The 70,767-nt window shown below is 45.5% G+C and overlaps 2 protein-coding genes across 10 annotated transcripts; one reads left to right on the plus strand and one right to left on the minus strand.

Annotated features, from left to right (window-relative positions):
* Nucleotides 1-24,940: 24,940 nt before the first annotated feature.
* DHX8 (DEAH-box helicase 8) lies at nt 24,941-51,042 on the plus strand. Its single transcript, XM_081029277.1, has 23 exons — nt 24,941-25,238; nt 26,929-27,014; nt 27,317-27,386; nt 27,795-27,880; nt 28,796-28,905; nt 29,299-29,682; nt 30,090-30,234; nt 30,326-30,529; nt 31,220-31,307; nt 32,759-32,856; nt 33,844-33,991; nt 35,029-35,210; nt 36,515-36,709; nt 37,020-37,205; nt 37,328-37,538; nt 37,873-38,054; nt 40,156-40,296; nt 43,778-43,933; nt 46,220-46,357; nt 46,817-46,945; nt 47,123-47,319; nt 47,775-47,954; nt 48,671-51,042. Exons 1-23 carry the CDS (start codon nt 25,091-25,093, stop codon nt 48,888-48,890), a joined length of 3,684 nt encoding a protein of 1,227 aa, XP_080885403.1. The 5' UTR covers nt 24,941-25,090; the 3' UTR covers nt 48,891-51,042.
* A 1,664-nt stretch (nt 51,043-52,706) lies between these two features.
* Nucleotides 52,707-67,091, minus strand: ETV4 (ETS variant transcription factor 4). Of its 9 annotated transcripts, XM_081029285.1 has the most exons (14): nt 66,924-67,057; nt 66,313-66,454; nt 66,031-66,124; nt 65,731-65,778; nt 63,748-63,918; nt 59,177-59,230; nt 57,839-57,965; nt 57,213-57,374; nt 56,725-56,984; nt 54,873-54,947; nt 54,651-54,719; nt 54,301-54,473; nt 53,928-54,029; nt 52,711-53,594 (listed from the first exon to the last, which is right to left on the minus strand). In XM_081029285.1, the coding sequence occupies exons 5-14, from the start codon at nt 63,821-63,823 to the stop codon at nt 53,370-53,372; spliced, it is 1,323 nt and encodes a 440-aa protein (XP_080885411.1). In that variant the 5' UTR covers nt 63,824-63,918; nt 65,731-65,778; nt 66,031-66,124; nt 66,313-66,454; nt 66,924-67,057; the 3' UTR covers nt 52,711-53,369. The 9 variants fall into 9 exon arrangements, with proteins under 9 accessions (XP_080885406.1, XP_080885411.1, XP_080885408.1 ...); XM_081029280.1 differs by lacking the exon at nt 63,748-63,918 and having other exon boundaries at nt 52,707-53,594; nt 57,213-57,356; nt 66,924-67,091; XM_081029282.1 differs by lacking the exon at nt 63,748-63,918 and having other exon boundaries at nt 57,213-57,356; nt 66,313-66,423; nt 66,924-67,043.
* Nucleotides 67,092-70,767: the final 3,676 nt, after the last annotated feature.

Genomic DNA, 70,767 nt, shown 5'->3' on the forward strand with positions numbered 1-70,767 from the left:
ACCTGGAGGGGGTTAAAAACTATAAATCCTCAGGCCCCAGTGCCTGGAGATTCTGATTCTGTAGGCTGGGAATCCTTGAGTGGAAGTGGGAAGTGTTCTCCCAAAAGATTTTTGAAACAGCCAGGTCTGGAAATCACTACCCTCAGGAATTGATCAGAGGTAAAACACTAGGAATCCCCCTATTCGTTCTACAGGACCTGGAGCAGAAGAGGCAGGGAAGGAAGCTGAAGGCTGGTTCTGGGCCCATTACTTGTGCCAGATGGGCGTTAACTACTGAGCTCAGAGGCCCTTTGAACCAGCCCTTCATCTGCTCCTGGGAGGGAACTGCATTCTGCAAGCTGATTTCAGCCCTGAGCCTACCTGAGCCAGGGGAAGCTATGGGTGGGGTGGGAAGAGCCCGGGGCTAAACAAGTTAAAAATTTTCCTTCCAAGTTTGACCCACTCTGTGAACTTGGGCAACTTTCCCTAACCTCTCTGAGTGGGGTTTTGATGTGTAAAATGAAGATAATAATGACCACTTTAGACACTATGTACAATTTATTAATGTAAGGAGAAATACAAATAAGAAACAGCACCAGGAAAATGCATAAAATCACAGAAATGTAAATTTAAAACAACCTGAAGTACCACCATTTCACATAGTGGATGGATTATTTTAAAAAATGAGAGTGCTTAATGCTGATGAAGTTGCCATGAAATTGGTGCACTCATAGATTGTCAGGAAACGTTGCAAATTGGTACATATCTCTAAGAAAGTGATATGAAACTTTGTGCCAAGAGCCATAAAGATGTCCACACCCATTGACGCAATAATCCCATTTCTGGGAATTATCTGAATAATTAAAACAGAGCCAGAGTTGCATGCATAAAAACATGTATTGCAACATTACTGATAAAGCAAAAAAGAAAAAAAGAAAAAGAAAAACCAACCTGGAAATTAGCTAAACATTTAACAGTTGGGAGATTTTTAAAAATGTAAGTAGTTCTGTGCAATGGAACACTATGTAGACATTAAAAAGATCACTCAGTATGAAACCCTGTAGCAAATGGAAAACATTTATAAGTGTTAAGTGGAAATAGCAGAACCCCAGAAGGTATTCTCTTTGACTATAACTGTGTACACTGTGAGAGCGAGTGTAGACAGGGAATGGAGATAACATACAAAACAGAGAAACTATGCAGGGGTAAGGTTATAGGCACTTTTCTCGTTTCCAAAATTTTTAAAAAAATTACTCTTACTTTTTCTTTTTCATATTAGAAATTACTAATTCCTAAACTGTGAAAACTGTTGTATGTTCCTGAAAGATCGTTGAAGGTGAATCTACCATGTATGACTTATATTTTCACCCCTATCATCCTAGGTCTCTAAGACTAGACAACTCTCTTCATTCAGTGTCCAGCCAAATCCTGGGGAGAGAGCATGAGACAAAGTCTGTGGGCGCTGTCAGGCTCTAGGAACAGAGCACATCCTGAACTTATGGGGTGAATGTGTATACAGTTCTCTGGGCCATTGCTGGGGGAGGAGGGAGAGAAGGCACATGGATATTAGGTCTCAAGGGGTTCATAGAGAGGAAGACACCTGTTGAGGGTGTCTATTTATCCCAGTGGTTCTCAACTGAGGCTGCTACTTCCCCCCAGGGAACATTTTAATTATCACAATGATTGGGGGATTTACTACTTACTGGCATTTTGTAAATGGGGTTGAGATAGTTGTACACAACAAATGATCTGGCCCACAATGCCCGTAGTACCCCTGTTGAGAAACACTGATCTGGTCAGGATTGCCATGTACGGGTGGACAGGTTTGCCTACTGCCCAATTCTTGGGGTCATCATTCACATGATGGTTAAATATGTGGCTTCTGAAACCTGACTACCTGAGTTCAAATGCTAGTTGGAAGACATTGGATATGTTGCTTATTGTCTGGGTACCTCAGTTTTCTCATTTCTAAAATGGAATAGTAATAGTAATATACCTAATAATAATTACAATAAGGTAAGAATAACTTCATAGGATTATTCTTATGATTAAATTACTTAATATATGTAGGATTTATGTAGAATTTAGATCAGTGCCTGGCACAAGGTAAACATTCAATTCCCGTTAGATGATTCTTATTCTCTGAGATCTAACTTTCCCATCTACTTCGATGGAGACGCAGTTTCTACTCTCTGATCTTGACCATATATGTTCTGATATTTGCTCTCCCTGAGGCTTAACTTTTCTGGTCCTTTCTGTATCTTTTCTTCTTTTATTGGGAAATATTGGGGAACAGTGTGTTTTTCAGGGCCCATCATCTCCAAGTCCAGTCGCCGTTTTCAATCTTAGTTGCAGGGGACGCAGCCCACCATCCCATGCGGGAATTGAACCGACAACGTTGTTGTTAAGAACTCGCGCTCTAACCAACTGAGCCATCTGGCCACCCCTCCTTCCTGTAATCTTATAAACTCCCTTGCTTAAGCTTACTTAGGTTGGTTTTTGTAATATGTCACCAGACGTCTTAATAACTAAGGGAGAAATGGCACACCTGCATGGAACAACCGTGGATAATACAAAAGAGCTTTCAGTTAAATGTGAGATTGCTTGGCCTAGAAAGCTCACGAATGCCACAGACAATACCTAATCATAACTGAATGAAATTTCGATTCAAACCACAAGTCATTAAGCAAATGGAATGCTGCTAGCTCGGCTCTCATCCTGTGTTCTAAGAAAACAGACAGACCAAACAATCAGGACCAGTCCAGACACGGACTGAAAAGTGAAGGGAAAGAGACTTCCTCTCTCAAAACCAACCCTATTAGCATCTGAAGTTTTATCCTTAGCCATTCATGCCTTTGTTTAGCAGGGGGTCTTCTTTGAATATATGAATGTCCCTGGGAAGAGTAACTCAGAAAGCCTGCTACACCCTACTGAGAATATGTTTATTAACTGGTTTCCTCCTGCCTCCTCCACTTTCTACCCCCAACAACCAAGGGGGCCAGCAAGAGAGCCTGCCATCCTAATGGAGGCAGAGCATTGTAGAATGGATCTTGCTTCAATTGTTGGTGGTCAACCCCATGTTTACAGAGAGAGCAGTAGACCTTAAGGAACTGGAAAGAATGATCTGATTTGTTTCTGTCTGGCCTGGTAAACAGTGGGAATGACTGTAGTTGCTCTTTTTGCCAAGGACCAATCAGATCTGATTGCTCAGAGGTGAAGGCAGGGAGGGGGACTGGCTTTTGGCTCCCTGGAATGGTTGGTCATCACCCATTTGCTAAGCCAGCAGGTCTCAAATTCTGCTGCCCTTAGAATCACCTTGGGAAGCTTTAAAAATTCTCAGTCTCCAGTTTGCACCCCAGATCAGTTAAATCAGGATGTTTGGGGGTGGTTGCCAGGCATCAGAAGTTTTTAAAGAACCCCCGCCCCACCAAAGTGTAGCTGTTCCAAGGTGTAGCTGTTTGGGAGTCACTATTGTAAACATTTAGAGTGTGAGGCACCTTAGGTGACACAAAACAGGTAAGAACCTGGTTCCTGCCCTCCAGGCACAATGCTTAATTTTGTTAAATTTAATCTTCAAATTTATGTTTCTGTTGGTGTATAGTTCTGTGAATTATTTGTCTAATAATTCACATACCGTAACATTTACCCATTTAAAGTGCGTAACTCTGGCTTTTAGTACATTCACAAAGTTGTGCAACCATCATGACTAATTCCAGAACGTTTTCATCTTCCCAAAAAGAAACCCTATGCCCATTAATAGTTACTCCCCATTTTTCCCTCCCTGCAACCCCTGGTGAACATGAATCTACTCTGTCTTTATGGATTTGCCTATTCTTGACATTTCATACAAATGGAATTACATAACATGTGGCCTTTTCTGTTGAGTTTTTTTCACCTAGCATGTCTTCAGGATTCATCCATTTTGTAGCATGTATCAGTATTTCATTTCTTTTTATTTCTGAATAATGTTTCATTGCATGGATGTACCACGTTTTGTTTATCCATTCTCAGTTGATGAACACTTGAGTTGTTTCCTCTTTTTGACTATTGTGAATAATGCTGCTATGAACATTTATTTGTGTACAAAAATTTATGTATATGTGTGCATGTGTGTGTGTGTGTGTGTGTGTGTATGTTTTCATTCTCTCGGGCATATCTAAGAGTGGAATTACTGGATCATATGGTAACTCTATGTTTAGCTTTTTGAGGGATCGCCAGACTGTTTTCCAAAGTGGTTGCACAATTTTACACTCCTACCAGTAATATATGAGGGTTCCAATTTCTCTACATCTTTGCTAACACTTATTATTATATCTTTTTGATTATAGCCATTCTAGTAGGTACTTCTGTGAATTTTGACACATATGTAGATTTATATAACCACCACTATAATCAGGATACAGGATTGTTCCATCACCCCAAACAACTCCCTTCTGCTATTCCTTTATTGCCACACCTCCCCATCAATAACCCTTGGCAACCACTGATTTGTTGTTCTCCATCCCTATAGTTTTATCATTTGAGAATGTCATAGAAATGGCATCATACAGCATGTAACCTTTGGAGACTGGCTTCCTTTACTCGGCATAAATGCCTTTGAGATTCATTCAAGTTGTGTGTACCAAAGTTTGTTCCTTTTTTATTGCTGAATAGTATTCCGTTGTATGGAGGCACTACAGTTTATTTATTCATTCAACTGTTAAAAGACATTTGGGCTATTTCCAATTTTTGGCAATTATGAATAGAAACACTATAAATATACATGTACCAGTTTTTGTGTAGACATAAATATTCATTTCTCCGGGGTAAATGTCTAGGAGTTGGACTACTGGGTCATTGGATAAGTGTATATATGTTTAACTTTATAAGAAACTGCCAAACTTTTTTCCAGAGTGGCTGTTCCATTTTGCATTCTCACCAGCAATGTGTGAGAGTTCCAGTTGTTCCACATCACTGCCAGCATTTGGTATCATCAGTAGTTTTTATTTTAGTCATTCTAATGGGTGTGTAGTAATATCTAATCATATTTTAAATTTGCATTTCCCTAATGATTGATGATACTGAACACCTTTTCATGTGCTGATTTGCCAGCCTTATATTCTCTTTGGTGAAGTATTTATTTATATCTTTTGCTCAGTTTTTAAATGAGTTGCCTGTTTTCTTATTGTTCAGTTACGAGAATTCATTATATTAATATATTCTGGATACAAGCTGTGGGTTGGGCATGTGATTTGTAAGTGTTTTCTCTTAGTCTGTAGCTGAGACACAATATTTTCTGTACATGTGTTTGATGAGAGAAAGGAATAGAATTGATGTTTATTGAGCACCTACTATGTGCCAGACATTGTATTGGGTTGCTGGAGAAGCAGAGACATGAGTAAGACAGAGTCCCTGGTATCCCAGGAGTGGGGGTGGAGAGCTGAAGCTTAGACACGACCATTCATAACACATGCAGAAAAACAGTCACTGGAGGGAACTCAGCGACACAGAAGAAGGACACAGTAGCAACGAATGGTTAAAAGTGAGAACTCAAGAGTAGGACTCTCTGGTTCCACCTGCACCATTTGCCACCTGTGTGACCTTGGGCAAGTTACTAAACCTCTCTGCACCTTGCTTGCTTTATTTGCAAAACTGGAGCAGTAATAATGTCTACCTCAAAGGGTTGGAGGCATTAAAGGAGAGGATGCAGGTGGCATGCAGTAAACTCTCCCCCATTGGTAGCTGTTATTATTTCTTTTTGTAGCAACATTATTCTGTGGCAATCAGTGAAAGCTCTGTGGGGGAAGAGTCCTTTGAGCTAAGCCTCAAGGACTGGAAGGACTTCTAGAAGTTGAGATAGGACCAGCAATGTGATGGAAGGTGCTCTTTGGAACCATATACTTTGTCTCAAAGCTTATATTTCTTTTCTCTTCCTCGTTCCATTCCCTCCCCTCTTCAGCCTGTGCTCTCATCTCACATAGAGTCTGCCTTTCCTTTCCCTTCCTCTCCCTCTTTTCCTTCTCACCCACCGGAAGAGGTCTCTGTGGGCCCCTCTTGTGGCCTTGGCCTTACGAGATCACTGACTACTGGGTTATGGACCGCTGCTCTGAGGCTGCAGGGCCACCTTTGGATTCTGCCCCCCTCTCCAAAAGGAATAGGATGCTTTATAGAGGATTCTTCCCCTACCATCAGGTGCCGCTGCTCAGGGAGGGATGGATTTAGCGCTAGGTCACGTCTAGTACAGATTATCGAGCAATTTTCTATGCAGACGTCAGGCCTATATTGGGACAACAGCTGGACCAGCTCGAGCTTGTTCAGTTAATAATTTAGTGCCAGGAAAATGGGAGTTAAATGAGCCAGGAGGAGTATTTTGTGTGAACTTTGGGATACCTCTGACAGCAATTTGTATAATTTGTCCAGAAAGATACTAAAGCTGTCTGAATTCTAATGTCCTGACTGCCACACTGACCCTTTGGGTCCATTTTATTAACATGATTGGCTTTGATTTATGTTTATTTTACTGCTTTGGTTTCTCTTCTGAGCTCATGATCAGAGCAGTGGTGACTGGAAAACGACTCTGAGAAATTACTTTCCTGGGTGTCCTGATTCGAGGAAAGTTACCAGCTGCCATGGGTCTGCTCTGCTTTGCAGGGCTGGAATGTCTTGCAGCAAAATTGCCCCTTTTGGCCCAACTGGCCACCGTGTGTGTACAGGGCTGGCCCCATGGGTGTACGACCTGTGTAGTCAAGCAGGGCCGGGTGTTTAGAAGGCCCCTACATTTGGATTTCATGTTCTGCTCTTACTGTTTTGAAATTCTTAATACTTTACGAACAAGGGGTCAACACTTTGTGCTGGGCCCTAAAAATTATGTATGTGATCCTGCATGTGTGCCATGGCTCTTGATGTTGCAATTAAGTGACCCTCTAAGGTCATTCTGTCCTTTCTCCTGCCTCAGGGACCATCCAAAAATCCTGACTCTCATAGACCATCAGGGAGGCTATGGCTACCCTGTCTAAGAATCTTACAGCCCGATCAGCCAAGATATTATAAAACAGAACACAGAGAAAGAATTTGTTTAAAAATACATAACATATATATTTTAAAATTCAAAAGGTACAGAGTGTGTATGTTGTGGCACTCTTTTCTCCTAGTTTTCTTGTTCCCCTCCTGTAGAAGGAAGCACTGTTACCCATCTCTGGGAAACTTCCAGAGAGTATATGCTACAATGAACATATGCGTACATATCTCCATATTTCTTTTTCTTGACCAAATGGTGGGATAACTTGTATACTATTTTGAACCTTCCTCTTTTCACCTAACTATGCATCTCGGAAAATTCCAAATCATCGTATAAATCTACCTTATTATTTTTTTGGTAACAATTTCCCATTGTTTGGATTTACTATAGTTTACTTAACAAGTTCCCTGTTGATAGACACTTAAGTGGTTTCTGAGCTTTTGTTCCTATAAACAATGTTCTTAGAATTAGGCTGTCAGAGTTAGCAAATTAAAATACAGACTTCCTAGTTAAATTTCAATTTCAGAAAAACCAGGAATAATTTTTTAATATAAGTATGTCTCATACTTATGTCTCAAGAGGGCAGGATATTTGGGATATAGTTACACTAGAAAAAAATTGTGTTTATCTGAAATTAAAATTTAGCTGGGCGCCTGTATCTTATTTGGCAACTTTATCCTAGAACAGTGCATAGCACATAGTAGGGGTTCGGTGAAGGTTTATTGAATGAATGAATGAAGGTTTCCTCTCTAGAGTGAAAGATCATGCGGGTAGCTACTTGGACTTATTTCCTGCTCTGCTCTATCTGCAATGCTTGACAGATATTTGTTCAATACAGGCATACCTCATTTTATTGCTCTTTGCTTTACTATACGTCGCAGATGTTGCTCTTTTTTTTTTTTTTTTTTTTAAGATTTTGTTGGGGAAAGGGAACAGGACTTTATTGGGGAACAGTGTGTACTTCCAGGACTTTTTTCTAAGTCAAGTTGTTATCCTTTCAATCTTAGTTGTGGAGGGTGCTGTTCAGCTTCAAGTTGTTGTCCTTTCAGTCTTAGTTGTGGAGGGCTCAGCTCAGCTCCAGGTCCAATTGCCGTTTTCTAGTTGCAGGGGGTACAGCCCGCCATCCCTTGCAGGAGTCGAACCGACAACCTTGTGGTTGAGAGGACGCGCTCCAACCTACTGAGCCATCTGGGAGCTCAGTGGCAGCTCAGCTCAAGGTACCGTTCAATCTTCGTTGCAGGGGACGCTGCCCACCATTCCTTGCGGGACTCAGGAATTGAACCAGCAACCTTGTGGTTGAGAGCCCACTGGCCCATGTGGGAATCGAACCGGCAGCCTTCGGAGTTAGGCGCAAGGAGCTCCAACCGCCTGAGCCAAGGGGCTGGCCCCGATATTGCATTTTTTTACAAATGGAAGGTAAGATCCTCCACCAGCAAAAGGATTACAACTCACTGAAGGCTCAGATGATGGCTCGCATTTTTTAGCAATAAAGTATTTTCTAATTAAGGTATGTACATTTTTTTAACATAATGCTCTCACACATTTAATAGACTACAATAGAGTGTAAACAGCACTTTTATATGCACTGGGAAACCAAAAACTTTGTGTGACTTGCTTTATTATATTTGCTTTATAGCAGTGGTCTGGAACCGAACCTGAGCTGTTTTTGAAGTATGCCTATATGTGGACATATCCTCTAATGAATGTCTTTGGAATACGTCATTTGGACCATGAGAGAATATATTTGTAGAATAAATTCATTCATTTAAAAGTTTGATAGATTCTGTCAAATTGCCCTCCACAGGCCTCTGATGTTTTTTCGCCAAGTTGTCTAATTGTATTCCTGCTCATCACCTCAAGTCAGTTAACCTTTGGGGAGCTTCCCCCTTGAGGCTGCTCTAAATGGGGGTCAAAAAGGAATCAAAAGTGCCAACCCCATTATACCACCGCTTTATGCCTCCTCCATTAATTCATGCCAAGAAATGAGGAACTTTAGATGCAAATGGCAGTAGATAACATCTGCCTCATCAGGGTTCCCCGCTGTCTTGTCCCCAGAGGTGCTGGAGGAGCCCGTGGGCCCTGCCAGCTCCTGGTGATGGATGGCCTACATTGCTTGGGCTGTCCCAGAGGTGCTCTTGGGTTCATAGTCCACCTGCCTCCCAATCTTCCAATCTGTCACTGACACAGGACGGTTTAATCATTGTAACAAGGCTGTCATTGAGAGCATGCTCTGCCGTCTCTGGTGGGAAAGCCTGTTCCACGGCCTTCCTGGCCAACCTAAGCATGCGTGGTCTTCGTTTGCCAACCACCAAGATCTGGTGGTTGCATGGATCTGGGTCCCTATTTCACCACTTCCTGTATTAGCTGGGCGACCTTGGATAAGTTACTTAACCTCTCTGAGCATCAGTGTCCTCCACAGTAAAAAGGGGCTATTAACTCCTATCTGTTACCTCAAGGGTTTGTTATGAAATTCAAAGCAATAAGTTACGGGGGAAAAGGTATGGAAATTGTGAATTATTCTATAAATATAAAATATTTTGAGGATGAGAGTGTGTATGGCAGAGGGTCTTGAGTGGTTTCTGAGTTGTTGTTGTTGTTGCTGTTATTAGTTAATTTTTTTTACTAGCGTGGTTTCAAAATATCTATCCAGGAGGGCTTAAAGGGCAACCAACCACATAGAAGGTTGGAGTGGGGGCTTGCCCTTTATAAAAGACTGGGAAACAGTCAATATCAATCAATAGGTCCCGTCAAAGCTTGGGAGTAGGGCTGACTGATTACAGGGTTGGGTGAAGTGTCTCTAAGCCACCCTTTGGTGGCCCCACTTTCTCCTCCCGGTACTGGGAACTGGGACCTCTGCTCCCCTGGGCTCCCTGTTTCTCTATGTAGAAGACACTCTCAATATTGTTCATCAGGACATACATACACTATTGACTCCACCAGCTTCTAGAAACCTGCCATTTCCAAAAAGGCAACAGTTCAATCTAATTTAAGATTGGACTTCTTTCAAGTTCTCACCGTGGCACCTCTCAATCCCTGGTAGATGGGAACTCTTGCAATTTAAGACACAAGCCAATTTCTCAGCACTCCCCTGGTAGGAGAGCCTTCCCAGAAGTGGCTGGAAAGCAGAGGAAGTGTTGAGCCCTGGGGCGAAGGAGGGTGGCTCATTCTTACCTGAAGACTGCTGAAGTGAAGGTCCTGACCCACCTGGCACCTGCCTGCCAGCACTGGGTTTATGGTTCTGAACTCTTCTTTTTCCTCTGAAGTAACAGGAAAGGTAGCAAATCACTCTGTGTGTGTGTGTGTGTGTGTGTGTGTGTGTGTGTGTGAGAGAGAGAGAGAGAGAGAGAGAGAGAGAGAGAGAGAGAGAGAGAGAGAGAGTATTACTGACCTGGCCCCTTACCGTGAGGACCAGTGAGTTTTGTCATTGTGTGAAATGCCAGTGAGCAGCAAATTAAGAATAACTTCCAACATCTACTTCCAGTATAAATTACCCCCCAAAGCATCGCATTATATTTTTACAGAGAGGCTGCCCTTGTAGAGATGTCTTTCTTTGCCAGTTGGTGGGCCTGACAGCCTCACACCCAGAAGTGGGAAATGCACAAGAGTGAAAATGGGGTTGTCTAGGCTGCTTGGGGATGAGGGATTCCCTAGGTGGAGGAAACAAACAGAGGTAATCAAAGCAGATAAAAATGCGCTTATCTCATATGGTTCTGCCCCTGGGGCAGAAATAATTTCTGAGCTCTAACAAAGCAGAGAACTGAGAGGTGGCTGGCCATTTGGATGCTGGAAAAATGGAATATAACCATTATAGTAGGTTGCCTCCGTATCTCCCTGCCTCCAGCAAGGGAGAGGTGATGCATCTGGCAGGGGAAGCTTCCAAAGTTTGGGGACAGGTGACTGGCTCCTGGCTTGCTGGGTGGTGACACACCAGTGTTTCCTCACCTGCACTCTTACTTCCCTGGGAGTTTTGGATTAGGAAGCTGGATGAGTCCCTTTCAGGGTTCTGTTGTGGGCACAGGAAAATTGGGCAAGTAGAAGAAGGAAGTGAAAACCTTCCAATTCTCCACCTCCGCTGTTGTGCCCAGGACTCCCCTGCCCAACTACAGTTTAAAGTTTGGGAACTGGTGGATTTTTCCAGAAAGTATGTTTTCTCTTGCTTTGCTTCAGTTCCACCAGCCTCCTTTCCATTTCTGGAAGCCACCTTCCTGCCTCAGTGCCTTTGCATCTGCTGTTCTCCTGACAGGTTCTTGGAGAGACTGCTCCTTCAGCTCAAAAGTCTCTTCCCCAGACTACTGCTTCTGAAAATGGTATCCTTTCCTTTACCCCCACACTCTATCACCTCCATGAGCTGGAACGTAAGGTGCAGTGGACAGGGATCTCTGTCAGGTTTTGCTCATTGACATATCTCCAGCACCTCGCACAGTGCCTGGTCCATGGCAGATGCTCATACATCTTGTTTGAGTGAACATTGAATGAAATAATCACTCTGCTTTCTATTTCCCACAGCTTTTATTGCTATCAAACATCACCCTGTTTACTTATGTATCTGTTTGCTTGTTTGTCGTCTGTCTCTCTGGCTGGATTAGAACCTCCATGAGGGCAGAGAGCTGGCTGTGACTGAGGCAAGAGTGCAGTTGGAAATACCTGCAAAAATGAAGGTGATGCTGGTGATGGTGGTATTGCCTCTAATGCTGGTTGAGTGCCATGGCCAGGTTCTGAGTAACCACGTTTCCCATGTTAACTCATTTACTCCTAACCACAACCACGTGAGGGAGGCACTACTGTCATCCCACTTTACAGAGGACAAAATTGAGGCCCAAAGAAGTGAGGAGAATCCTTGTAGCGGCAAAGGAAGCAGCCGGCCTGGGGATAGGAAAGGGTATGTGGAGCTCTGCCTGTACTTGGCTCAAAGATTTAAAAAAAAAAAAATGTTTCCTACTTACAATTTTTCCAGAGTCTCTGAGGACAAAAGCATTTTTCCAGACCTGTAGTCTGCTCAGATTCAAACTGGAAAGCAGGATAAGGGATTGAGTGCCAGCCTGTCCCTTTCACTCACCAAAAAGATTACTTTCCTGCAATCACTAAACTTCTTCGATGTGCAGAACTTGCCACACATCCCTGTTTTTCTCTGAGTTGGCAAGAGTCAGGCATCTGCTGTGTGACTTGGCTAGACAATTAGATGTTAATGAGTGACTGATGAGATAACATGGAAACAATTACCTGTTAGACGTGGAGTGCTGCAGGAGAAGCTGCTAGGATGTCTGTGCTCAGGCCCTTCTGGAAGGGCCACTGTTTCGTTTTATGTACTTTGGTGCATTATTTCTCTGTCACCCTCAAGGGCTCACCATTAATTTTCATTTGTCCTGATCCTTTACAAATGGCTCCTTTCCTGGTGTCCTACAAAACTCTTTCCTTTTCAAATAGTACCATATACTAGGGAGAAAAGATCTCTTTAGAGCTGGGTAATATATGAAGGACTTTGTTTTGTTCTACAGACGGAGTGGATCTAATTTGCTAAAATTCCAGTGACTGTCCTTGATTCTGCTTTCAGATAGAATGCATTTTTAAAAAGGGGGTAGGGCTTTTGTTTTATTTCCTTCTTACTATTTGCCTTTTTTTTTTTTTTTTTTTTTCTTAAATTAAGGAGGGCGCAGCTCACAGTGGCCCATGCAAGGACCAAACCGGCAACCCTGACGCTATCAGCACCACACTCTAAACAACTGAGCTAACCAGCCACCCTTGCTTTTTCTTTTTAAAATGAACCCTGATTTCGTGGATGTGTGAAGTGTGGTTTGGTAAATGAAGAAAGGGTAGCTATCTGCATGCATTTTAAAAAAATATGGTAAAATGCACACAGTAACATAAAATTTACCATGTTAACCATTTTCAAGTGCATAGTGTATAGGCATTCAGTACATTTACATTGTTGTGCTGTCTTGCAAAACTGAAACTCTGTATCCATTAAACAAGAACTCCCTTTCTTGGCCCCTCCCCAATTTTTTTTGACAGTATGTTTTAAGAAGGTCAGAAAGTACATTAAAAATGTGGACTTGTCTCCTGTAACTGGTGTGTGCTCATCACTGTTTCTAAGAAGAAATGATTATACAGCTGAATGAATCATCTACTTATAATGGGATCCAATGATTGAACATTCCCCCTTTACAATTGTGAGCTGGAAAGGTGTCTTGAAGTCCCAATTTGCTGAGGCCTATCAGATTCAAGGACAAGCTCACTGGGTAATTAATGGTCCAGACAATAGTCAGGTGGGATAGATGCTGGGCTGACATCATTCTGAAGAAAGACTGAGGGACAGAATTTTTAAAAAATAGTTTAGGGGTGGCCGGTTAGTTCAGTTTGTTGGAGCGTGGTGCTGGCCCCCATGTGGGCCCCTGTGAGCTGCACCCCCTTAAAAAAAAGTTAAAAAAATTTCAAGATAGTAGATGCTCCATTATACAAATTTTTAACGGTATAAAAGGGTATAAAGAAAAAATTGTCATCTCCTTAGCTCTCTCTCCCATTTCTTGTGCTTCTTTCCAGATTCAATATATATAAAAGCATGTTTCCAAGTATGTTTATATCCATCTGTATCAACCGTTCTTTAAAAAAGAAACAACAACAATAAGGTCTTGTTCAAACCATTCTGCCACTTTGCCGCTGCCTTATGTTCACTCTATGGATGTGCAGCATTCATTTAATCATTTCCCTCGTGATGGGCATTAGGGTAGTTCATAGTTTTTCCCTATGACAAGCGGCGTGGCAATGAACATCCTTATGCATTTGGACACGTAATTTTGCATACTTAGGTGCACATGTTTATAGGATAAATTCCTAGAAACAAGATTTTAAAATTGGATGGATATTACCAAATACCGCAAGATAAAAATTTAAGACAATTGCTGACGTCTTGAGAAGCTGCCTCAGGGTCTTCCTTCAGTGGATTCTATAAGCTGAAGAGCTCCCCTCCCAGTCAGTCAGTCAGTCAGGACCATCTGACTGATGAAAATACCATGTGCCTCCTGTGCGTGCATAATTTGTGGCTGGAGTACTCTGAGCATTCATCCTCATTATAAACGGTCAACTTGGCCTTCTGATTTCGAAGTCAGTTAATTAATGACTTTGGAGAGTATCAATAAATTCTCTGCAGATTGCTCATTAACCAAAGGGGACCAGTGCAATTTACAATCCAGTTTGTTCACTTGAAGTTTGAGGTCATCAACCATGGGTTAGCTGTTCTAAGAGGCCCTGTTTGAAAAAGCTTTCCAGCACCTTGTCATTTTTCCCAGTACCTGTTCTTGGTGGCTGTTTTACGAATGTCTCTTGAACGAATAAATAAATAACCACAAAGTGATTTATCTCTCCCACGGATTAGAAATATCCTGTGGGCAAGTCCCCAAGGGCTAAAAGTCACCTGACCTGAATTTCCTGCAGTGGTTAGCCTGCACCCTCAGTTGCTCTCTGGATTGCTGGCTTGAATGACCAAATATCCAGAGCCACCCTGAGACCTGGGATAAGTCTGAGTTCTCATTTTCCCCAGAGCCCAGGGACATCTCATGTTGATCCTAGCTGACCTTGAAGAGTCTGCCCTAAAGAGCAAAGCATCCCCACTGGGGATTAGCCCATTTATTTCCTCAGGATTGGGTCTGGTTGGAATCTAGCCAGGACTCTGATTGTCCAAGACAGATTTGAGGTAGCGATTCAGATCCAGCTGATTCTGCCCGCCCAGGGAACAAGCATCTGTCAGGTGCTGGGGGAGTCAGTGACAAAAGCCTTTCCTGGGCTGTAGGAAGAGCTTCAGCAGCTTCAGCTGGGGAGAGTCCCAAGTGACAGCAATGCCTTCGCCCCCATTTATATTTTTATCTATTTTCTGCATGGGATTTCTGAACTGATATTCTTCTGGTGACAAGGGAATAAAGCAATGACAGGCGTCCATCATCTTCATCTGCTCAGCAGGAGAAGTCGCATATTATTTTTTTTAACTGCTGGCATGGCCTACTAATAGAAGAGCAGGGTGTTCACCATCATAGGACTTAGGCACTCGAACGTCGTTCTGCCTCAAATTAGCTTCAAAGGTCACTGAGAATAGCAAAAAGGGGATTGGGGTTGTGAGTCTTATCCATAAATCATTCACCAGTTCCTATGGTAATCATTCTGTTTTTCTTGAGTGTGTTTGTGCTCGAATCATAGATTTTTGATACAGCTTGCTTGGGTACCAAGACCTTTCAATGCTAGAAGATCTAATTGTGTGTAGGGCCAGTAAACATTTATTTGAAGAACTTTCTGTAGGGCCAGCAGGCCTGAGAAGTGCCTCTCTCATGTAGTGGGGAATTAGCCTCTGAAGGTATAATCCATGAATGCATGAAGCGGTTAGAATTGCTCACAGTTTCAGACACAGCTTATGTAGCATAGTGCCGAGCAAGACAACCCAAGTGTAAGTGCCTCCTCTGCCCGTTATTAGTGGTGTCACATTGGACAAGTCACTTCATGTTTCTGAGTCACGTATGTTCATTCATCAAATGGTCAATGAGCACCAGCAGCACATGGAATGAATGAGTTTATTGAACAGCTACTATGCTTTTCGCACTGTGATAGGTGTCTTTTCACAGGTTTCTTCTTTGTAAAATGTGGGTAATACTGTACCTACTCTGTATGCCTCCAGGGTTTACGTGGGACTTAAAACAAGATAACGTGTGGGAAAGTACTTTGGAAGAAGCAAATAGTATAACCACATGGTTATACTATTCCTTAGTTCTTTATTTCAGTTGTTTAATTCTTCATTTTAGTTCTTTAATTCAGATTTTCTGCTTCCTCTCTTTTCCCTTCCCATCCTTCCAAGTCTATACCAGTTTGCCTGGGTGTGGCTTCATGGGGTTGATTATTCACCATGTCACCCAAATCCAGTGTAGACACATAGCTGGGAGTGTAGCATTTCCTTCCAAACCCATGCCCTTAGGTGTACGCGTCATCTTGAAATGTACAAGATCAGTGGGAACAACACTTTGCCACATGCCATGGGCGATTGAGGCTGAATACGTGTGTGAATCACGTGAAGTTGAAGGACAGGATTTGGTGCCTTTATGCTGTTCATGCCCACATTGTCAGAGACAAGATCTGAGCAATCAAGTGAAATTGATCTCCTATAGCAGAAAGAACATGAGATCAGGAGTTAGACTCTCCAATCCAGACCTCTTTGCTCTGCTAGTTGCCAGGTGTATGAAGGTGGCTTGACCCAGCTTAGGCAGAAAGGGTAATCTAGTAGAAGGATCCTAGGGCATCTAGAATTGGGGTAACTGGAGTCAGGGACTTAAATACTCCCAGGACACTCTCTCCTATGTTTTCCCCCCATGCGTTGGCTTTATTCTTTCAGTTTGGCTTTCTCCCCAGAGAGGGGATCATGGCTTCTGGTAGCTCTTGTGTCTCATGGATCATAACTTTACCGTTAGAGAAGGCCTGGTCTCTCTCCTCAATTCCAATTTCAAAAATCCTTGGAGTAGAAGTCTGATTGGCCTGGCTTGGGGTCAGATGTCTGGTCCTGGACCAGTCAGTTGTGGCAAGGGGTATGGTGGAGTGTCATGTTGCAGAAACAAAACCATTCCCAGAGACTGGGTAATTCACTGAGTTGGCAGCTAACCCACTTATACAGTTACTTTGCCTCTCTGAGCCTCAGTTTTCTCACATGTAAAATGGGACTAATAATACCACAATAAGGTATACGGCTCTCACAGTTTGACTCTTTCATCTTGCCCTAGATTTAGCTAGTATGGGGGCTGAGAAATAATGAGACAAACCAGAAAAACTTTAACTGACGTATTAATACAAAGGATTTTGGTGACATACAATATCTATTTCACATAACATAAGTGTGTAAAGCAGTTACTTTTAAACCTAAATTGTTTCCTAGGCAACACCTAAATTCTGAAATTTGGTGTCTAACTAAACGCTACCTTTAAAAATGAAACTGTGTGACTATTTTAGAATGCAAACGGATCTAAATAGTATTATTACAGAACTGACAAAAAGACAAAAAACACCAGTGTAGGCATATGAGAAAATAATTGAATGTGAAATCTTTCTGTTTTATGTAAAACAGATTTAAAACTAATAAAGGGAAAGGTGAAATGTAGAAAATTATAAGGAATAGTGTTTTTAATGAATCAGAAATTTAAAACTATAATAAATACATTAATAATACATATCCTTATGTATGCAGTTTGTAACATATAAGAGTATATGCAATTAATCAGTCTTTCTTTTATATTTATAGAAATAGCTGGATGATGCTCAAAGAGCATGTTTCCTTGTGCTCTGGAGAAAGAAAGGTCTCCTTGTGAGCTGGAGCGATAACCTGAGCACCGTTTCCTAAGTGGCCAAGGGGAGAGTTTCTTGATCACAAACCCAGCTGGAATTCACAGGTAGCTGTGAATAACTAGCCCAGGCCCACGCAACTGGGGGCAATGTGTCTCTTAGAAAGAGCTGGAGGATATCGTTCAAGGCTTAAATCAACCCTGCTCAAATTTGCTTCTGAAAATCAGCAAAAATCAGAGGCCCCATCATTGGAGGCCTGGCCAAATGGCCCTGCTGCCTATCTTCCCACTTCCTTGTATCTTGCAGCTCCTGCCCACCTCCTAGGGTTGTGATAATAATGACTAAAGTATCTAGCCATGTGCCTAAGTAGGTACTAAATAAATACAGATCCTCTTTCTTTTTCCTATGGCTTAAAACACTTGGAAAAAAAAATCATGGTCACATAAAGTTGGCTACAGACATTCAATTGTAAGAGCAGGTTACATGGCTCAAATATTGATCACTGCATCCACTGATTGGTTTAAAATTGGCCCAAAGGATCCCACAGTGATTCTCAATTTAAAAAGTATCTCCGTATTCTAAATGCTTTCTGGCCCATGAAGCAATCAGGCTGGCTAGAGCATGTTGGGGTGCAGACACACAGATATAATTATAGTGCATGGTATGCCAACGGCTCAGAATAGCAGAATGCTGATTTAAATTGTAGTTTAGAATTTCTCAAATCACTACCTTTCCCTAAGAAGTCTATGTCCTTAGGTCATTATCAGCTCAATAAAAAAAGCAGGAAATATAGTTACCATCTGAATGTGCAGTCTCAATCATATAGCAGAACATTTCTATCTAGCCATGTGGCTTTGGGCAAGCTGCTTGATCTCTTCAATTTGAAAAACATTTTTGGACCTACCACATGCAAAGCTTCGGGATGACTTCTGTGGATGACTCAGACATGCCGTTAGGGAGAAAGGCATGCTGGGTAGGGACTTTCAGTAGAGGTGAGTACAGAATCTATAATAGTTCTGGAAGCATAGGACATATTTAGGAGGGCAGACTAGCAAGTGGTTTGGTTGAAGTGTATGGGACATTGAGAGGAGTGGGGGGGAACTAAGGTTTTTGGGGAGCTATTAATTGGGTATAGGGTTCGGAAGGGAGGCAGGTGTCACAGATTTGGAGCCTGGGTGACTTGGAGAATAAGATGCTTTATAGTGAAAATAGAAAGAGTTAGTGTGGGAAAAAGGGTGATGATTTTGATTTTAAATATACTAAGTTCAAGATCCTAGTAGTTGGATATCCATCTGGAGCGCCCAGTAGCTAACTGAAATGTGGGGTTAGCACTTGGGAGAATTTCAGGGCTGGAGATAGAGATCTGAGAGTTGCCAGAAGTGATAGTTGAACTTGACTGGCTCTGTATTGATTAGGATGTAGGTTCAATTGATATAATAGTGACACCCAAATAATGATAGCTTAAACCAGACAGAAGTGTATTTCTTTCTCTCTCACATAATAATTCAGGAGTAAGCAGTCTAGGGCTGGTATGGTGCCTCTGGGAGGTCAGAGACTTTGGCTCCTTCTATCTTTTTCTCTACCAACCCCAGGGTCATGACCTGTTCATATGATCCAAGGTGACTCATCGCTACCACATCTGCTCCTCCAGCCTGTGGGAAGAAGGGAAAATAGGAAAAAGACAGATCTGAAAGTATTATAGGAGCAGAACTCCAGTCATTAGCTGGACACGTGGCTACCCGAAATAAAGGTTACATTTCTCATCTCCCTTGCAGATAAGTGGCGATAAGAGCTGGGCAAAAGACATGTGAGCAACTTCTAGGTCCACTCTACACTCTGTTTTAAATATCAATAAGTCCTTGCATACTGAGTGGAGAGTACAGTGTTGTGAAAGCCAAATTAAGGAGAATCTTCTGAAGGAGGGGTTTCACAATGCTACTGACTTGTCAAGGAGGGTGAGAACTGAAGACATTAGGTCAGTGGCCCTGAACCAGGATGATTTTGCTCCCCAGGGGACATCTGGCATTTCTGGAGACATTTTTGACATTTATGACAACTGAGGGGAGGGATGTTATTGGCATGTAATAGGTAGAAGTCAGGGGTGCTGCTAAACACCCTACACAGCATAGGAAAACCCCCCAACCACAAAGAATGACCCTACCCCCAAATGTCAGTAGGCTGACGTTGAAAAACTTTGCATTAGGGGATTAGGGCAGTGGTTCCCAAACTACCACACATTACCATTACCCGGAGAGCTTTTAAAAATCCTGATGCCTACATCACACCCAGACCAATTAACTCAGCATAACTCAGAGTGAGTTTACTTACATTATCTCTTAAATCCCTTCCCACTCTAAGCCTTTCCCGAGAAATGCAGTGATTGAATACTGCATTTAAATCCGAATGTTCAAGTAGCTGACAGTATGACCCCAATCAATCCTTGTTACACATGAAGTCCCACAAGGTCCAAGTCCTTGGGGATAAAACAGAGTGGGAATTTCTGCCCGTGCTCAGTGGTGAGGCTGATCCATCCATACTGGATCTCTAAGTCTTTCAAAAATTTTTGTATAAATTCTACTCACACCAACATTTATGAGTGGGCATGGGAGTTGGTGAAGGTCAGAGTCTTTCTGGGTCACGTAAAAGCAAATATATGACTAAGAAGAAAAAATATTTGCCCCACACATACCCATGTGACAGTGGGTTATTCTCACTTCCCCCTCCCCCCCAGCCAATTTGTAATAAAAGAGGGTAAAATGGCCATGCTGTGGAACAAATGACTTTGTTTGAAAGGCAAAACCACAGGCTGGTGTTTATGGGAGGACCCAGACTGGGGCACTGTTGAGAGGCAAAGGGGCCGCTTGTTAGGAGCTGCTTTTGACCATTACTGAACCAAGCAAAGGAACCTGGGCCCCTGAACTCTGTCTCTTTCTGCTGGGCTGTGAAAGCAGGAGCTCGGCTCCCTAATTGTCCCATATGCTGGTTTTATTTGATGGCTCAGCTGGGTGGAGTGAACTCTAGGAAGAGATGCATTCATTTTTAGTTACCTCACCAGTTTGCTAATTTTCACTCTGGGAGCATAAATCACCATAATTACTATAATCCCAAAATGGAGAGGCAGCTATTCTGGCACCAGAGTAACAGCTATAGCTACCACCAAAGCTCTTCTACCTGAGTCTCAGGGCCTGGAGAACCAGGAAGGAGTCCCACAGGGCCTGCTCACCCTGCACTCTCAGATTTGGGATGGAGGGCATGCTGGGAACTCAGCCTCCTTCACTTGAGGGAAGAGATGGAGTTCCTGGAGGAGTAGTTTCTTTTGACTTAGTGGTGAGAGCATGCAGATTAACACAAACTTTTGGCCCTGGGCTAGCTGGACAGTTGTTTACATGCTCAGCTTGCAAACAGAATGTCAGCTCTTCTTTTCTCCGGTCTCTTCCCACTAACACACTTCTTGGTTCGGCTTGTTTTTTGCATCTTTCCTGAGGAAAGCCTTAAAAGTTCAAAGAATGACCTCAAACAGAAACCAGAGGCTATAAAATTCTCCTGCCCCCAGAGGTGGGGGCTAAATATCACTAGAGAAAAAAAGAAGCCCAGTGTAACTCATCACTTTGTCACCTATACTTGTAATATTAATTTTTTAAAAAAAGAAAACCAACCTAAGTCAGAGAAATATCAACCAGATGTGGAAGCAGCGTCACTCACTTCAAGAATAATTAACTCATAAATACGTATGTGAAAATTCCTTGCCATTCCATTGGAAGGTGAGGAGGTGTGGAGGGGGAAACAAAATTTCTTAATAAGTTCACATCATAGGGTGTCTGATTTTTTCTTTTTTCCTGACATTTTAAAGACAGCCCTTAAAGTGAGAGAGAAAGGAGGAACTTGACTGTGACACACACACACAAAAGACCTAGTTAAGGCAGAACATTTTTTTGCCTGATACTGGAAAGCTATGGAGAATTTAGAGCCCAAAGTACCCACTATTACTGATGGCAGGTTGATGACCTAAGAAGAGAGGGAATTTTAGGTCAGGGACATTTTATGCAAAACTGAGGCTGTGCTTGGGCATTAGAATGTAAGGCAGACAAATAATGGATTGCAACAGCAGGAACTGCCCTGTGAGATGGCCCCGGCCCCAGCCTGCCCCCTCACCTCCTCCCAGCTACCTTCAGATGATAGAGAGCAGACCTGATTTGTTTTTTGTCTTCTAATCACCTGCCTTCATGTTTAGGCAGCAGAAATGCCTGAGTTATAAACACAGCTCTGTCATCTGCCATGAGCGTGGCATTTAGAATATTCTAGTTCTTTCCTGATGGTTTTCCACCACTTCTCAGACCCCTAATGATCCTTTCCAGAATATACCACAGTGCCTGGGCACAAAGTTGGTGTTCCATACATGTTTGATGAATTGATTCAAATTTGGAGAAGAATTTGGGGGAAAAGTCAAAGAGTGAAAGATGAGGAGTGTTTCACTGCTTCACTTTCTCTGGGGTCCTGTCCCCATCAGCGTGGGCCTCAGATAAAAGAGTTCAGGCCACTCTAATCAATTTCTTTAGGTTGGTTCCCAGGCTCTCTGGTTGTGTCGGGTTCCAGAGGAGCAGTGAAGAAGGGTCCATTTTTTTGAAGTCTCTCTGCATTAACAACAATCACAGTTGGGTGGCAGTTACATGCTTAGAAGCAAAGCATTCTTGTTTTGCCTTCCAGAGTAGGAATGTTTCTCCTCAGATCCCAGTTTTACTCCATCAGAAAAAGCCAGAGCTGTCTTGCTTGAAGCAACACCATTTTGTGTGGTGACAGGAAGTCCTGTAATTTTTCTCACCAACTTCCCTGAGGATGCCACCTTTCAGTTACAAACAGACTATATCTGCCCTCCCCCATCCAATCTAGGGTTGCTAAGTGGTGCAGTACTTTCTTCTCTGCTTCCTGACCCCCCCCCCCCCCGACTGTCCAACTTCTTACCCAACTGCCCACAGCTGGGACCAGTCTCCAGGACAGAGCAGAAATAATGTGGGAATTGTGGTTAGGGTTGAACACATATATCCATCTGGGAATAAGCATAAAAGCACAGCCTTTGTTACTACAAAGGGGGGTGGTGGGAAATAATTTCTTATCCATCCTGGGTGGTAGTGTGGGTAGTGACTAAGCATAGGCTATTTTTAAAAATATTTTTTGGTGAAGGTAAATTATTTACTGGGAACTATCATGGCTGTGTTAAAAGGGCCACATGGAGGCTGTCCAAGGGAAGCAATGTAATAATAATGGGCAATTAATTATATCTGGTATAATATTTTAAAATATGATATCCAAAGGACAATTAGGATGCATTCACTTTGAATTGCATTTAGTTCAGCATCTCTTATGGGGAGAGTAGTGTCCATGTAAAAAACAGTCCAAAAGGGTAGAGAATATTTATAAGAGTTTATTTGAGCCAAAACTGACGGCAATTGCTGGGAAGCAAGGTCTAAAGTGCTCTGGAAAATGACAATTTTGCAGTTTCTTTTATGCATTTGAAATTAAAGAGGGAATGTAAGAAAGATTACATGAAGATGAGAGAAAGCAAGACAGGGATTGGGTTACAAGATGGTGTTCTCTTGATGGTGGTTATGCCTTTGAGGGGTATTACTTCTGGCATTTCAAAGGTATATTAACCAAATGCACAAGAACAAAGGATAGGGCTTGCTTAAAAACCTTTCACTAAAGAAGTTATAGGCCTGGGGCATGACTACCCACCATGACCTGCCCAGTTAGGAATCTATGACTTATCACAGCACCGCTTTTCATCCACAGTAGGTTTCCACGTGTATGTGTATTTGGGCTGTCAAGTTATCAGTATCTATGTATTTATCTGTTTTCCTTCAGCTTCAAAAAAATTCCTTACTGTTACAGGAAATAGGTGTGTTGCATAAAAAACTTTTACTTCAGAAAATGTAAAGTTAATCACATATGTAAATGAAATTTAGTAAGTTTTGCTGTTAATATTTACTATTGAGATATGTGTTCAACAAGTCCCAAATAATTAGAAAAGTTTGTACAGTATTTACTGCTACTCCTACTACATGTATGGGTCTCTCTCTCTATATATTTTTTAATTAAATTTATTGGGGTGACAATTGTTAGTAAATTTACATAGATTTCAGGTGTACAATTCTGTATCACATCGTGGGTCTACATTTTTTTTCACAGATTTTTTTTTTTTCTTTTTTGTTTTTTTTAAGGAGGGCTCAGCTCACAGTGGCCCATGTGGGGATCGAACCGGCAACGTTGGTGTTATTAGCACCATGCTCTAACCAACTGAGCTAATCAGCCACCCCTCCGCAGAACTTTTAAAACAAAACAAACTCCAGATTCTGCCCCCTTCCCACTTAAATATTGGAGGAAAGCAAAATTTAAAGGCAAAGAGGCACGAAGAAAGGAAGTCAAATGGATTAAGCCCTGATATCCTAACTCCAAACTGGCAAGTTGAGCAAATGGAATCAAGTGCAGGATTTTCCATTCCTGGGGAAAAGAAGGAAGCGAAAGGGGAGGAACGGGAAGAGCTCCGAGGGCACAATACTGACTCCTTAGGAACGTGGAAACACGCAGCTCTTGGAGGCAGTGAGGACTATTGCTCCGGGGTTTTCTTCTTCTGCCATCCTTCAGTCTGTGGTGAGACGTTGGAAGAACAGAGTCCAAAGGTGCAGCAGTGTAATGCAACCTGAAGTTAAAAGCAAAAGTGTCTGATTTCCTTCCTTTTGTTTGATTACAGGGTCACTCACTGTGGGGTGCCGCTGTTTCTTTCTTTATCACACAGAGCAGTGTGATGTGGGAAAATCCTCACCTCACCATAGGGTTGCCACAAAGGAAAAGGGGACCTGGAGTAGAAGTTGGGAGACCTGAGCTTATGGCACTGGGTTCATAGCACAGCAGATATTTGAAGGTATGAGTTCTGAGAGGACTGAGGGTATTGGCATCATTAACATTGGGAAAATCAGGGGTTGAGAAATGGTTTTCACAAGAGGGGAGCCAGGTGGCACTCTGGGGTCTCAGACTGAGGTTATCTGTTCTTGACAGATTTTAAAGTGACCGTTGTTCCGGCCTTGGGATGGTAGCAACTGCCTTTGTAGTGTGTTTACTTACTTTAGGCTCCTTGCATAGCTACCTCACAGTCACCACCTAAACCCAGTTAGAGCAACACTACCCCAGTTTACAGGTGAAAATGCTAAGGTCCCAGAGATTAATTTGCCCAAGACCTTCAGCTAGATAGTGGTAGTTTCAGTTTCCTCTTCTGTAAAATGAGTTAACACAACTAGACTCCCTTTGCCTGCTCGTTTGTCACAGAGTCGTTTAAGATAGTCATGAGCCACGCAGAGGCAAAGCCCTGGGAATGAATATAGGGATCTGTTGTAAAGAGACTTTTGCTTCCCCCCACCCTTCTACTTGAATTAGGGTTCCTTTATCAAGGCTTCTAAAGCGCAGGCGCTGGCAGGTGGCGACCTCCCCTGGCTCCCCTTGCGCAGGCCACGGTTGCCCTCTGCCGACGTAAGGCGGGAGCGCTCTGAGAGTGAACGTTTCTGGGCCTGAGAGCCGGCCAAGAAGCTCGCTCTCCTGTAGAGGGCGCCAGCCGGCGCGCAGAGTAACCCACTCGGCCGTCCCTTCCTTACGCACTTCCTGTTTGATCTCTATGATCTATCCGGTCACGACGGGAAACGTTACTTGAGTTTTCAACTTACCGTAAACAAAAAGGGCTGTACGCTGACCCGGAAGGGAAAATTGGAGCCAGGCCGGAGTAGCTCCGAAGGCCGACGGTGAGGAGGCCGGGGGGAAGCCGTAGCCATGGCGGTGGCTGTGGCCATGGCGGGAGCCGTAATCGGGACGGAGCTAGGCCCCGCGGAAGAACTCGCCAAACTCGAGTATCTGTCTTTAGTGTCGAAAGTTTGCACCGAGCTGGACAATCACTTGGGGATCAACGACAAGGATCTGGGTGAGCACGGGGAAGTTCCTGCGGCCCCTGGGTTTGGGATTGAGGGAAGCGGAAGGAGAGAGGGGATTGAGGGGCCCCGTGCGTCGGTGTGAGTGTCTGTCACGGAGACGTAGGCCTAGGGAACCTGCGGCCTTGGCGTCCGCCTGAGAGCCCGCCAGGCCGGGCTGTTAGAAACCATTTGTTCAGAGCTGTCAGGGAGCGGCCAGCGCTGCTTCCTTTTTAAATTTTATTTTAGCGCCAGGTAATTAAAGAGCGTTAACGACAGCAGCAGCCGCCCCATGATGATGGGGATAATGGCAGACATAATTCTTGCACCGGGTACTTGTCAAGGAACTTTAATTCAAAGCAATCAATATGCCATTGCGGGATATCTTGGGGCGGCCTGTCTTGGGCCCCCACAGTACCCACCTGGGAGGGTGTTGTAAGGCTGATGGATAACTGTGTGAAGGATCACGGATAACTAAGTGTGAAGCACTTAGCATAGTGCCCGGCATGTCGTAGATGGTCAAAAGGTCTTAACCATTGGCGTTGTTACTAACTTAATATGCGCAAGCTGTGTTTAGGTAGCCTGATGGCATTTGACTTTTCTTTCTTCACTTATTGTCATCAAAACGGTAAAGGCAGATTCCAGCATGGAAATGGTATGGCAGTACTAGTGTATGAGTTACTCATTCAGATCTGTTATTATTTGTTAGGATTAAAATCCAAATGAAATCATTCAGATTTTCTTGCAGGACTCACAAGGTTGAGGCATATTATCTCGGCTTATAAAATGCACTTCTCTCCTGAAAGGCTCTTTTTTTTAAAAAAAAAAAAAAGATTTTATTAGGGAAGGGGGAACAGGACTTTATTGGGCAACAGTGTGTACTTGCGGGATTTTTTTTCCAACTCAAGTTGTTGTCCTTTCAGTCTTAAGTGTGGAGGGCGCAGCTCAGCTCCAGATCCAGTTGCTGTTGCCAGTTGCAGGGGGCGCAGCCCACCATCCCTTCCGGGACTCCAGTAGTTGAACCAGCAACCTTGTGGTTGAGAGCCCACTGGCCCATGTGGGAATCAAACCTGCAGTCTTCGGAGTCAGGAGCATGGAGCTTCAACCGCCTGAGCCACCGGGCCTGCCCATGAAAGGCTCTTAATAAAATAGCTCTGATATTAGAAATTTCAAGAACTAGGCAGTATCACAGAGAAGAATTTGGGGGGCAAGTGAGTCTTCCTTCAACTTGTAGATTGCATCATCCAGCAGCTGCCTGGCCATCATATGTAGATTGCGTCTGCCTTTCCAGAAACTAGAAAGCATCCTATGTGTGTGTCCTTTGTGTATACGTGGACTCATGCTTTTGGACATTGTTACCTCTAGAGTCTATATGGCAGTGTACACAGCTATCGGTTTCATGAGAAGAGAGTACAATGATATGGATGGGACAAGGTCTTCCTCCCTTAAATGCACTCAAGGGCTCGGTGAGCCGTTTTGTAGTAATATCTCCTTTTCATTTATAAAAACTAATTAGAACGTACATGGATAATCTTAGTAGTCTGAATTCTCTTTTTTTTTACTGGATGATGGTCTTTGGCTTTTATGATTGTTGGATAGCCTAATCGGTTTTGTTTTTATCATACTGATTTTGATTTTAGCATACTGAAATTGATTTTTTGCTCAAGTCTGCATTCTTGTTTTCATCCCTTTTTTCATTTGCAGCTGAATTTGTGATCAGTCTTGCTGAGAAAAATACCACCTTTGATACTTTTAAGGCTTCTCTGGTCAAAAATGGTGCAGAATTCACGGTATGTGTATCCGAAGCACTCTGTTTTATTTTAATGCCACAATTGAATTTAAATTTTGATAGGATTTAATATGGGGTTTTGATACAGAAAGGAGATCTTTATACCTACCAATCAAATACACCATAAGTGTGTAATGTTTTCATGCCAGTAAGCAGTGGTGATGTAACAGGATTTCCTGTGACACCTTTCTAGGAAAATGGGGCAGGTGGGCATAATCACCCTTCTTTAAAGGACACCCTTGTCTCAGTGTTTTTAAGCACTGGTCCAGGGGCTCACAAGTTTTGTTCTGTTTCTTTTCAAAGGATTCTCTTATTAGTAACTTGCTACGTCTCATACAAACCATGCGGCCTCCAGCCAAGCCTACTAGTAAAGGTGAGCAGAGCTTCCAGCTGAGCTTAGCCTGCAGAATGGTTTAGGTCGCGAGCATTCTGTAAATTGTGTTTGTTTCCCTTGCAGCAGCTGCCAAACAAGTAAATGTTCTAGTATAAATTTTCAAATGACTTAAAACAGAATTAAAATAAGAATTATAAGACATAACCAACCAAATGAATACTGATGCACCCTCCCCCGACCCTAATGCCCAGATAGTATGTTGAGGGTTTTGTAATCAATGTTATTTTTAGAAAATTAAATTATATGTATAGTAATGTATAGGAATAATACGTAGAAAAATGCCGCGTTGATGCATATCGAATGTTGAAGTTCTTTGGTCAATTATTGAGAATATTTAATGCATCTTTTTTTTTTTTTTAATTCCTTCATGCTGTTTAATGAAACAAGATCTAGTCGTTAAACCCAAAACTGAAAAAGAAAAACTGAAGGAACTCTTCCCAGGCCTTTGCCAACCAGACAACCCTTCTGTTCGGGTACTGATACCATTTTGAGAATGTCTACTATAACTGTATGTTGCCCCCACTCCTGCCTCTTTTCTTTGTGTCGTTAGTTATTAACTTTAAGTTTACCTTTATTGTCACATATTTTTCAAAGTGAAAGTGATCACTCTGTGAGCATGTGCTATGTATAGAGTAATGTTAAAGGGTTTAGATAATGATATTTGAGGGAAATAAGTTTGGGAATTGTAGAAAGCAGTGACTATGAAGTATGTATAAAATAACTTAAACCTTTAGAACACATGCCTGATGTGTGAAATTAGATTTTTTTGCTCCATCACATGTTAGAATATCTAATCTTTGAAATGTTTTGATTTTGAAATTTTATCTTGGCAAGTATTTGTTGAGTGCCTACTATGTGCCAAGCACTGTTCTAGATACCAGCAGTGAACAAAACAGTCTAGAGTTTCTGCCCTCTTGGAGACTATGTTCTAGTATTGGGCTGGGGGCAGGAAATAAACATGTAAACTCTTCTGGTGGGGAGGAGACAGGCAATAGACAAATAAGTATATAATATAGCTGATAGTGATAAGAACTATGGAAAAAATAAAGCAGTGAAGAAGAGAAGGGAGTGCAAACAGAGAGTTGCTTTTAAAAAAATTTTAGCATCTGTTTTCTATTTGTAATCATTATTTGTGTGATTCACAGGAGTGATATCTAATTTCTTTCCATAGCCTTGCACTAAGGACAAAGGGGTTTGCCAAATGTAGAAATGACTTCCAAGAGTGCCTCAAATTGTGTTGGAAATCTCAACCCCCTCTGCTTCTCTCACATAAGTAGGCAGTGATATAGGGGCTGTCAGATTTGTAGTACCTGAAGTACAAAGTCTTGAGTGATTTTTTTTTTTTTTTTCCCCTTCTTCTCCTAACTTTGCTGGCCTTGCCCCTATAGACCATGCTGGATGAGGATGATGTGAAAGTCGCTGTGGATGTCCTGAAAGAACTGGAGGCCTTAATGCCCAGTGCAGCAGGCCAGGAGAAGCAAAGAGATGCTGAGCACCGGTTTGTCCCTGGTGTCCTATCCTTTGGGGAGTTTAGGAAACTGTGGTAGTTGAATTTTGTAGACCAGCCAAGCAAAATTGGGGGCAAGTTTACACAATCTAGACTGGCCATGTACCATACTGTTGGATCTGTTTTCATTGCTCCCTGTCAAGAATATTTGTGCAACAAATGCTAAGATGTTCAAAGGATAGAAATCTGGACCCAGAGAGGCTGAATATCTTTCTGGCCTCATTCTTTGTTGGCCTGCAGGGACGTCATAGTTATTGAAACGCTAATTTAGTTTAACACTTAGAAGGTACCTACCACATGCGTGGCACTGTGCTGTGTTCTTGAGGATGCAAAGATGAAATTGGGCTGGTTTCTTTTTCAAATAGGTGTTTGTTGATTTGTTAGGGACAAGACAAAGAAGAAGAAGCGCAGCCGGAGCCGCGACCGAGAGCGAGAGCGTGACCGTGACCGTGACCGTGAGCGTGAGCGTGAGAGAGAGCGAGACCGCGATAGAGACCACAAGCGGAGACACCGGTCCCGCTCTCGATCACATTCCAGGACCCGGGAGAGAAATAAAGGGAAGTCTAGATATCGGTCCAGGAGCAGAAGTCAGAGCCCCCCCAAAGACCGGAAGGACCGAGACAAGTATGGGGAGAGGAATCTGGACAGATGGCGGGACAAGCATGTGGACCGCCCTCCCCCGGAAGAGCCCGCTATTGGGGACATTTACAATGGCAAAGTTACCAGCATCATGCAGTTTGGATGCTTTGTGCAGCTGGAGGGACTAAGGTAATGCCTGGTGCTCTTCTTTCACACCAGTGATGGCCAGAATTTCTTTTATCACGGGATTTTCACATTCTGAAAGTTATGATTAATGACACTTGAATCAAATCAGCCATTACCAGGTTGTTAGAAATTGATTTTTTATTTGAAATGTCATAGAGCCATTTATTCCTTCCCCTGCTTTCAAGAGATCAACCCTTTTGCTGGTTAAGACATGAGAATTTGGCACGTCTACTCCCCCTCCCCCATGTCTTTCCTTTGGGAGGGAGGTAATACTATTTTATTTGACCACCTTCTTGGTACTTTCCTCTTGAGTTTAAGACCATTTTCGTTTGTTCACTTCCAACAAGGCGGGAATCTATTGGGGAAAAGGTATTTTAGGAATGCTCCTGATGTCTCTGACTCTCCCTCAGGAAGCGGTGGGAAGGCCTGGTGCACATCTCTGAGCTCCGGAGGGAAGGCCGTGTGGCCAATGTGGCTGATGTGGTGAGCAAAGGCCAGAGGGTCAAGGTCAAAGTGCTGTCCTTCACTGGCACCAAGACTAGTCTGAGCATGAAGGTAGGTGAGAGAGCCAGCCTATGACCACATTTGATGGCCAAGGAAACAAGAGGACAGCAAGTGAGCTAGTTTCATTGTTTTTGTGTCTTAGGATGTGGATCAAGAGACCGGGGAAGATTTAAACCCAAATCGACGACGAAATCTTGTTGGGGAGACCAATGAGGAGACCTCAATGAGGAATCCAGACAGACCCACTCACCTGTCCCTTGTCAGTGCCCCTGAAGTAGAAGATGATTCGCTGGAACGCAAACGCCTTACCCGCATCTCTGACCCAGAGAAGTGGGAGATCAAACAGGTTGGGACTATTTGTTTTTATGGCCACATAGTTATACAGCAGGTAGCATAGTGGTTTAAGAGTGTGGGCCCTGGAACATGATGGCCTGGGGTGACTTCCGGCCACTGACTAGTTGTGTGATCCTGAGCCAAGTTACTCTACCTCTTTGTGCCGCTGCGCTCCTCTGTAAGACAGGGCCACTGGTGGCCTTGGGATTAAATGAGTTAATAGGAATGAAGCTCTTAGATTACTGCCTGCATGTGGTAATGCTACGTAAATGTTTGTTCTTGTTTCCATCATTCAATAAACAGCAGAACTACAGTGTGCCAGGCACTGTGTAGATTCTAGGGCTGCAAAGACGGATGTAGCATGGTTCCCGCCCTTGAGGAACTCCAAGTCCGGGCGAGGAGGCAGATGGAAACAAATAGCTGTGAAGGTTTACATACTACATACGAGGAGTGTGCAGAGTGCTGTGGAAGCAAGGGAAGAGGCAGATAACTGTTCCTGGGGAAGAGACCCTTGAGCCATGTGTTTGGACACCATGTTGTCTTGTCCCCCAGGGATGGGATACATGATGATTGAGGCCCTGCAATCCTGGGTCAGGGGAGGAAAATACCTTGGTTTCCTACACGAAACCTTTCTTAACTCTCCTACAAAAGAAGAGTTTTGATCCTAGCAAGTAACAAGTGCTGCCTTGTGTCCTTTGGCTAGATGATTGCCGCCAATGTCCTTTCCAAAGAAGAGTTTCCAGACTTCGATGAAGAGACTGGCATTCTCCCTAAAGTGGATGACGAAGAAGGTAATTAGTCACTGAGATTGAGCAGGATAATGGTTCAGGAGAACATTTGGTAATTTGAGCCCCTGGACTAGGTGGTTCTATTTGTAATTTAATCCAGTGGTTATGAATCATTTGTTCCTTGGATCTCACTACTCATCTCTCAAAACAACAAGGGCCTCTCATGATGGAAGCAAAAAACTTCATTTTTCTGGGAAACATTCATGTATTGTTATACTTGTTGCTTATAAGTTTTTAAGATATAAAAAGTTATAATTGTATTTGGGGGAGTAAATATGATCTCATATTCTTAGTAATTGTTCTGAAAACCCTGGATCTGCCTAGATTACCTCTGAGTTGCCCTGGAAACAACTTCTAACTCAGCCCATTAAAAATTTTTAAAAATTGTGAAATAAATCCTATGATGGAACATACATAATTCATATAACAATAATAAATAAACACCTACTAAGTGAACTATAAGACCCGGTATTATATTATATTTTATTTTATCATATTTTATTATATTACATTTCATTAATTATGTGTGTTATATTATATTATATTAATTATATTATATTAATTATATTATATTACAAAGACCGGGTCTTATATTATGTTGTATAATACCGGGTCTTATATTAATTTTTGCTCCAAAAGACGCATTAGCGCTGATAGTTCAGCTAAGTCTTATTTTTGGGGAAACACGGTATCTATCTGTAAACATTGTATTGTTTAGTCTGTTTTAGAATTTAATTTTCTTTTTTAATTTTATTTATTTTAAGTGTTTTTCCAGGACCATCAGCTCAAGTCAAGTAGTTGTTTCAATCTAGTTGTGGAGGGCGCAGCTCACAGTGGCCCATGTGGGGATCGAACCAGCAACCTTAAGAGCACCGCGCTCTAACCAGCTCAGATAACTGGCCGCCCCCAAACTTAATTTTTTTGATTCATCATTCTTTTGATATTTAGCTTTGTTGATTTTTATAGTCGTATTTCACTCGTTTTCAGTGCTGTATATAAATTTACCATAATTTATTGATTTTACTTTTGATGGGATTGAACCAGCAACCTTGGTGTTATTGGCACCACACTCTAACCAACTGAGCTAACTGGCCACCCCTAATTCTTTTTGCCATTCTTTTTGTGGGTTAAGAGTTACTTTATAATGAAGTTGAATGGCAAATGCCTTAGTACTATCTAGAATATCAGAACAGCATTTTTCCGCAGGCTTAATTGCTTTTGAAAGTAGCTTTGATCAGTTCTTGGGCCGGAGCACAGATGCCCTAGAAATGGCTAGAGAGCAGGGGGAATAGTCACCTGAGTTATAATTTCACTTACATTGCTGTCCTTTTGACCTCATGAGCCAACTGTGATAAAGACTGCTGGTGTTCATGGAAATTAATTATTTTGGGGAAAATTATTGGTCATTTCTGTGTTTTGTGTTTGGCTAATTCTTCTTTCGGGGGGCCTTTTAGATGAGGACCTTGAGATTGAACTGGTTGAAGAAGAGCCTCCATTCCTAAGAGGGCACACCAAGCAAAGCATGGACATGAGCCCTATTAAAATCGTTAAGGTGAGAAATGCTGGGACTCTAACCTGGACATGTCAAGTGAACTTCTTTTCTTAATGTAACACTTCAGTTTTTCAGAGCAGATTATTAGATCTGTGTAAGCAGAACTCAAGCCACAGGAGGTAGCACTGACTGTTGGTCAGGGTCTAGAATATTTTTATTTTAAAGGGAGATCGACTCAGCTTTGTTGCTTTTGCCTTTTTAATTCTTTTCTCATTTTAGTGTGTTTTGGTAGAAAGGAGAGCTCACTACATGTGCTTGATCTACTATCACTGCTTTTTCCCAGGCCTTAGGGCTTGAACCTTGCAGATTCAAAGGCAGTTTTGAAGGGTTCACTTGACCGATTGCTGTTGGCACCCAATAGGAAGCTTTAGTGCTGGGTGTTGTGGAGGGCAGAGCTATGAGGAGAAGAATTCATGGAACAGTTATGATAAAATTTAGATTTGGAAAAAGATGGTCTTAAAGGTCTCTCAGCCCAGCCACCCATTCAGTGCTTGCAATTCCATGTATCCTTCTACAGTGTTCCTCCCATGTGGTCTTCTCGTGTCTTGACATTATTGGTGACAGGGAATTAATTCACCAGCCCTTAAGAAGACACATTCCATTTTCAGGCGGATCTGATCATTAGTTTGTTAGGCAGGAGTGAAATCTTTCTTACTGAGGTGTCCACATTGGTCTTCATTTTAGTTCTTGGGACCATACAGAAGAATTTTTATCCCTTTCTTATATGTCCTATCTATCTTGGAGTTCCCATCTTCAAGCCAGCATCCCCAGTTCCTTCAGTGATTTATCATTGTCCTTGTTTATTTTCTCTGAATTTGCTGCAGTTTATCCATTTCTTTCATGTAGTCTGGTATGTAGATAGGAACTTTCTTCTAGGTGGGTCTCATTCTTTAGATTTAAGTGGCTTAACATCTACGTCGTATTTCCTGGATATTTAATGCATGCTGAGATCCCATTCTGATGTTGCCCTGTCCTCTGTTGCGCTAGAACCCAGATGGCTCCCTCTCCCAAGCAGCGATGATGCAGAGTGCCTTGGCTAAAGAAAGACGGGAACTCAAGCAGGCTCAACGGGAAGCTGAGATGGATTCTATTCCCATGGGACTCAACAAACACTGGGTTGATCCTCTGCCTGATGGTGAGACCCTGGGATAGGGGTGTGGACTTTTCAAAAAATATCTGAGCGTTCAAGTACACAGGGAGGGAGCATTGTCAGCACATACTAAAGGTTTAGCCTTGGCTTTGGTCATTTGCTTTTTCCCTTCAGTTAAAGCATGTCTTTGTTTTTTTAAACAAGTGTCTAAAACCAAAAAATATTTTAGTTACCCTGGTCAGGTTATTATTAGATTGATTGAGTTTTTCTTCTGAATAACTTAAAATTTTTATTCAAAAAATAGTATAGCTCTGAAACTTTCCTTTTCATACAGTTCTTTGTATGGCAAGTATTAACTAATTGCTGGATACAGTCGTGACAAGTATTTATTCATTTATGTTGGGCAACTAGAAATATAGCTGTGAATTAGACACGATCCCTGCTTTTATGACACATACAATTTAGTGGGGAAGCTTGATGTTAATCAAATAATTGCCAGCTAACTAAATCATGACCAGTGCTGTACGAAGAAGTACAGATAGTATAGTTGGCTTAGGGGGTCACTTCCCTGGGAAAGTTGAGAACCGAAGGATAAATAGGACTTAGTCTGTCATAGGGGATGGGACAGGGGTTGGGGGGTGTATTCCAGGCTGAGGAGTAGCCTGTGCTGGGGCTGTGAGGTAGGAAAGAAGACCCGTGTGTCTGGAATACAGAGAGTGATAGGCAGAGTGGTGGGGGGTGATGGGTGGCAGGCCAGGACTTTGTAGATGATATTAGGAATTAGGGCTCAATTCTAAAGTTCACTTGGAAATGTTGCAAAGTTCTAAGCAGGGGAGTGGCATGATCAAAGTTGCATTTCTAAAGGATTTTGAAGGTGCCCTGCAGAATGGATTGGATGGGGCAGGAGTAGACACGTGAGATGAATTACGAGGCTTTTATACTAGTTCAGAAGGCAGGGGATGGTGGTTTAACATGGAATTAGCAGAGGGGAAGGGTGTACTGGAGAAATGTGATTTGTTGGATGTGGGGAGGGGCAGTAGGGTAGCTTCGGGACATTTCTAAGTCTCTGGTTTCCTTTGCAGCGGAAGGCAGGCAGATTGCTGCCAACATGAGGGGTATTGGGATGATGCCCAATGACATTCCTGAGTGGAAGAAGCATGCCTTTGGGGGCAACAAAGCTTCTTATGGCAAAAAGACCCAGATGTCAATCATTGAGCAAAGAGAGAGCCTACCTATCTACAAACTGAAGGAACAGCTGGTCCAGGTGAGAAGCCCTTTATGATGTATTGATGGGGGAGTAGGGGTCTTTTCTAAGGGAAAGATGGCATGTTTTAATTGAAATTAGCTGGACAGGTATGTGTATGTTTGAAGTGGCTTTTCCAGAGGGCATAGGAAATAAACAATATTTCCAAGTACTTTTTTAAAAACATACATTAGTCTACATATTTTATTTTTCCTATGAGGAAATAAATCTGTTTGAACTGGGGGACCCTGGAGCAGTTCCAAGTGGACAGAGTATTTGTAGCACAGAATACTAGCTCTGGTCAGTAAGAAAAATGGGGGTGCTTGGCCAACAATCGCACATCAGCAAGACTTTGCTTCAAGTACTTATTTCCATTTTCTGGAGATCTGATTTTAAGACTATCAAACTTCCTGAGGCTACCGAGTTTACTAGTTTCTAGTGAATCCTTTCAGCAATATCTTATACCTATATAAGCAAATACAAATACGTATGTGTGCACACGCACAAACATTATATGTTTTATGTGTACAGTGTGTGTTTCTAGATTGCAGCATGTTATATAACTGTTGGGCATCCTGCTTTTTCTCCTTAATGATATGGCTCAGAGGTTGTTCCTTATTATTATTAGTTTTTTTAGTGCTTTGTTGTATAGATGTGGTCTGGCTTTTTTAACTAGTCCTGTATTAGTAGACATGTAGGTTGATGGCAATCCTTTGCTGTTATATACAGCGTAGAAATTAGGTGACTGTTGGAGGTAAGGCACTGGTGATTTGGGAGTGACAGTAGAAAGGAATACTTTATAGAGCTTTTTATTTGCTATTAAACTCTTTAACTATGTGTATGTAATGCTTAAAAATTACACATATATAGTACATACGTACATACATAGTATGTGTGTGTATACCATACATATGTATATATGTGTATATATAGTATTCGCGCCTGCGCACACACACACATACATATTAGGGATATCTGGGTGATAGTTTATGCTTTCAGCATCTTTTTATTTTTATGAATTTAGGAAAACCAATAAATTTAAAAAAAATTAATGTCATTAAAGAATACCCATAAAGTTTAAAGTTTTTAAGTTATATGTGCAGTTAAAATAAGAGAGCATCGCCCATAGAAAAAAAATCATTAATGTTTTTTTTATGCATGATTAAAAATAATTTAAACCCTGGTTATAGTCTTACCATATGTGTGTTATCGTGTGCCCTTTTTCTCGTTTAGTTTTAGACAGACCGTAAGCATTAGTTATTTTACTCCAGAGTAATGAGTGGCACATTTTCATGACAGTATTTATATTGTGTTGTTGCTTTCAGGCTGTCCATGACAATCAGATCTTGATTGTTATCGGAGAGACAGGATCTGGGAAGACAACGCAGATCACCCAGTACCTGGCGGAGGCAGGCTACACTTCCAGGGGCAAGATTGGATGTACCCAGCCCAGGAGAGTGGCCGCCATGTCGGTGGCCAAAAGAGTGTCAGAAGAGTTTGGTTGTTGCTTAGGCCAAGAGGTAAGTGGGTAGTGAAGGTGTTCTGAAAATGCCTGAAGAAAGAGTAAAGGCCCAGGTCTCTATAAATATGGGCATAATGCTACCTTCTGTCAAGTTTCTCCTGAGGGAACGAAGGTTCTCATTGTCCTCTTTAATCTGTTTAGGATCAAGTCCAAGGCTAATTTTACTATGAGGGTATCACTGTATATCTTGGTCAAATTCTGAATCTAATAAGATTGCGGGTAACAGTCTGACTGGGCTGAAATCTTGTCTGGTGATTGCACAAAGGAGAGGTTTGTGTCTAAGGTTTTCAGCTTCTGTTCTGCCTTAGGTGGGCTACACCATTCGATTTGAAGACTGCACCAGCCCCGAAACGGTCATCAAGTACATGACAGACGGGATGTTGCTCCGAGAGTGCCTGATCGACCCTGACCTCACGCAGTATGCCATCATCATGTTGGACGAGGCGCATGAGAGGACAATTCACACCGACGTGCTCTTTGGATTGTTGAAAAAGGTAACTGGCTGTTCTTTGGTGACTCTTCCAGCTGTTGGGAACTGAATTCTGGGGATGGGATGGGAATACCTGTGCCTTTTTGGGTAGTCCTTCCTAGTAAGCTGCATCACATTTCCCTTTAGACGGTTCAGAAACGGCAGGACATGAAGCTGATTGTTACCTCAGCCACCTTGGATGCGGTGAAGTTTTCTCAGTACTTCTATGAAGCTCCCATCTTCACCATTCCCGGTCGAACATATCCAGTGGAAATACTGTACACAAAGGAGCCTGAGACAGATTACCTGGATGCCAGCTTGATCACTGTCATGCAGATCCATTTAACAGAACCACCAGGTAGGGGAAAAGAACATTTTTTTCTTCTTAGTCCTAGTGTATCTTTTTCACTCAAATGCCTCTTAAAGATTGTAAGTCTCAGGCTTGTATATTTGAAATGGTGATGGTAAAAATGTAAATAATGGTGTACAGGGTTTAAATCTACCTATTTAAACATAGACACAAATTATAAATAAATAAAGAGAATAAACATGGACAGATAAAAACCTCTTGATTTATTAGAGGTGAGAATTTGAGTGTGTCTTCTGTCATTTGGAGTTCTCTTAATGTCACTATGGCCTTTGGATAGAACATACACAGAGAAAGTAAATTAATGCTCCTATTCTCTTCTGAGGTGACATCCTGGTCTTCCTGACTGGTCAGGAAGAGATCGATACTGCTTGTGAGATCCTGTATGAAAGAATGAAATCCCTGGGACCTGATGTTCCAGAGCTGATTATCCTCCCGGTGTACTCTGCCCTGCCCAGTGAGATGCAGACCCGAATCTTTGACCCTGCTCCGCCTGGCAGCAGAAAGGTAACCCTGGGCAGAAGTGAAGCTCCATTATGTTCTGAAAGCACATGGTATATGCCGCTGGCCCTGATGGCGATTGCTTAGATGTGTGCAGGTCTTGTTTATTGTTTTAGAGACTAGTCCAGCCAGTTTGTTAAGGAATGAGGGTTTTGTATGTGATCTCTGCTATTCTTCCTCTTCCTCTCCTTTCCTTTATTCGACAAATATTTTTTGAGCATCTTCCAGGCTTTGGAGTAGACAGCAGGGCTGCAGTCTGAGGACAGGCCTCTCTCTGCTGTGGGACGTCATCCACCAGTAGGCAGGCCTTTAGCATATAGTGTGGAAGTGCTATGGGTGCTCTGGATACCCTGGGGGGAGCACCCAAACCAGCATTCTTAGAGGAAGTAAGGATCTGACTTGAAGAACACTTGGATGTCCATCTAAGCAAGGAGGGCAGGAGGGCACGCGTTCTGATTAGACAGAATAGCTTGTGATACTCTGTCCAGAGGCGAGACAGTTTGGCCATTTCAGGGAGCTGTGTAGTTCCAGGAGCTGACACTGACTGTGTGAGTGTGTGTGTGAGACAATGGGAGAGGAGACAGATGGATTGTTTTTAAATAAAGCTTTATTGAAATATAACTTATATACCATACAATTCACCTCTTTAAAGTGTACAGTTCAGTGGTTTTTGGTGTATTCATAGAATTGTGCAACCATTAATTACCATTACTAATGGTAATTAATCATTAACCCTTAATCACTACAATTAATTTTAGAATAATTTTATCACCCCAAAAGAAACCCTGTGCCCTTTAGCAGTCACCTCCATTCACCCCTCTCCTCAGCCCCCAGGAACCACTAATCTACTTTCTGCTTCTATGGATTTGCCTGTTCTAGACATTTCATATAAATGATCATATGATATGTGGTCCTTGACAATTAGCATCTTTCACTTAGCATGTTTTCAAGGTTTGTCCACATTGTAGCCTATATAAGCATTTATTTTTATTGCTGAATAATGTCCTATTGTAGAATATTATTCTGTATCCAAAATGTATCCATTTATCAATTGATGGACATTTGGGTTGTTTCCACATTTTAGCTATTATTCATATGCTGCTGTGAACATTTGCTCACAAATTTTTGTGTGGACATGTTTTCATTTTCCTAGAAATGAAAGACAGATGGATTTGAATAACATTAAAGAATTAGAATGGATGAGAGACATAGTGGGTGCCTGGAAGTGTAGAAAGGAAGGGCAGAGGAGAAGTCGGGAATGACTCCCAGGTTTTTGTCTTGGGCATCTGGAAGGAAGATGGTGCTGAGAATGGAAACACAGAGGAGGAGCAGATTTGGGGGGAAAGATGGTGATTCCTTCTCTGTTCTGTTCCTGATGATTGGACTTCTTTCCGAGAGGTCATCTACAGCTCTGTGGCAGGTAGAAGCCTCTCAGGGCCGGTCAGGTGCTGGCATGATGCAAGATGTTCTGGTGCCTCCTGGCAATGATTTTCCCAAGCAATGTGTTTTATTAGCTGAACCTCTGGGTGGAAGAGCAGTGGCAGTGCCAAGCTGAGACCAATAATCTTCTAGATCACAAATGCTGCTGCATTCACGCAAACCGTGAAATTCCTCTGCCACCTCGTGGTTCATTTTATGATCAGAGAAAAAAAGGCTCCCTCTTGTTCCACATACACAAACAGCCCATTTTGTAGTCCAGATGTCCCCGTGGGGGAAGAAAAATCTCATTTTGCACTGGCACATGTAATGCCAGGAAGTCTCTGCTTTCCCAGGGTGCTAGAAAATTAAAATTGTAGTAATCAACATTGGATCTAGAAAATGAGCTATGTAGCCATTTGTACCAAATGAAATTGGCTTTGATTGGCCTTTGCTTTTTCCTGTTCCACTTCTCTCAGGTTCTACCCCCCTCCCCAAGCTAAGCCTTAAGATGAAGGCCCCTTTCTTTCCCCCCATTTGGGGACAAACTGAGATTCAGTGCTATCTAATTGTCTGTAGAGGGAGATAACTGCACATTTCTTTGAGAAGGTGTCTGAGTTCAGAAGTCCTGTTTCACACCTCAGGGCTGAACCTGGGCAGCTCAATCCAGTTGTGTCCCTCTTGCCTGCAGGTTGTGATTGCCACCAACATTGCAGAGACATCGCTGACTATTGATGGCATCTATTATGTGGTTGACCCTGGATTTGTGAAGCAGAAAGTTTATAATTCGAAGACAGGGATTGATCAGCTGGTGGTGACTCCTATTTCTCAGGTATGATGGTTTCTCCCAACAGCTTGCCTGCAAATCCTGGTTGTGGCCTTTCGGAAGTTTTTTTTATAGATTTGTATTTTGGACTTTGTTGTTTTCAAAGATGAACTTTTAAGATACCAGATGCTTTCGTGAGATAGAGATTTTGTGTTGTTTGTTTTTAATATTTAGAATAGTTTTTCAACATTGAAAAGCCCTATATAATTTGAACTTAAAAAAAAAAGTTTGAATCCCAGCAACATAGAGTCATCTAAGATAGTTGGTTAGAATGTATTTTCTAAATACCGTCCTTAGCTATAGGTAGCTGAGATGTAATAATTAATGAGATGATAATGTGTTTCTTTGGTAATTATGGAATAATTTCCTGCCTAAAATATATTTAAAAGTGAAGAATCTGATGATCCTTTCTGAGGGCAGTCCGGCCACATGTATCCAAAATTTTAAAGATCATCTCTTTAACCTAATAGTTCCAATATATCTGAAAGTTAGAAATGAACATATACCTAAAAATAATGGAAAAGGATGTTCACTAAAGCACTGTTTTATGAGAGGAAACTTGGAAACATTCTAAATGAGCTCCAAAAGAGATGTAGTTTAATAAAATAAGGTATATCCATGCCATAAAATGTTATGTGGCATTAACCTGGTGGCGTGTATATATATTTAGTGGCTTAAGCATAAAACTGATATATTATTTGAAGAAAGTGAGCTACAAAATAGGAGGAATAGTATAAACCAATTTTTGTTTAAAAAGATGGTATGCGCTTGTGCACAGTGTATGTAAACCCATCTGAGACTTGAAAGCATGTATTTGAAATGTTAATTGGTATTATTTCTTGGTGGTGCTACTGGTTACTGAAGCTTTTTTTTTTTCTTTATATTTTTATATATTTTCTTAATATTTTATAATAGGTATGATTAGTTTCATAGTCTATAAAAACCTTTAGGGTATTTTCATTTTGAAATTTAAATAATAGTGGCTAGTAGTTGCAGGGTGCTTAGTACCTTGTTTCCTCGAAAATAAGACCTAACCGGACAATCAGCTCTAATGCATCTTTTGGAGCAAAAATTAATATAAGACCCGGTCTCATATTATAGTAAAATAAGACCCTGTCTGGCTCCAGCACGTGTACTCTGCACCACTTCTCAGGGTGGTGCATGCAACTCACAGTGACCAAGAAATTAGTATACTTGCCCTCGCTGATTCAGAGAGAGACGTCTGTAGAATGCTATGGAGTCTGCCACGGTGTGTGATCGTTACGTGCCTTTGTGTGGTTCGTGACCTTTCATAGGAATTGTAAATCCTGATACTATTTGTAAGATAGATGGTTTTGTGAAAAAATGGACCTCTTCAGATTGCTAGTCACTGTTTCCTAGCAGCCTAAGGCTAAACTACATATATATATATATAAAATATATATATATACACACATATATGTATGTTTACATATATATTTAATTATATATGTGTATGTATAATTATTATATATATTATGTATTATATTATATATAATATAATAATATAATAATATATATTACATTATATAATATATATTATATTAATATAATATATATTAAATAATACAATAATATATATTATATATATACCGTATTTGCCGGCGTATAAGATGATTTTTTGGCCCCGAAAAATATGCCTCCAAGTGGGGGGGTCGTCTTATACGCCAGGTACACTTCAGATAGACTGCCCATAGTGCTTGCCCCGTGCCATAGTGGCCTCCCGATGCCCGCCCACTTCATTCCACATACCGTTCAGGCATCAGCAGCGCTGCTGGGTGTATGCTCGGCTGTTATGCGATTTTGCTGTTATGCGATTTTACCACACTCGCAAAATCGCACACAGCCGAGCATACACCCAGTATGATAGCGAAAAATCGCGAATCGCGATACCATACTGGGTGTATGGTCGGCTGTGTGCGATTTTGTGAGTGTGGTAAATTCGGGTTACCGTATATTTCTTTACATATGCATTGAAGATTCGCGATTTTGCGCTATCATGGTGCCTGTTAGAATGTTGAAGAGCTCGCACTTGCGCACTAGTGAGGTCCCAGGGAGATGCTGATGCAAGGGTGGACCAGACTGCTATAGTGACAGGGCGGGCAAACAGGGAGCAGGGACCAATCAAATTAGGCTTTGTATACAGCCAACAGCCAACCACAATACTGCACCATTGTACAGTACAGCATAGAAAATGTCGACCAGTCAAACCCCTATCATCCCTATCATGGCACCAGCCAAAAGAAAGAAGTATGATGCAAATTTTAAACTGAAAGTTATTTGGTGTGTGGAAGGTGTGCGGAAGAGGGGGTAGTCTTATACGGCGAGTATATAACAAACTCTGTATTTTGAGTGAAAATGTTAGGGGGTCGTCTTATACGCCCAGTCGTCTTATACACCGGCAAATACGGTACTAGATATTATATATATTATATATTTTAATTATATACATATATATGTATACATATATATATTTTTTTAATTTTAAAAATTAGTGTCCCTAAGTATAGAAGTAATATTACATTTTATTTTTGGGAAATAGGAAAAATTGAAATTATCCATGATCCTACCAATGCTGTCATCATTTTGATGCTTTTCTTGACCATCTTTTTTATGTTCTTTTTTTTATGGTTGCAATTCTAGTCTAGTAAGTAGGTTTTGTATATTTTTAAGGGTTTAATTGTCCTGATTATTAAGGTAGTATGTGTTCAATATCAGGTATTTGATAAAGTAAAGAAAATAGAACCCATCAACAAGCCTACTGTCAGAGTTAGCCATAGTTAACATTTTAGGTTATTTTTCCCTGGGTGTTTTCTTTTTGGTACTTTATGCTATATATGCATAAAGACACTTTTTTTGAAAAATCAGTATTGTTTTGTAACTTGCTATTTCACCAATGTGAGTGAACATTTCCTTCTGGCATTAAGCATATCAAGCCTGATTTTTTTTTTTTTTCTTTTCTTTTTTTTAAATTTGGAACGCTTCACGAATTTGCATGTCATCCTTGTGCAGGGGCCATGCTAATCTCTGTATCGTTCCAATTTTAGTATATGTGCTGCTGAAGCGAGCACAAGCCTGATTTTTAAAATGGGTGCAGTCATCATTGGTATATTAACATTACATTTATTTAGTTCACTTACATTTTTGGTCCTAATTGTGGGGATGGTATTTTGTCATCTTGTTTTATGCGTTGCCTTTTGTGCTGTGCCACAGTTTTGAAGGTCCGTTTCTGTAATCTTTTACAATCTCACCTTGCCTATATCTGCGTCACTTGAACAAACTTCCCCGAAACGTTGAGTATTGGAGAGGGGATGATAATAACATTGATAGTCTCGGAAACGGCCCCAAATGAAGAGAAATAAACCCCATTTCCAATTTTGCTAGTTGCCCCTCTTTTAACAGATTTCCTGGGTAAGGCTGGTAAGCAGTTTTTAACAGATACGTTACTTTTGTATGCCCACCCCTCTAGGCTCAGGCAAAGCAACGAGCTGGCAGAGCTGGGAGGACAGGGCCAGGAAAGTGTTACAGGCTATACACAGAACGTGCCTACCGAGATGAAATGCTGACCACCAACGTGCCGGAAATCCAGAGAACCAACTTAGCCAGCACGGTGCTCTCACTCAAGGTAGAAACCATTGTGGGACAGTCCAATCCTATGGAACTTAGTAAATGAGTCTGTTTTATCAACCTTGTTAAATACTTTAGTAACCTCATAGAACCAGTCCTTTGAGTGAAATGCAAATGGCTGTGATAACAGCCTTTCCACTGCGGTTCTGGAGCAAAATTGGCATGTGTGCTGTGCACATGCATTTTTTTCTTACCATAATAACCAGCAGAATGTTTGGTTATAAAAGATTTTAGTTTGGAACATTTTCTAAAAGGATATTAGAAAAATCTAATCAGTGCCAAACTGTGGACAAATTCACTTCCTTTATCCCTTTAGCTTTCAGATCCAATTGTGTTTTTTTAGAATGGAAGCAAAACTCCCAGTCCAAAAACTTTGCAAAGGAGCTTTCAGTAGAGGTTTCAGACTGCCCCTCTGGGGCTTGGTTTTCATTCTGAATCATTGCTCTTCCTCTCTTAGTCCCCCGTGAGGACCTTCATTCTCCTTTGGCAGGGAGAGCCACATGAGTAATTTTCCAGATGATGGCACCCCCTCCCCACCACCCCGACACTGATGCTACCCTGGAGCCCTGGCACTTTCCTGGTGCAGAATGCTCTGTTGTAATTTATTATTCATTCCCCGGGAGAGAGGCTACAACAGAGCTGCAGAAAAACCTGCTCCAGTCTCTGGAGTGAGAACAGAGGCATCTGTGGCTCAAATTTCTCTTTGAGCTGGTTCTCCTTGGCAAATTTACCTGCTCGGCCCTCTGCTCTGTATTCTCTCAAAGGGAGAGGGAGGCTATTAATAGTATCTGTTGCGAAGATGAATGAGATAATGCAGGTAAAGGAACTTGGCACAATGCTTACTGATTGCTAACATAATTCCTTATAGTTATTAGTCATACAATAAACATTTATTGAACACCTGCTGTGTTTATGGTCACAATCACTTTATGGGAAAGACACAGAAAGCTTATGTCCTCCCACATCACCCTTTGTATACACTTGGTTAGCACATCATTTGTTTATTCTTCAAGCTAGCTAACAAATGTATTGACTGCCTACTGTGTGCCAGGCATGCAGATTGCACTGTGTCGTGGTTTTGTGCCCAAGTGTCTTACCATTGTGAACTCTTTGAGACAGGCGCCACATCTTAGTCATTTTCATATCCCTACAACCGAACATGGTATGAGACAGGTCCTGGCTGCACAGTAGAAATTATGTGTGCAAGAGACAGGACAGGCTAATGTATTATCTCATTTTAAAAATTGTGGTAAACTACACAACACATTAGCATTGTTACCTGTCGAAAATTTTCCAATCGGTGGCATTAAGTACATTCACAATGTTGTGCAGCAATCACCGCTCTGTACCCATTAAACTAAACTATCCCTTCTCCCCTCCCCCCAGCCTCCGGTAATCATTGTTTTCTGTCTCTATGAATTCACCTACTCTATGTATCTCATATAAGTGGAATCAAGCAATGTTTGTCCTTTTGTGTCTGGCTTATTTTACTTAGCATAATGTTTTCAAGGTTCATCATGTTGGAGCATGTGTTAGAATTTAATTCCTTTTTAAGGGTAAATAATATTGCAATATACGTACATATCATTTTGTGTATCCATTCATCTGTTGATGGACATTTGGGTGGTTTCTACGTTTTGGCCATTATAAGTCACGCTGCTGTGAACATTAGTGTACAAGTATCTATTTGAGACGCTGCTTTCACTTCTTTTGGGTGTATATCTAAAAGTGGGATCGCTGGATAATATGGTGATTCTATGTTTAACTTACGAGGAATCATCCAATTATTTTCCACAGTGGCTGCACCATTTTACATTCTCACCAGCAATGTGTGAAGATTCCTGTTTCTCCGTATCCTTGCCACTTGTTTTTTTTTTTTAATAGCCATCCTAGTGTGTATGAAGTGGTATCTCATTGTAGTTTTGAGTTACATTTCCTTAACTGCTAGTCGTGTTGAGCATCTTTCCATGTGCTTCATGGCCATTTTTATATCTTTTTTGGAGAAATGACTTTTCAAGTCTTTTGCCTATTTTTTAATTGTTGTCTTATTGTTGAGTTGTATGTGCTGTCATTTTGAGGGAGTGTTTTTTAAAGTTTCCTGAGAAAGTGTATGCTTTCTACTAGTCTGAATGTTGTGTGGCCCAGCCTTGGAGATTACTGCTAATCTTGCTGGTGGCTTCCTAATGCAATTGAAGAAACAGGAAAGATAGCGACAAGTAGTCTTCCTGCAAGTTAATTAAACCCTGGTGAGACTGGTCCTCCCATCACACACTTTCTGTTCTAGGCCATGGGCATCAATGACTTGCTATCCTTCGACTTCATGGACGCCCCGCCAATGGAAACCTTGATCACAGCCATGGAGCAGCTGTACACGCTGGGGGCCCTGGATGATGAGGGCCTGCTTACTCGCCTTGGCCGCAGGGTAGGGGACTTAACTTCCAGTGCTTTGGGGCTGATTCCCTGTCCAGTCTTCCATACTGTTCTGTGCAAAATGAAACTCTGAGGCCCTGGATAAACATTGAGTAGAATTCTAGGTGCCTGTTTTTAACTTGGATTTTCAACTATCACTTAAAACTGTTTCAGAAAAAGGAAATTCTATCCACAGTCAGTTTTACCTCAGGATATATTATTGAGTCTAGCCTTAATTTTAAAAGATGTCTGCAAAATCCCCATCTACCCCAACAATAGTCATGTTCTTGGTCGCATACCTTTCATTGGGGTTTATTTGGGAATAAACAGTAACAACCTTCTGGTAGAGACAGGCACCCCACGTCATCATGCCTCCTATGGTCTGTTACCCACTCTGACCAGTATCTCCCGCAGGCGGGTCCAGATGGGTTTTCCACAGGGAAGCAATTGCAGTTTCTTTTTCTCCCTCTAGATGGCAGAATTCCCCCTGGAGCCCATGCTGTGCAAAATGCTGATCATGTCTGTGCATTTGGGCTGCAGTGAGGAAATGCTGACCATTGTGTCCATGCTGTCTGTGCAGAACGTCTTCTACAGGCCCAAGGTAGGGAGTGCAGAGCCACGTTCAGACGGGGGTGTGGGAATGTCTGGTGCAATCAGCCGTTGCCACTCAGTGCTTCATGTGGACACTGACAGGGCCATGTAGGGCTCCGTGGAACTGCTGGGTGTTCACTTCATAGCTTCTGGGCGGAAAATGATCCTCTGTGCCACTGCTTGGCAGGATAAACAAGCCCTCGCTGATCAGAAGAAGGCCAAATTCCACCAGACCGAAGGGGACCACCTCACCCTACTGGCCGTGTACAACTCCTGGAAGAACAACAAGTTCTCCAACCCATGGTGCTATGAGAACTTTATCCAGGCTCGTTCTCTGCGCCGGGCCCAGGACATTCGCAAGCAGATGTTGGGCATAATGGACAGGTAACATGGTAACTTCTCCCACTCTTTGAGTTGAAGCTCCTTGAATGTCATGTCTGTTCATCTCTGTATGCCTGCAAAGCTGTAGACTCCTTGCATGACCCTTTTCCTCCAGCTTTTCTAGTTTTGTCGTGCTCCTCCCTAGGCAAGGGTGTAGCCGAGAATCACTTCAGAAAGAGTTCCTAAGGAAATTGATTTCTTAATCGTTGAAAAATGCTTTTTGTTTACAAGCGTCTGGGACATTCTTAGTCGAGTTGAATTAAGTCTGGCTCTCACTGCGTCCATCTTGCCCACTGTGCAGAGCTGCCCTGTAGTACATTTAGGTCTGGAAGGAGCGTCCTGGTGCCTACTCTGGGGACCCGAGATGGGGGTGTTGGGCACCATGATTCTGGAAGACAGAACCTCTGAAAACAGAGTTGCCCACCTCTTCATCCTGTCTTGCCTTATGTTCCTGACAGACACAAGCTGGATGTGGTCTCCTGTGGCAAGTCCACAGTCCGAGTGCAGAAGGCCATCTGCAGTGGGTTCTTTCGAAACGCTGCCAAGAAAGACCCGCAGGAGGGTTACCGGACGCTGATCGACCAGCAGGTGGTCTACATCCATCCTTCCAGTGCTCTCTTCAACAGACAGCCGGAATGGTAGGTGGGCTGTTCTGGGCGGAGAGAACCTATAAATCTGCTGGCACTTTGTGTCTGTGTCTTCACCCACCGCCAACGCTTCTTATTCTGACATTGCTTATATTTCTAGGGCAGCCCAATATCAGGCCTTTTTCAGAGAAATAAAATCATAGGAGTGAGAGCTAGAAAGGATCTCAGAGATCACTCAGTGAGGTGGTTAGAAAAACAATTTCTTTTGAAGTAGCATTTTTAAAATGTAATCTTACCCACCCTAATATAAAAGTGACTTAAAACCACCGTGCCACCGTGGTAGAAGAGTTGGAGAGGTAAAGCCTTCCTTACCTGTGTGGCTTTTCCCCTCCCCTTTATAACAGCCCTGAAGCTCCTCTTCAGGGCCCTAGAGTTCTGTGGAGACGGCCTGCAAACCTACCCTCCCATTTCACAGACCAGGTGACTGAGGTCCAGAGAAGTGATGTAGTTGGCTCTGTGTCACTTAACTAGTTGGAGCCAGAGCCCGGTTTAGAACGCATTATCCTGACAGCTTTCTTGTGGTTAGAGGTGTGCAGGCTCCTCAGTATTGGAGGGTGGTGGTCATAATAAGAGACTCAGTCTCCTGAGGGCTCAGGCAGGGGAGGGAAGGGTAAAATGCAAGCTCAGCACTGCCCCCCGGGGACCCGGGTGACTGGACTAGGGCCTGTATTGGAGGCTTGAGTCTATGTCTGTCCACCCCCCCTCAGGGTGGTGTACCATGAGCTGGTGCTGACCACGAAGGAGTACATGCGTGAGGTTACCACCATCGACCCCCGGTGGCTTGTGGAGTTTGCTCCGGCGTTCTTCAAGGTCTCCGACCCGACCAAGCTAAGCAAACAGAAGAAGCAGCAGCGTCTTGAACCCTTGTACAACCGCTATGAGGAGCCCAACGCGTGGAGAATATCCCGGGCCTTCCGTCGGCGCTGAAAGGCAAGACTTGTCTGTTTGCATCTCCTGCAGCACTGGCCTGGGGCTTGGACTCACTCTTACTGGTGAGAAGGTGGTCCTGAGGATACAGCTGTCCAGTGACTGAATATCTTAACTGGACATTTTCTAAACTTGACTCGCATTTCTTCCCTGGTGGTGAAATAGAAACAGAGATTTATGCCTGGTTTGACCAGAGCCTGCAGCCCCCACCACCCCGTCACTGGGGCCAGCTGGGACTCACAGCCAATATGGCGGTGCACTGTATCATCTCCAAGAAAGGGGCAACTTGTGTAGCTCTGGGATGGGAAGGGCAGTTGTGAGCATTGGATACCTGGACAGACGGACGAGGGGAGGGCCCTTATGCCCTAACTGGTACTCTGTGGAGGAGGAAGCCACAAAGCTCATTGAAAGTGTTGGCCCCACTTCCTGGTCCTGTCCAGCGCCTGTACTTTACTTAACCTCCCAGAAATATTTATTTTCTTAAGGAAACAAAAATGGTTTTCTGTGAAGGTTTCTTTCAGCAGAAAGGTTGGGATATTAGCTTGGATTCAGCATGGGGAGATTTAGTGTCTGTGAGTTCGGTGCACATGGGGGAGAGTCCCCTGGCCTCTTTGGGCTGAGAGGTGACGCACAGCCCAGACCTGTGTCTCATCTCTCAGCACCTGCGCCCGCCCAGCTCTGCCGTTGATGGCCAGGATTCACTGTATCCAGTGCGCAGGCGCTCAGGTCTGGGCGCCTGAGTGCTTACAGATGCCACATGCTGAATACAGAAGGCTGTCCCTGGCTCCCTGGCCAGCCCACCACACTCACCGTGTACAGCGTGTCCTATTTCCTTTTGAAACATGCAAGTAACGACATAGGTTTTGTTTTAATTTATTTTTTCTCTTTTTTCCTCTGAGGTCTTCGATGGGCTTTAACAAAGGATTTTTATGGTCAAAGCCTCCCTCCCTCCATCCCAAACAGAAAACCAACACAACACCTCTCAGAGCCATTTTGTGCTGCCCAGCGTCTGTGCTCCGGGCCTCCTCGTGCTGAGTGGTTGTCTCCCAGCATCCTGTTGGGGAATGGCCAGCTCTTAGTGCTCCTCCCACAGTTTCTGAGGAAGCTCTTGACTTGGAATATCAGACAAATGCTGCCAGGTCAGGTTGTGGAACTTGGAGGAAGCTGTCTGGATGTAGAGCTTGTAGAGAAGCCCCTGGGGGATTGGGCGTACTGTATGTTGTAGTCCCCACTGCCTCCCTCATCTCCATTCTAGTAACTATTAGAACTACTACAGACTTACACACCAGTCACTAAAAGAGACCATGTGACATTCTAGGATATGAAGGAATATAGGCTGTTACTGGGCAGCAGACAGAACACCCTAAAGACACAACTCAAGCCAGCGGAGGCGAATACAGGCCGGGGAGTCTGCTGACTGAGGTCCCTGCCCCTTTATTGAGCTGAGTGTGCACCTCTTGTTCTGTTGGAGTGTGCTCCTTGGGAAGCCCAGACCTGTAATTAAGGGCAGGGAATCTGTGTGCTGACCTTTACGACTTATGGGGAGAGACAGTGTCGGGGCTGACAGGAAACCGAAAGGCAGCAGGGGCCTGGCACCCAGGTCTCTCCAGTTCAGGAATAAATTCTGGCCTCGGCAGCCCGCCTGACCCAGCCGAGTGACCAGCACGATGGCATTGGCACCTCTGAGATCATAACCCCTGAGGATGGAGTTTTGGGATTTCAGCTGAGGTTGAGAAGGGGATGTTTCATGATGAGAGAGCCAGCAGGGCTGGTCCTCTTTGTGGGTTAGGTGCGTAAAAAGGACGCAGCTCTGTGGGTGTTCCTTGAACATCTCCCCCAGGAGCTGGGGTCACTTCTCTGCTATCACAACACGGCTGGGGTCTGATCTTCTAATTGTCCATGAGGAAACAGCATGCAGGCCGCATTGCCCAGCCTGCTCAGAAGGGGGCTTCCAGCCAGATTTGAGAGGACTCGCCTGCTGCTCCCACACAATGGGGCCCTTGTTTCTCTTCCTTGAACCAGTATTACCCAAGATTGAGTGACAGCCCAGGAGAGGATGTGGGTCTCACGCAGGGAGCTGGAATCTTCTCGGCCATTAAAGTCTACTGTTCACTGCTCCCCTGTGGGAGCCTCAAAAGTTTCCTGCCCCTGCACATGTGCTGAGTCTGTGCTTGTTTGTGTATGTGGGGGGACCGTCCCCATGGGGCACATGTGAGCTCTACTGCTGGGTCAGGCTCTTCAGTCCCGGGGTCACCTTCTTCCAGTCTGGAGCATGGTTTGGTTTTGGCTGTCTCCTTCAACCCAAAGAATTTCCTCCCGTGGTTGCTGTAGGTGTCTCCTCTGAGCAGTGCCCTTCCAAGTTGAAGGCTTTGAAGGAAGAGCTGTGAGGAGTGGCTTGTTGACGTACATTTCAGAGGGCAGAGGTCACATGTCTCAGCCTGTGGAGACCTTTTCCGCGATGCTGCTTCTCATCCAAATCCCTGTGTCTTGTGTGCGTACTTAGGACCTGTTTGTACTCAATAAGCTTTTACACCTTCCCATGATACCGTGTTTCCCTGAAAATAAGACCTAGCCGGATTATCAGCTCTAATGTGTCTTTTGGAGCAAAAATTAATATAAGACCCAGTCTTATGTTAGGTAAGACCCAGTCTTATAGTAAAATAAGGACAGGTCTTATATTAATTTTTCCTCCAAAAGATGTATTAGAGCTGATGGTCCAGCTAGGTCTTATTTTCGGGGAAACATGGTAGCTGGCCTTTAATGTGGAATTAAATCATGTATATTTTTAAAAACTTAAAATTTTCTTTTTTTTGCTCTAAATTGTAAAAATCAGTACATTGATGTCTTCTGTTTCTAGGAAAATTTTTATTTTTGCTTTTTATTTGCGGGTAGTGGTTGAGAGGCATCTCTTCCCGAGAGGGCCGCCAGGTCTTAGCATCAATACTGGGCAGCAGCTGTGGGTGAAGTGGGGCAGGTATTAAAAAGGGTTGGGCGACCCAGCCTCAGCATGGCTGTGGTTCTGATTTAACTGGAGAGCGCCTAACTTCTGGGAAGCTGTTTGCACAGTGGCTGGGTCTATAGCTGCTCCTTCTGCTCTCATATCCACAGCTACCCATCATACTTGCTTAGCCACACTGTAGGTGTCACTTTTTCAGCCTTGCCTTTCCTGCCCATCCCCCAGGAAACTTTGCCCCAGGGTCTGGTCTCCCCCAGATTTAGGCAAGGAGAATTCACAGTTCCCCACTCCCCTTTCCCCTGAAGATCTAGTGTCCTTTTCCTAAACTGGCTAGAACCCAGGGCTTTCTCCAGCCTCTCCCTGCACCCTCTTGCCTGGGTGCCTTTCTTTTCCCATTCTCCAGATCTTCTCCACAAAGTTTTGTTTCCAACTTAAGCAGAAATAACAACCTGGAGCCACAGCAGAAGGGGGGACACACAGTTGGGGTGCCGTGGCTCATGGGAGCAACTGTGATCACAGAAACCACAGGCCAAACAAATCCTGCCTGAACAAGCTCTGAAGGCCTCAAGCTCAGTAGTCCTACCTACCCCACATAGGGAGATGGCCAAAGGGCACAGGGCCAGATTACAAAGTACCATGTCCATTATTTTAGGATCCTCATGATAATCGTGGAGGGGGGAAAGAGCAGGTATCATTGAGCCCATGAGCTCACTTTTCAGAGGAAAAAGGTAAACTTTTTCCCCAAAACATGTGGGAAGTTAAGTGTCAGGGTCAGGCCCCAAACTCTGGTTGTCTGCTGCAAGGCTGAGCTTTTTCCACCCCAGGTCCTTCACCCATAGCAGCAAAGAGGACACAGGAGAACTTAAGAGAAGAAGCAAGGGCTTTTATTAGGGTCTGGCAGACACGGTGGAGGTGATATTCCAGGCCTGGGCCTTGGAAAAGGCAAAGCAAAGGGCCCTCAGAGCAGGAACCCAGCCTTTCCTGTCTCTACCAGCAACCCGTACCCCATCCCAGGTTTCTCCCTCCAGCTTCCCCCTGCCTCTGGAAACGCAGAGCACCAAAAACTGACAAGCAGGACCCTCCAGGGCCACAGCTTGGAGTGGAGTGCAGGATCCAGGCTTCTGTCCCCCAACAGTGGGATATCTGAGCTCAATGCATCCCTCTCCACCAGGATAAAGTGGGGACGCCCCTTCTCTGTCCCCCAGAGCAGAACAAACTCTTGTTCTCTGTGATAGGGGAAAGGGATTCTAAGGGGCGTGGGCTTCTAAGCATGACCTAGGAAGAGACCAGAGGTGAAACTCCCAGGAGTTCCCGAGATTCCACCTTTGCACTTGCAGTGTCTCCACTTTTCCTTCCCTTTGGCTCTGGTGAGCAACTCAGAGTCTGGGCAGGGCGATTGATGGGCCAGTGGAGATCTGCTTCAAAGACATCTGTGGGTTTCAGAGTGAGGGTTTCCCCAACACCAGATTCATCGATATATACATAGGGCAGCACCCCGGCAGCAAGGGAGCAGCTGCTAGGGGCTAGTAGGAGTAGCCACCCTTGGGGCCAAAGGGTTGGGCAGGGCCAGCCAGCTCTGGCAGGTAGGCCGGGCTCTCGTCCAAGTGGGACAAAGGGACTGTGTCCTCCTCACTGACTGGCCGGTCAAACTCGGCCTTGAGAGCTGGACGCTGATTGTCTGGGAAGGCCAGTGAGAAGAGGGCCTCAGGCTCGCACACGAACTTGTAGACATAACGTTCACCAGCCACCTGTGGGAAGAGAGGGACTGGGTTAGCCTAGCTCCAGGTCACTGTAGGGTCCAGGCAGATGGTGTGGGGTCCATTTCTCTCCCATGCAGGTTCCTCCCTTCACCGTTCTTGTTCGCCTCTAATCTCACTCTCTTCATACTTGTGGCTTCTCAGTTACTGTTTAGCACTTTCTGAGGAGAGGGAAATGTCAGGATTGGCCACAATTTCTTGTCCCTTCTGACTGGTTCATTATCCGCTCTTACAGATTCACTGAGAATGCTCTCCTGCCCCCATCACCTTCCCACAGCCACTGCTGCTGCCCCCTTTCCCGTCCCTGGACCTTTAGTTCCTGACCTTCTGCATGATGCCTTTCTCATAATAATATCGGAGTGAGCGGCTCAGTTTGTCGTAATTCATGGCTGGCCGGTTCTTCTGGATACCCCAGAGCCTGGCGACCTGAGGGGATAGGAGACAGTTTTGGGATAGCGATGCTAGCTCAGCAGAGGATAAATGGGGGGCAAGTCAGAAAGAGCACTTGGGATTTTTAGTGCAAAAGGCTAAGCTGGTCCTGCAACTAAGCACCAGCCCACAGACCCAGGTCTAGCAAGAATTCAGCTTAGGTAAAGCGATGATGATGGTGAGGGCACATGCCACCCGTTCCCGGGTTCTCTCATCTCCAACCCACAAAGCTGTTGGGAGGAGAGAGAGGGACATCTGAGAGGCCCACCTCCTCAGGCTCAATTAGTTTGAACTCCATTCCCCGGCCGGTCCAGGCAATGAAGTGGGCATTTGTTGGGTCATCCAGCAGAGCCACCAGAAACTGCCACAACTGCAAGGCACCCCGGCGCTGGTAGGGCGGTCCCTCCCGGAATGCTCCAACTCCTTCCTGCTTGATGTCTCCTGGGGAACACAGGAAACAGGAGTGGAGAGTTTGTGCCTTCCAGTCCCCCAATCAATCCCCTCTCCCAGGGGTCTGTCCATGCTCTTTCTCATGAAATGTCATGTAATTCCTGGGTGGATACAGTCAGAGGGCATGGAGAAGACCCTGACCCTCTCATTAACAGTCACTTCTCTGACCTTCAAATTTCTCAGGGACGACGCAGACATCATCTGGGAATGGTCGCACAGGTTTCTCGTAGCCATAGCCTTGAGGAGGAAGTTGGGGATCATCAGATCTGAGGGCTCCCTGATGAGATCCAGTCCAGAGGGAGTCCTTGAAACAGACCCTCCCCCAAGGCAGGCAGCAGGACTCCCTCCTCCAACGTGGAGGGCTTGGTTGGGAGGAGGGGGCTGCCTTACCAATGGTCCCGTCACCTGGAGAGGGCCCAGGGAAACCCTCTGTGTGAAGGTACATTGACGCACACCCAGGGACATCTGGGGGTGGAGAAAGAAGGGTGATGTAGAGTAGAGGCAGGGGCAGCAGGCCTACAAACATTGAAGAACTTCCTGCCAGCCTGTTCTGGTTCTGTTCCCAGATGCCTGCCTACCACCAATCCCAGGGGAAGTTCACCCAGAGGGGGTGTGAGGCTGGACCCCCTCAGTGAGGGCTGGCCCAGAGGTCAGGGATGGCAGCAACAGGGGCTGGGCAAAGCTGTTCCAGAAGGCCCAGGATTCCTGGGAGCAGCTGTTTCCTGTGAGTTTAGCGGGAGGAGGGCGGGGTAGAGATGAACCTCCGGGGAAAGGCTACAGTGTCCATGTCTAAGACTCTCTTGGAATGGGCTAACCTCCGGTCAGCAGGTCAGGTTCCCTGCCCAGTTTATATGTGAAGGAGGGTGTGAGGGAGGGTGGTGGGGAGGAGACTGCGTGTATCTGTATCTGGGGAAGAGGCAGTGGGCATCGGGCTGTTTTTTCATGTCTGACAGCACATTCCACTCCGTTTGATTCCGTTCCATAGGATTGAAACTTCCCCACTCCACCTGGAGGCGGTGGTGTGAAGCCACCCATTCAAGTTCCAGCCCCTTCCCGCCCTCCCCCTCCACTCCCACCTATGAATGAGATGGTGAAACCCGACACCTCAGGAAGGAGGCGGAGGGTGGGCTCATTCATGCCTCCATTTTGTGAATGGAATTCCTGACTCCATTCAGAGGAAGCTGAAGGGGGAGGGACAGGAGTTCAAGGGCATGTAACACGATCTCCTCCGGTCTACATCCTTTGAAGGTCGGCGGCAAGAGCGGCTCCCTCTTTCCTGCATCTCTCTGCCCGGCCTGGCTCAAGCTTATGCCCCGGGTTTGAGGAGAGGCGCACTCTTCTGGTTCTCACTGGGGCAGCCCGGGGGTGGGGGTGGGGGTGGGGGTGGGGGTGAGGAGGTTGTCGCTCATGCCCCTGCCCCTGAAAGACTGGGCATCAGGATAAGGGAAATTCGAAAGCTCTGGCCAGCTCTGAGCCTACTCTAATTGCTTATTTTTCTCATGCAAGTTTGCACATAAACTCAAATTTGGGGATGGTAGCCATGTTCCCAAGTCAGAGTTCTCTGGGGCCTCCCTCTGCGTTTGGGGCTTTGAATTACAGCTATCTGTGAATATGGCTGAGTGCATCTCTCTCCAGTCAACGACAGGTGGAACTAGAATATATAGCAGTCCCTACTTGGGGTGCCCAGCTCTGGCCAGAATGGTGGGTCATCCATCAACCTGGAGGCTAGAACAGGTTGTGGAAACCACCTATTAACCCTGAGTCTCAGCTGCGAACAATGAGCCTGGCTAGTTGAAGTTCACGGTTCTCTTCATTCAAATTCCTTTGTATTTTTAAGCTTCTGTGGGGACAGGGAACAAGGATACATCCTATTGATTTCTGTATCCTTCAACTCCACACACTCCTGCTCCAGGCACAGTACTTTGTTCTCAGTAGGTAATTAAAAGCCCAAACACTTGCTAAATAGAAACAGAAATGCCTTAACTTTCCTATTAAGTTACATGCTACCTGAGGGCAAGAACCTACATTGCATTTATCTTTTATCTGAATATAAGTTTACTGATTGAAAAAAATGACAATTCTTTTGAATCTATGAAAAAAAGGCATGGATGAATGGGTTGGAGGTATGAACTGGTAAACAGATAGGGAGGGAAAAAACTTATGGGAGGACACTCTGGGGTTGATCCCATGCCACTCCACCAGCAATTCCACCCAAACTCCCTCACCCCCCAGCATCTCTTACCTGAGTCATAGGCGAAGTCTGTCTGCTCCTGTTTGATCACCACCCCCGCCCCTGGGTACCTGTGCCCATTGACCCCACCCTGGCCCACGGCCAGCTGTTCATACAGGGGGTCAAGATATTCCTGCTTGAAGCTCTGCTGGGGGTAGGGTGGGCAGGGCTCCGACAGCTGGTGTTGGTAGGGGGCTGGGAGGGGTTCCCGGCCCCCTCCCTGAGAGGACGTGAAGGAGTGACACATATCCAAGGGCTGCTGGAAGACAGAGCTGGATGTGGTTGGATGGAGAAGAGGAGAGAATAATAGGTTAAGCGCTCCTGTGCCCGCCACTCCCAAAGCTTGCAGAGTGGGTTCTAGTGGGTGTTGTGTCAATATCCCTTCCCCCTACCTTCCCCACCCCAGGTCTCTTAAGGGCAGGTGGACAATACTCTGGGATTGAGGAAAAACTGCTGAGACCTGGGTCTACAAGTCTGGGGATTAGGGAGTGTCTCCTTACCTATGCTCCCCGAGGTACCCATGGCCAGGGTGGGGCTGAGAGGTGCTGGAGGATCTCAGGAAACTCCGTTGTTCTGCCCGGGGAAAGGGCTGCAGGGGCGACTGTCCAGGGGCACCAGGGGCAGGGGACTTGATGGCGATTTGTCTAGGGGGGTCATAGGCACTGGAGTTGAGGGGGGAGACAGGGATGAGGGGGCAGAAAAGCGGGGCAGGCATCTTTGAACCCTTCATCCATCCCCAGGGAAGTGAGGGCACAGGGATTATGGGAGGAGAGGAGAGGATTCCAGGAAAGGAATGACATGAACCAGATTCAGCCCCAAATGAACTTTTTCTCCTTTCCTAAATGCTAAAACTGGGTGTAATCTTGAGAACACCTCAGCTAGCCCAGAACCGCAGCGTTGGGCGGGAGTGGTTTCTCCAGGGGAAACAGACTCTGCCCTGGCCTTCACATACATCCCGTGAACCCCCTGCTGTGTTTTCCATCCTGACTACTCAGAGGAAATCCTGAGCTGTGCTGTTCCCTTACAGGAGCTCGGAAATCCTTTGTCGTCTAATTTGCATCTCAACCATGGCCTCTGCAAATAGGTGCCTCACTCCCTCTCCAGACTACCCTTCACCAGAGCTCACCTGGAATAAAGGCACTGCTCGCCATGGTGGTAGGGGAGTGGCGGCTTCCTGCTGCAGGACAGGGCCGGGTCTGTGCGGGGACTCTGGGGCTCCTTCTTGATCCTGGTGGTGGGGCTGTGGAAAGCTACTGTGGGGGTAGGAGGAGGCAGAGCAGGGCCACAGAGTGTCACAGAGGAGGCAGTAAGGGTTTCCAGCACCTTCTGCTCTCTGAGAACCAGCTGGGGTCACCATACAACCTCATCCCCTCTCTGGATCTCCGTTTTCAGAGAGTTGTAGTCCGACACTTTTAAGAACAGTTTGGCTATTTACATTATGTCTAGTTTTATACATCAGGCTAATGTCCAATATTAACCAAAGGAACGGTCTAAAGTTGAACATTTAATGCAACACCAACACCCCAAAAACACTTTTGGAGGAGTGAGTACCTCCAAGCTAGGGCCTGTGGTTTTCCTGAGTGCCTTGGAAAATTCCAAGGAAGAGAAATGTTTTCTTATTTGGGGCTATAAAGAATCTTTCTTTTTCTGGTTAACGTTGGATATTAGCCCGCTTGCAAGTCAGCTGACTAACATTATACACATGCTCCTAATTATCTGTGAAGAACATTGGCCTTTCCTGTGGCTCCTGCTGGGGCTGAAAACTCCAGCCACTAGGCTGAGCAGCAAAGAGTTGGTTCCAAGTCGGTGAGTGTGAGATTCTGTCTTACTGCAGTCGAGTCAACGGCCTGCAATCCACCGTTCCGATACCTGCTGTTTTCGATTATTTGTGTCCTGTGTCATTTCATTGGTGAAGACAGTTGAGAGTAAAGTATCTGACATTAAAGCAGGGTATCTCAACAGCAGCACTATTGACGTTTGGGCCAGATAATTTTTTTGTCGTGGGGAGGCTGTTCTGAGCATTACCGGCTGTTTGGCGGCGTCCCTGGCCACTACCCACTAGACAGCATCCACCTTCAGTGGTAGCAACCAAAAATGTCTACAGACATTGCCATATGTCTCCTGGGGGGCAAAATAGCCCCCAAGTTGCATGAAGAATGGTAGAACTGGACCCTGCTGAACTTGTCCATACCCCTCATTTCAGAAATGAGGAAATGGAGGATCAGAGACAAGTGTCTGTTCCAAGGTCACACAGCTAGCATGGAGCAAGCCCAGATTTGAACCAAGGTTTTCAGCTCCCAGTTACTGTCTTGGTCTTTGAGTCCAAACCCAAGAATGGGGAGCCCTGCCCTTTACCCTTTTCTTTAGGAGAGAACAAGTTGATCTTTTGTGATTCCCTATCCCTATGACTCATTTCCTGCCCTCCCTCACTCCCCATTCCCTCTACCCAGGGCCCTCTACTCACAGTTTTCTGAATGGAAGTCAGGAACAAACTGCTCATCACTATCTGGTACCTGAGCTGCAGAGAGAGGTCAGAGGTGAGTCTGGGGTGGGAGCCCTGGATGGCAACCCCTGGGAGACACCATTATAGTAGCCCTGCAGACTAGCACCCGCCAGAAAGAAGTCTTCCTAGGACTGAAGACAACTCCACCCCCGGTCCTAGTGCCTGCCATCTCTGGGCTCCATTAAGACCCTGGAGGGAAGGCTGCAAGTTCTTGGAACCTGTCTGAACAGATTCCAGAGTCTTTTCCTAGACGCTTTGTCTTTATTCCCTCCATTTTTTCTGACGTGAAGATAGCCCTGCCCCTCAGAGTTTACAAAGGTCTCTCAAAGCTTACAGCAGAGTCATGTCTGAGATGGGGCAGGCATCAAAAGGAATGAGATCCTGTGGACTTAGAATCATGTGGGGAGATTCTGAATCTTGGGCTGAGCCCGAGAATCTGCATTTCATACAACTTGGGGTGAAATCTAGACATCTAGAGCCTGGGAAAGGAGATGGAATGGAGGAAAGAAGGTGGTTCAAAAGAGAATGACAATGGGAGAGGCGGAGGCTGGGGACACTGGCAGGTCAGGGTCTTTTGATGTGCAGCTTGGAGAGGAGGGCTTCCCAAGCATGGAAGTCTGAGGTGCACTCCCACGGTGCCTGTGTGGGTGACACTGGGTTTGGGGATTAGGCAGCAAAACTAAAATAGAATAGCAATTCATCCATGGCTTCCAGCCTGGATATCCGGGCTTTGATTTCTAGTTTTTTCATGGCCTCAAACACTCCTTCAGGTAGGTATGCAGCTGAGTACCTCCCCCGACCCCAAAGACTGCCCACTTTTGCCCCTCTCTCAAGAATAGAGATCACAGCTGGAAGGGGGAGGGTAGATACCAAGGAGATTTGTCTCTTGTTCCCTGGAGACAGCTCTCAGATTGGACAATGGGGAAGCTGATGGATAAAATGACTAGAGTTGGGAATGGCTGGCTGGTAAGGGCCAGGGATTTGAGGAGACGGCTGCAGAACAACCCCACTCATCCTGGCCTGTACAAGTACACACCCCACTCTCTACTGCTTCGCTCCTGGGCAAGGGCTCCATCGTTTCTTCCTTGGATTTCAGCCACAGCCTCTGGTCAGAACTCCCTACTTCTCCTCTCACTTCCTATAGTTAGTTGTTCTCCACATAACACTCAGTTATCTTTTTACAATAGAAATCGGGTCGCTTCTCTCCCTTGCTTAAAGCATGAACCCCAAACTCTTCCCCTCGGCCTCCAAGGCCCCGCATGGTCTGGCCCTAATCTGCCTCCCCTTGCCTTTTACTTTCTAGTGCTCTGGTCTCCTTTTGAGTCCTCAAAGCCGATCAGCTTGATCTCTCTTCCCCAGATCTTTGCCTGCCTGTTTTTCTCTGGCCACTTCTGTCTTCGCTAACTTGGTCACCTCCTCAGAGGCCTTCTCTGACCACCCAAACCCGAGAGGTCCCTCCCAGCCCTCTCTCGCATCCTGGGTTTATTATTTTTTTCTCCAGCACTTAGGGCTACCTGAACTTATTAATTTACGTTTACGTGTTTATTGTCCATCTCCTCTACCAGAAAGTTAAGCTTGCTGAAGGCAGGGGCTTTATCGGTCTTGTTCATCTAATGCCCCAGCACCCCAGAACTGGGTCTGGCTCAGAATAAACAATGCGGTATTTGTTGGCCCCATGAATACACATACAATGACCTGTCCTCAGGCTTGTGGGAGCCAGTATGGTGGGCTGGGGAGCAAGAACTAAAGAGATCCTAACCAGCCAGCCCGTCCCTCAACCGGAGGGCTCCCCCACCCTCTCCACAACCAGGTAAATTAGAGGCAGGTGCGCTGGGGGGGAGCCCATCTCACAAGGAATACTTTAGGCTGTGGTAGGAAGATTCTCCGTCAACTTACTTTAAGTATCAGAGGTACCAAGTGTTCTAAAATACACATTTATAGTTGACTTCTTGACAGAGAGACTGGTTGGAAGGGGTTAAAGCCACCAGCAGCTAAAGAAGAACTTATGAAACGTCAGCAGAAAACAAGTCTAGAATGATCAGATAAATCAGTCGGACATGAAATCTCTTGGCCAAAACAAACAAAAACACACAGGCAGCACACATTTTTTTTTTTTTTTCAGGAGAGCCACCAGGGCACAAAGGCAACCATTCCCAAACTGGCCTGAGTCAAGAATTTGGGAGCACTGTTAAAAACATGGATTCCCAGGCCTCCCCCACCCCACCCCACCCCCCCAGTCTCATTGCATAGGCCACCGGTGGGGCCCAGGCATTTTTATTTTTAGCAAGCGCCCCTGGAGGCCCTTAACAATAGGCAGGTTTGGGAAACACTGGATAAAGGGCAGGTCGCAAAACCTGCTCACTGCCCAGGGAAGCAAGGCCCAAGCTCATCCCTGCTGGCCAGGGGGCGGATGAACAACATTTCTCTCCCTGTTACTGAGGCAAGGAGGGTCCTCAGAGCAGGGGTGGGGGAGTGGGGCTACGTGCAGATCATGGGGGAGGCTGACGCACCTGGGGCCCCCTCTGGGGCTTCATTAACTGCACCTTTCCACTGAGGTAATGGGCTGAGGGCATCTCCTACTAGCATCACAGGCGTCACATGATGCTAAAGAGCCCTAGGGGTCATGTTGCCGTTGCCCGGGCTTCAGGTTTAACCAGACACCCACCCCCCAGCAGTCCCAGAGGAGGCCACCCCCAGCACACAGACCACACCCCAGAAGAGGTGGTGCCACTTTTTCCTGAGCCAGGAGAAATCAGAAGAGGCAAAAATGGGCTGTGGTATGAACCCCAATCCCTGGTTGGTTCTTCCCCAGAACGCTGACTTCTCCGAAAGGGGCAGGACAGGGCCTCAGTTACTCAGAGAATGTTAACAAAGATAGAAATAGGAACAGTAACACTGCCTCACGTTCCTGGAGAGCAGGCGCATTTCTGATGACCATGTTTGGTCTTGAGTGTACACCACTCTCTTTATTTGTTGACTTGGCTGAGGTTTGGCTGCCAAGCCTGAGTGCCAGTGTCTTCCCCCAACTTCATCCTGGCACTAAGGTCGAGTTTATCTGCCTGGGGACATTGCAGGTGACTAAAGAGAGATGAGAAGTGCCAAGCCAGCATAATGCCCAAAGAGAATTGTAGGGAATGTCCCTCCAACAGGAGAAGTGCTTGGGGCGGGGGGGGGGGGGGAGGCCTCCCAAGCTGGGCTCCAGGACAATGGGGAGGTTAAACCAGCTAAGCAGCTAAGCCCACCCCAGATTAGCTACCCACCTATACCGTATAGGCCCTATATCCTTCTCCCCTTCCTAGCGTCCAATCGCAGGGTGATGGGGCCTCTGAAGGGGTCCCAGTAGAGAGATGGGGAGACATTCTCCTGAGCTTCTGCACCATTGTGTCACCACTGGCCTCAGCTCTCACCCTTACCCTGACCCCACTCTGGCAGCCTCTGTACTGGAAGGAACCGGTTCTCTATCTGTGGAGGGGACAGAAAGATGTAGAAGGAGGCATTGTAGCTAAGAAAGACTGGGGGAGGGGATTAACCCCATCTCTCCCCACAGACAAGCTGAGGCACCAATGTGCATACACACGATTCACACACACCCTGATTCCTTTTACTTCACGGCAGCACACGAGAGAAACATCCTCCAGGCACACCCTTCACACATGAAGTCCCCTTCTGGACTTATAAAGATGATGGGGGAAACCAAAGGGAAAGGGGACTAGAGACCTTGGAGGATTGGGGAGCAATAGTTCTTATGAAAAGGGGAACACAGACCCATCCCTTTGAGAATATCATAAAAGCTATGGATCATTCTTCTCTTCCTAGAAAATCCATATTCCTTTGTGTATGATACACCTCCAAAATTTTCCACAATGTCAGAGGGCTCAAGGACCCCCGCAACCTATCTGCAGAGCTTCTGAGACTCCACAGACTCCAGCCTCACACAAAGGACATACAGTGGCCCAGAGTCAATGTTCCTTACTACAAATAGACTGAAGCGATTGTCCCTGAGGGTTCCAACAAGCCAGGAATGGAACCCTAGACCAGAAGCAGCACATCTTTTACCACAACCAGGCCCAGTTTGGGTTTAGCCTACCTAAGCCTGGGTTTCCCTACAGCAGCCTGATCCTTTCTCCAGTAACTCAACAGATCCTAGGCACCCCCAAAACAGACACGCCCTCTTAGCCTCACTTCATCCTCCCAACATTGTGTCTAGAAAAGCCCCAACCCCTAAGATATCGGAGCTGTCTCTATAGAGCCCCACTCACACTGACCCCCAATGATACCCAGACACCGGACTGTGAACCCACAGCCACATCAGCCGGATCTAAGCTGGGCATCCCCCCAATTCTTCAGTCCCACCCACACTACAAGGACCTGCTTCTCTCCAGACTGGGGATTTAGGAAGAAATCAAGCTGAAGGAGGGCAGTTGGTCTCTGGTCCCCATCCCTATTGACGCATACCCCACTGGCAAGTTTCCAAAGAAGCTAGCCCCTCCCTGCCACCCCAAAGCTCCCCCTGGGCTGCAGGGGTCACTGACCTGGTGGGAAGAGGCAGGAGAGGAGGCTGGGGTGGTGCTGGGATGGTGCAGGGGGACAGGGCCCCGGCAGCTGCATCTGTCTCCGCAGAGAGAGTGAGAAGGAGCGAGCGGCCTCAGCATCCCCCCCTCAGGCCTGGCCGTCCATTGCCAGCTGGGAACCTGAGCTGCTCCCTCAGAAGGAAGGAGAGGGAACCAAGGAGATCCCAGCGCCCACCCCCCCACACACTCCGCCTTTCGATCCCCACCCCCCACCTCCCCACCCACTGGATTTAAATGTACAGAGACTCCCAGGGCAGCAGCATGATACATACACACATACACACTCGCTGTCACACTGACACACAGATAGACACCAGTACAATCTCTAGACCCTCCACCGCCAAGGGGTGGGGCTTCCAAGGTTGAGAGGAAATGAGGCTGTTTTCCTCCCTTTCCCATTCCTAACCCAGGCACAAATGGACCAGCTGCAGCCAAAATGCCAACCTCTGAGCGCACCCCTAGATCACAGCCCTGGGAGCTGCCCACTGTGGGGAGCCCAGGGACCCTCAGCTGTCAGACAAGGAGCCTGGTGAGCCAGACAGAAATCAGGCGTTGGGAAAGGAAGTCTTTGAGAGACCGTGGAAACTGACACCTCGGCGTTCTTCAGCTCCAGCCCAGCTCCGGAACCTCAGGAGGATGGGCAAACTGGGCATAGCTCTGCCTGTAACTCAGAGCTGGGCACTCAGGGTTTGCAGAATTGGAAAGATGTGCACAATACCCCCAGAACCCCCAAGACCCCTTCAGGACTCATGCAGCTGGTCAGCCATGAAATCCACCAAATGTCTGGAGTACTTGCTCTATGCTAAATAGTCATTCTGTTTATATATCTATCTATCTATCTCACAGCGGTCAAGAGAGATCTAGTCTCACTCCAAGGACTAGTCAGGGGTCGTTCCCTTCCATCCCAGTCTTTTATAGAGGGTTTCAGAGGAGCTGGATTGGAGCTTAAAAAAATCACCAAGGATACAGAGGTGAGAACTGTGGAGATCTTAAGGAAGAGAAAAGCCTCGTAAAGGTGTTGCTAATGTTGTGTTTTCTTGGTTTTCAGAGTGTTAAAATAAAGGGACCCTAAGATGGGGGTGTTAACCCTTCCCTCTCAGAGGCTGTCTAAACACCATTTGTCTCCTACCTATAGCCCCACCAGCGACACCCTCAGGCTCCACCAAACCACACCAGTGGATCCAACCAGGAGACCCCCAGAACACACTTCTCCACCGACCCAAGGCCCAGCTGCTGACCCCACCCCAGCCAGCATGCAGCTACAGCTAACCCCTCAAGGCAAACAAGAGGGGAAATTTGCCTGGGTTGGAGGATTTCAGGAGGAAAGGAGGAGGGATCAGTTCCATCAGAATTACAATCAAAGCTATTGGGGGGGAGGCGGGCTAAACCCTCTTTGCCACAGTACTGCAAAAAGAATTAATTAAACGTTTGTTGTTCTTTTGGCTCAGACAGTAACTTGTTTGGTACTGGGAGTTGGGAAGAGAAACCAAGGGGGTAAAAATCAATGTTTTGGCAACTCTTGAAGGCAGGTAACAAATTAATTGCTCTTCCTCCTCATCCTCCTGTTTCTCACCCCCCCCACCCCCTACCACATACACCCCAACATACACCTCCGCCTGGTGGCTGCTGCCAAACAAACTTTGCAAATGAAAATTTCAACCAGGAAAATGGGCCTGGGGCCAAGTTCCATTCAAATAAGCAAATACCCCGCACAATGGTCTGATTCATCCCCAGGCCTAGTTACACAAGCCTGGCTCAGGGCAGAGAAAATAAATATCAATATAAGTGTCCACACTGGGCGCTGGGGAGAGGAGAGAGGCCGGGGACTTGGGGAGGGGCCCTTGGAGAGCTGCTTGAGGCCTGGGAGAGAGGAAGTGGGCTAAGTTGGAATGCTGGGGTAGAGAGCACCCCCACCTCAATAGAAAAGGTCACAAAACTACTCACCTTCAGCGAGCCAGGTCTCCTGGAAGTGACTTAGATCCTGGAAGAGATCTGAGGGGTGAATAATGGAATTGGAGAAGGTGAGGTGGACGTGATGGTGAGAGAGAGCCCCAGCGAGCCCGGGGACAGCCCCCGCCCTTGGGGTTAGGGGCCCAGAATGATGAAGAGTCCCTGGGAAGGCGAGTCTTTTTGGGAAAAGGGAGGGGGTTCCCGGATCGGCCCTTGGCGTGTGTGTGTGTGTGTGTGTGTGTGTGTGTGTGTGTGTGTGTGTGTGTGTCGCGGTGTGTCTCTCTGGCTCTTTACCTTCCGAGTCGGGGGGCGGCAGGGAGCCGGGGTCCATGAGCTTCCCCTGCGGGACCATCAGCGCTTCGCGCAAGCTCCCATTTCCGGGCGATTTCTGCGGGGAGTGGGAAGAATGCCCGGAGTTACCCTGAGGCCCGCTGGTCTGGAGGGGTGGGACTCGGGCCCCGGGGTGACTCGGGCCGGGCAACCCTGGACCCCACCGGGCCGCGGAGAAGGGGCTGTGGGGCGGGTAGGAACCCGGTGCAGGGCGGGGGCGGGCGTGGAGGCCGGCGCGGCGCTCACGCTGCAGAAGGTGTAGGGCACTTGCTGGTCCAAGTATCCGCCTTTCATCCTCCGCTCCATCCGGCCGCTCCCTTCGGCCGCACGGCCCGGGCACCGCGCGGGGGCAGAGACCTGGGAGGGGGGGCTGCGTTCGCACACTGTCCTGGGAAGGCAGGGGGTGGGGGTGGGTCAGGGCGGCGGGGAGGGGACCGTCCCCAGGCTCTGGGTCCGACGGCAAAACTTCTCCGACTCACTCAGGCGATGGGGGGGTTTCCGCTTGCTGAGCGCCGCCACCACTCCCCTCCCGCCAAAGGAGGTCCCACCTGCTCCTGGGAGCCTGACTCGCCGTTTCGGCTGCCTTCTGCAGCCCTGCTCTGCCCAGGCTCGGTTACATAAGACGTGTGTGTGTGTGTGTGTGTGTGTGTGTGTGTGTGCGCTCGCGCGCTGAGGAACAGGCGAGGCGCGCACCATTCGGGTGCTCACAACTCCCGCGCCCCCTCCAACCCTGAATCCCGGCGCCTCCCACCCCCGGCCCTGGAATCTGCGCTGGTGGCAGTGAGAGTGTGGAGTGGGTTGGAGGTGAGGCGAGGAATCACCAACACTCTCCCTCCCTTCCCTTCCCGCAGCCTCACCTGAGGCCGGGGCTTCAGTGCTGGAGCCGCGGGGGGTCCCGAGCATGCTCCGGGGCCGCAGCAAGGGCCGCGGGGCTAGGCCGGAGCGAGGCGGCCCCGGCCCCAGGTCCCCCGCGCACCAGCTTGTTTTCCGGGCGCCGCGGACAGTTGTGAGCCCGGGGGAGCCGCTGATTGGTGCATTTCCTCCTCGGCCTCGGCCCTTTCTCCCCCCCCACCCGGTTCCCTTTGTTTCATTGACTTTTGTGAATGAAACCCCAGGGCCGGGCACGCCCGCCAATCCGGAGACTCGCTTGGCCAAGTCGGGGGGGCGGAGTTTCCCAGCCGCGAGGGCCAATCAGAACGCAGGGGCTGGCTCCCGACTTCATTCACGGCTTGGGCTCCCATTCATAAAAAAATAAACTCTTCGCGGCCCGAGTTCATTCAGAAAGAGCTGAGAGAAAAGGAGGCCAAGGACCTGATAGCTTCTCCGCGGGGCTCGGCGGTGGCCCTGGGTCTGAGGCTCGGTGAGCTCCGCCGTCTGGAGTCTGCACGCGTCTCTGTGTATCTGTATGTACGTGGAAGTGTGAACATGTCTGTGTGTGCGCCCTGGGGCAAGGCGAGTGGACTTGTGTGCCCAGAGGAACAATAATAACTAACATTTATGAAGCACTCTTCTTCCACATGCTCATTTCATTCCCATAACCTGGCGAAGTGGCTCTATTGTTTCCATTTTACATAGATTGAAAATGAACACTCAGAGGGGCAGTGAGTTGGCTGAGGTCACTCAGTCGGTTAGCTGCTGGGGTTTACAGCTCCCAATCCCCCACATTCTTCTAACAGCCCTTTGAGGCCACAGTTAAATAAATTAAAGCTATGTGACAACAACTAATACATGGTAGGCACTCAATAAATGAAAGCTGGCACAGAATCCAGGCTTTTCCTCAAGGGTCTGCTCTGCAGAGCTGTTCTGTGACCCACTTTCTATTGATTGCAGCAGAAACCAGAGCCCCCAGCTTGGACCTCTGAAAGGACAATTCCTCTCAGCCATCTTTCCTCTTATCCAGAGAGCAAACATAGGGTATTAAGGAGGCCCCAGAGATCTGATGATCTGAGGGCAGGACTAGTTTCAGTTCTAGCCAAAAAAGCTGGCCATAGTCTCTGTCACTACATTTATTCACTTCATTCAATAAACATTTATTGTGCCAGACACAGTGCTGGGTGCCAAGCAGGAAGTAGTGACCAAGACAAGCACTTGATGGGAGTTGGGCTGCTTAGGCTGCAGCCATAGGGACACACGGGACACAAAATTCCTCAGGCCTTTTTTCTGAGACAATTCTGAGTCTACAGTCTATGGACTTCTTTGAAGAGAGCCTGATTTTGCTTCCTGCCTGTTTGTGATAAAACACAAGAGAATGGCCAAACCCCAGGGCAATAGGAGCTGCCTTCAAATCAATCTAATCTACCACTCCACTTTATAGGTGAGGCAGTGAAGCTTCAGAGAAGGAAATGATACGAGCTTTCAGTTGGTCGGGATTAGAGCTGAGACTAGAATACCAAACCTCTAGCACCTGTTTAGAGCTCATTCCACAAGATCATCTTGGGCAAATGAGAATAACTTCCTCTCTCCTCTGCTGAAATATTTTTTAAGGCTCATGACTACTGCCCCTCTCCTCCAGGAAGCCTTCCTTAGGGAATCAGTTCCTTAATGTCCCACAACATTCTTGCCTATATCTCTGGTGTGGATGTCTTTTAGGCCTCATACCGGTAGTATAGTAATCCCTATGTATGTAGAGCTCTCCAGGGCCCCAGGAAGTCTCTTATGCCTTTGTAATTCTTCCCCCAGCCTGCTTCACACTTATGAGGGTCCCATGAATACTTATTCGGTGAATAGTTACAATAAACACAAAACTAATGGAGCTTAGCAGCAGCCCTGCCCAAGGGAGGAGAGACAAGCCCACTCAAATCCCAGATTCAGGCTGGATGGAACCAGTTTAGTTAGGGAGGAGCTTGTGTGTCCAGGCCCAGACAAGCAGGGGAGGAGGACAGAGGGTTCTTCTGGAATGCAGTTGTGGTATAGTCTCAATGACAGTGAAGGTAATTCGGGCAGTTCCCTGAGAGGGCACTCCAGTTGAGGGCTCTCTAGGAGTGCCCCTAGTTCTGAGTTTTTACTTTTTTATGGAGAGCTCCTGGCTCCCTGGAGAGTAACTGCTCTTCCCCATTCCCCATCCAGGGACCCTCTCCTCTGTTTCCAGTTCAGCATGCAGGCTGAGTGAGAGAAAGCACCCGTTCTGCCACCACTGCTGTCACCTGGCCTCCTGGTCAGTAACACCCAGGCTCAGAGTAGTAAGATCTCCAGAGGGAGCATTTGAGCCTCTTCCAGGGCTCGAGATAGTTGGTGGAGAAGAAGGAATAAAGCGGCTGGAGATTTCCACACTAACCAACATTTATTTGCTATGCGCTGCTGCAAGGACTGGACCTGTATTAACTCATGCAGACTTCACAGCAGTCCTGTAAGGTGTACCCATTTTACAAATGAGGAAACTGAGGCCTCAAAAACACACATCTACTCCAAGAGTTCACTCAACAGACTGAGTACACCCCAAACGGATGAGGCACAAAGGCTACACTTTGAGGGAACACATAATGAGCTGGATGGAGGACAAACCTGAGCCAGAGAGTACACATGGACACCCCCAGATTAAGGATGCTTCTGGACGCACAACTTCAGGGAGGACGCGCACACAACTCCCTGACATCCCCCAACACTTTTGGTGGGGGTTGCAATAGGTAAATACTTCCTTCCCTCTAGCATATTGGAGCTGGACTCTGAACAGTTTTCCAGGAGTCTAAGTTATAAAATGTAAGTGTAGGTTTTAGATATGCAGGTGCTTGTACCAAGGCACCCCAAGGCTGGAAGGTTGCATTTCTGGGATGAGAAGGGAAAGAAAGCCATTGAGACACCTGGATCAGACTAAGAGGCCCAGCAGCCATCAGTGAAGCAGGCTCACCTCGGGCCTTCAGATAGGCCTTCTGATATAGTGGCCGGGGGCTCGGTGATCTGTAAACCTGACTAAGAAGGAAGAACAGAAATGTCTTCAAAGGCCTGGCTTGCTTAATGTCTGGAAGAACTGAGAGTCCCAGAGGCTTAAAGGATGGAACTTAGAGGGTAACCCAGGGAGACAGCTTGGTAAGGCCAGATAGATAAGATAAATGGGGTTAAGTGATGTCCTATGTCCCTTTAGTGTCTCCCAGACTGGAGTGGTTACCTGGGGGAATGAACCAGAAAGCAAAGTCAGGCGGTAGAGGTGGAGGACAGGGGGTCTCCTTCCAGGGGCTAGTGAGTCAGGACCACCATGAAAAAAAAAGTCCCACTCTTGGATTTCCTTTTGTCCTTGTCTCACAGCCCCACTTTCACATTACTTCCTGTAAACTGTCAGGGTCCTGAACCCAGGGACAATGGATGTGCAATCCCCTGAAACTAACAGCCTACATCCGTCTGTGCGTCCATGTGCGTATTTGCTGAGAAGAGTGTCCATCAGGTGTCATCACAGAGCAGGTCTATGAAGTCCCCTTCCCCAGGTTAAGAACCACTCTCCTATGACTTTTATCACAGATGGCTTTACAAGATCACAAGATTTACAAGATTACAAGGTCTTGTAAATATATATTACCTTAAAAATGGTTGGAAAGGCACCACTTTTGGAGAATGCGCTTGGGAGGAGGTAGAACGACTTCCCTTGTTCTTCTCCACCTTCCACTTAGCTTGAGACCTCTCGTGAGACCCACAGAAAAGGTGGCCCTCCCTTCAGACAGCTGGCCAGGAGCATGTTGGGTTAAACAAAAAAAGGTACACAGAAAGCTGGTG

This window comes from Rhinolophus hipposideros (genome assembly GCF_964194185.1).
Source record: "Rhinolophus hipposideros genome assembly, chromosome: 20".
NCBI classification, from domain to species: Eukaryota; Metazoa; Chordata; class Mammalia; order Chiroptera; family Rhinolophidae; genus Rhinolophus; species Rhinolophus hipposideros.

What these genes read in the sequence shown, in the direction of transcription:
- DHX8 (XM_081029277.1), top strand. Translation starts at nt 25,091, where the DNA reads ATGGCGGTGGCTGTGGCCATGGCGGGAGCCGTAATCGGGACGGAGCTA. An exon ending in GGTTGATCCTCTGCCTGATG is followed by an intron (nt 33,992 to 35,028) that starts GTGAGACCCTGG and finishes TTTCCTTTGCAG; the next exon opens with CGGAAGGCAGGCAGATTGCT. An exon ending in CCATTTAACAGAACCACCAG is followed by an intron (nt 37,539 to 37,872) that starts GTAGGGGAAAAG and finishes TTCTCTTCTGAG; the next exon opens with GTGACATCCTGGTCTTCCTG.
- ETV4 (XM_081029278.1), bottom strand. Translation starts at nt 66,372, where the DNA reads ATGGAGCGGAGGATGAAAGGCGGATACTTGGACCAGCAAGTGCCCTAC. An exon ending in AGACTTCGCCTATGACTCAG is followed by an intron (nt 54,948 to 56,724) that starts GTAAGAGATGCT and finishes CTCCACCCCCAG; the next exon opens with ATGTCCCTGGGTGTGCGTCA. An exon ending in CGTCCCTGAGAAATTTGAAG is followed by an intron (nt 54,474 to 54,650) that starts GTCAGAGAAGTG and finishes TGTGTTCCCCAG; the next exon opens with GAGACATCAAGCAGGAAGGA.